Source organism: Jaculus jaculus, chromosome 16, assembly GCF_020740685.1.
Source record: "Jaculus jaculus isolate mJacJac1 chromosome 16, mJacJac1.mat.Y.cur, whole genome shotgun sequence".
Classification (NCBI taxonomy): Eukaryota; Metazoa; Chordata; class Mammalia; order Rodentia; family Dipodidae; genus Jaculus; species Jaculus jaculus.
Genome location: NC_059117.1, coordinates 60,475,826 through 60,547,914, shown reverse-complemented (window position 1 = coordinate 60,547,914; position 72,089 = coordinate 60,475,826). Strand labels below are relative to the sequence as shown.

Genomic DNA, 72,089 nt, shown 5'->3' with positions numbered 1-72,089 from the left:
GCTCACAGCTGACATGGTTCTCTGCAAGAGCTTCCAAGATGCCTCTGTCTTCCCACCTCTAGGAGCTACTTTCTGAGCTGGAGCACCGTGGTGGTGTGATTCAGGGGTCCCCCATAAACTTAGTTGTTCTGAATGCTAGGTTCCCAGCTGATGAAGAGTTGGGAATTAACACTTTCTGGAGCAGTGTATTGTTGGGGGTGGGCTTATAGGTGTAATACCCAGAGTCCCCTTGCCAGTGTTTGACATATTCTCTTGTTCCTGTCATCCACCTTATGTTGGCCAGGGGGTGATGTCCACTTTCAACTCATGCCATTGTTTTCCCCTGACATCATAGAGCTTCCCCTTGAGTTTGTAAACCAAAATAAACCCTTTTTTTTCTCCAAAAGCTGCTCTTGGTCAGGTCATTTCTGCCAGCAATGTGAACCTGACTGCAACAGGAACCATCTCCTAAATGACCAGCTCTCAGAGCACAAAAATCCCTGACCCCTCAAAGCATACCCCAAGGTCGGAAAGACCTGTGGTCCTGCTACTTATTTCACTACAATAGTATGTTTTGCTTTTTATTTGGGTTTTATTTAAAATATTCTGCTTTTTTTCAGTTATGATCAGTAATCACTAACACTCTCCTTCCTCCCAGGAAATGCTTTCTAAGTAGTACATGTGTTGATCAGGAAAATAACCACTTGCTTCTGGTAATGTATTGATGAATGGTTCCCTGAGAAACAATATTGATCCTTTCCCAGCAAGCAAGAAGACAGACTATTTGGGGGACAATTCCCCAAACCACACTTATATTTTATAAAATTTTCAGAACACCAAAATAAATAAATGTTTTTATACATACATATTGCTTTTTTACTCTCCAGGATCATTTTGTCAGGATGAGGCATTAAAAGGGGGGTCATTGAAGCCAGGCAGGGTGGTGCACACTTTAATCTCAGCACTTGGGAAACAGAGGTAGGAAGACTGATGTGAATTCAAGGCCAGCCTGGGACTATGTAGTAAATTTCAGGTCAGTCTGGGCTAGAGTGAGACCCTACTTTCAAAAACCAAACACAAAACAATTAAAAACAGAGTGGGCTGTTCTTACAGGCCTAAGGTTTGTGGGAAACACATTTGGTTAGACATGCCCAAGATGCAACGTGGGAATTTGTAAATTAAGTTTAGATTTTTAAATCTGTAACATTGGATTAGATAATTAATGAGGGTACATGCCAGGATGTGTATTGTTTCTGTGAATTACTAATGCATCAATGATGCAGGCATTCATGACTTGGATTGTGTCACCCACCTATGGGTGGTAACACATAGATATAACCCTAAAACTAGAGGGGAATCCAGGAAGATCACTAGTTTAAGGCCAGAAAGAGACCCTGCCCACCTCCCTCCCAAAAAGACAATGCCAAATGACTGAGGTTGTGACTTTAGTTGTTAGTATCATTTTGGTTCTGAGTTAGAGAAACCTAATGCAAATTACTCAAATGATGGTGTATGAAGACCCCTGCAACAAAGTGTTGCTAAGAGTGGAAGAAATGGGACTCACTTCAAGTCCAATAATCTCCAACCACGTAGCAGTGTGGGGGTTAGTGACTGAAAATTGCTATGTGAAGTGTAAGGGACAGCCCATGGTGATAAGATACTGAGAACGGTTACATACCACAGGTTGGACTTTTCTCTAAACTGTCTTAACAAGATCTTTGCTCAAATTGGATTCTACAAGGACATAGAGAAGAAGCAGTGGATTGCTTAGAGACTGACTAAAGTTTTAATCCAAGGAGAAGGTCTTCTAAAATTATTATTATAAGGTATAGTAATTGTACCCATGAATGGGGCTCACTATGATGTTTCCTTGCATGCTGTCTTCATGGATTGATAATGTCCATCCATCCTTCTCTCCACACACACTCTACCCCATTTCCTAGTCATTGGTCTTCTGCTTTCAGGTCAACTATATTTTAATTTTTTTGAAAGGGAGAGAAGTACCAAGACAGCAAATTAACTGCACACTGTGTGCCATTTTGTGCATCTGGCTTTATGTGTGTACTGGAGAATCAAACCCAGGTCATCAGGCTTTGCATGCAAATGCCTTAACCACTAAGACATCTCTGGAGCCTGAAGTCAGCCATTTTTGTTGTTTTTTGCTTCCACATATGAGAACATATGTCACTTCTCTCTGTGTGTCTGGTGTAGTTAACTCAGCCTGATATGCTTCAGTTTCATCCATGTTGATGCAAATGAGAGTTTAGTTTCTATGCAGATGGATTATGTATATAAGCCATCTTTTCTTTATCTACTCATGTGCTGATGGACACTGGTCTGGGTCCATACTTCTGCTTTGTGATTAGTGCTGCAGTACATGGGAATGTACATCTACTTCGTGTGCGGACTTTATGTCTTTTGGTCATATACCCAGACATGGGATAAGTAGGTTATCTGATAGTTCTTAGAATTTCAATACTGTTTTCCATAGTGACTGTATTAATATGCATTCCCATCAGCATGGAATGAAGATTCCTTCTTTTCACATTGCTGGCAGTATTTATCTATCTATTATCCTTCTATCAATATTTATTTTTGAAAATAGATAATTATCACTGGGGTAAGATGGACTCTTATTGTAATTTTGATTTGTATTTCCCTAATTTTGTTAAGCAGTTCCCCTAGATACTTAATTATCATTTATATTGGTTCCTTTGAGATGTGTTTATTCATATAATTTTCCTATTTTTAAGTTGTTTTATTTATGTTTTATTAGTATTTGGGGAGTTATTTATATATTCTGTATGTTAACAGTCTGTCAGATGAAAAGCTCCCATTCTGTAGGTTGAATTTTCTTGTTTATGCAGGTTGTCTCTTCGCTTCACTGATTGTTTCCTTGGATGTGCAGGAGATTAATCAATTATAGGCTCTTGTGTCCTTATTTGCCCTTTTCTCTGGCATTTGTTACCTGTGCTTTTGGAATCCTATCCAGAAAATCATTGCCTACATCTATTTCTCTATTCAAGTATTTCTGCTGAACTTTCCTCTAGTAGTTACATAATCCTTGGTCTTCTTTGAATTATTATTATTATTATTTTAGAGAGCGAGCAAGAGTAAGCAAAAGAGAGAGAGAATTGGTATGCCAGGACCTCAGCCACTGACAGTGAATTCCACATGCTTGCACCACCTAGTGCACATGTACATCCTTGTACTTATCTCACCTTTGTGCATCTGGCTAATGTGGGATCTGGAGAGTGGATGGGTCTTGAGGCTTCACAGACAAGCACCTTAACTGCTAAGCCATCTCTCCAGGCCCTCTGAATTATTTTTAAGTTGGTTTCTGAACAGGATGAGAGATAGGGGGATTAAGTTTCAATCCTCTGCATGCAGATATCCAAGATATTCAATTTTCCCAGCACCATTTATTAGAGGCTGTCCTTTCTCTAGTGATTTTTTTTTTTTTTTTTTTTTGAGGTAGGCTTTCACTCTAGCCCAGGCTGACATAGAATTCACTATGTAGTCTCAGGGAGGCCTCACACTCATGGTGAGCCTCCTACTTCTCCCAATTGCAGCACTTAAAGGCGTGCATCACCACTCTTGGCTCAGTGTTGGGTTTTTTTCTGTGCTTTTATTGGCTTTAGTGTCATGTGTTAATTTCTGGCTTTTCTTTCCTTGCTCTTGTGTCTATTTTGATGCCAAGGCCATAGTGTTATATTGCTATGGCACTGAAGTATGTCTAGAAATCAGACTTTGTGATATATCAGTATTGTTTTTCCTCAATTGCTTGGACTATTGGGTCTTGTGTGCTTCAATGCAAAGTTCAGAATATTAATTTTTCTCCTGTTTTGTGAGATATGTCACTGCTATTATGATAGGGATTGCATTGAATCTGTGAAATGCTCTGAGTAGTATGGACATTTTAACAATGTTTTAATCTGTGAATTTCTGGTATCTTTTCATCTTTTAATGTCTCTTTAATTTCTTCTTTAGTGTTTTATATTTTTGTATTGTAGAGGTCTTAACCTTAGTTTATTCATAGATATTTTATTGTCTGATGACATTGTGAATATAATTGGTTACACAATTTAGTTTTAGTAGCATTAAATATTAGTATAAAAAAGCTACTGACTTTCATATCCTGATACTGTACTGAATTTATCTGCTCTAATAGTTTTGTTTTTGTTTTTGTTTTTTTTTTTTTTTGGCAGAATCTTTAGGACACTGTAGAATCATATCATGTGCAAAAGAAATAGCCAATTATTATTATTATTTTGCCCAATTGTTCTGGATAATGTTTCTAGTACTGTATTGAATATAAATGCTATGATTGGCACCTTTTTCTTGTTCCCAATCTTAGAGGAAAAAAACTTCTTGTCTTCCTCCATTGGGTATAATATTAGCTATGTAGTGTTCACACACACACACACACACACACACAGTCTTTATTATACTGAAATCTATCCTGTCTCTACCTTTAGGTCCCACACTGTTTAGTGAAGCTGGGTGCCCAGGATTTAAGTGTGTATTAGCTAGCTTTTCATCATGGTGACAAAATACCTGACATGAAGGTGGATGTGAATGTATTTATTATGGCTCACAGTTTCAGCATGCTCATTGCAGGGTGGCTTGGCTCCATGCACTTGGCGAGGCATGGTGGCATAATTTTGTGGAGGAAAAACTTCACTTCACTGTGGACAGGAAACAAATAAAAAGGGATACAAAAGGATGCCATGGCAAGATATAGACCCCAATGACACACCCACATAGATCTATTCCTCTCTCTTACACTCCTTACCTTTTACTGTGTTCCAAAAATAACATCATGAATTTACACTACTTAAATTTGAATCTAACAAGGGATTAGTCTTTCAAGACAGGGCTCTTATGAACTAGTCATCTCTGGAAACACTAGCACAGACACCCAGAAGCATGCCTCTCCAGGGATTTCTCAATTACCAGCTACCACTGTGTCTGACCTAGCATCCTGTGACTAGACAAAGCCTTTTGAAATATATGAACAGATCATCTAGCCTCTAGCAACCTGAAAATAAGAATGTCATCAGGTAGCACATGTTCCATTATATTGCTGTAACATGCTTACCTGATATTTCTGCCAAATTTTGAAAAGTGACTTGGTCTGTTACCTTCCATGAAATGGTTAACCCATTGGAAGATTGAATTTTGGGTAATCTAAATCTGTGTTCCCAGGCCATGGCCAATTATATATGGCTTCAAAATCAACTATCCTTTATTCTCTTTGAGGTGACAGTTATGTTTTTTTTTTTTTTCCATAGATATCTCTACCACTTTTATGGGATGGCCTAGCTGCTAATTTTACACCTTGATTTGTTAAATGAAATTGAGTTTTCTTCTAGCTGTAGTGTACTCTTCCTGTAGTTTCCTTGGAAATGATTAGTGACGTATTTCAGTGAGCGCCCTGTAAGAGCTGGAGAGACTCGCTTCTCTGCAGGTCCTGCAGGAGTGCAGACACTCCAGCACATCTGGTGGGTTCGAGCAGAGAACAGAGTGTGCACTCTGTCTGGCAGTCCTCCAGTGAGAATGGTGGCCCTGTGAGATGATGGGAGTTTCCTCAGGATGATTGATGTACAGTAAGGGGAACTCCCAGCATTTACCTGGGAGTGATTTATGGGATTGTGACACAAAAACACAATCTCAGACAAAGTTTGCGCTGAGAACTCTCACAGGGAGAACTCCAACTGGGGAAGCACATAGCTAAAAGAGGAGTTCATTTTTTATCAGGGAAAGTATTGTCCAACTCTCAGGTAAAAAGTTCACGTAGGGCTGGAGAGATGGCTTAGCAGTTAAGCGCTTGCCTGTGAAGCCTAAGGACCCCGGTTCGAGGCTCGATTCCCCAGGTCCCATGTTAGCCAGATGCACAAGGGGGCGCACGCATCTGGAGTTCATTTGCAGTGGCCGGAGGCCCTGGCGCGCCCATTCTCTCTCTCTCTGCCTTTCTCTCTCTCTCTCTCTCTGTCACTCTCAAATAAATAAATAAAAACTGAACAAAAAAAAAACTATAAAAAAAAGTTCACGTAGAAGATAACTAATGAAGGAACTTCAAGAATGTATATCTGGGATTATTTATAAAGGCTAATCATCAAAGGAGTCTATACTTGAAAGACAGTATTGAACTTGTCCTATCTAGAGAAATAGCATGGAGGAGTTAGAGTTGCCAGCTGTGTGTGTGGAGTTGGCAGAGAGTGATGCCTTACTGATAAGGCAGCTGACATGCTAGCTTTGAAAGAAACAGAAGAGCAGGAGATATAGGAAGACAGCATATATTAAATTAATGCAATGTATCTATTTCTAGAAATTATCATTGTGCCAGTAAGGCAGGTACAGAGTGGATTAAAAGTTTAACTTTGAATCCCAATGGATTAGCGTTGAATTTATCTCTTGAAAGAGTCTCGTGATAGTTGCTGCAGTAGTGGTTAAGGGCTTGAAGCATTTACCCTTGACTCGACACTGGTGTGGGTCTCGGTCCTTCACCGGGAGAGGTGGAGAGGAATGACAGCCCACCTCTGTATACTCTTGCTGTTTGTCAGCAGGAGTGGAGCAGACAAGGTTTGGAAGGGCGAGTGATGCCGAGGAATACGTGAGTGTCGTCGTAGTAAAAGATGTGCTATTCTTTCCTATTGCTCCTGTGTTTGTGCTCTCCTTGAAATAGGACTGACGTCTCTTCCCTCCAGCTGTGCATGCCATTTCTCTGTTGCCATGTGCTAGAAATATGCTGGGTGCTGGGGAAGAAAAGTTCCCAACAGTCTCAACAAGCAGTGGATACTATAAGCTGCAGAATCAGTCAGCAAGGCAAGCTGTACCCTTCGGTGCAATGGTGGCACAAAGTTATGGGGAAAATTGACTGCTCTCTGACTGGATGAGGCCTGCTTAGTGGGAGGCAATTCATGTCAGGTACTGAGGACCAAGCCAACCACTGTTCTTTGGCTACATCAAGATAAGATGCCCATCAAAAAGCCTTCTCAATGTATATGTTTATGCCCTTTGATTAAAGCTGTCCCCGTTTCTAGTTAGAGAAACTTCTTTTTGCAGATGAGTGTGAATACTGGAAAGACTCAAGACTCATCAAAATGATGAGAAGAAGAGGAAGCCCAGGGTTTATCACTGGGCAAGTCTCTATCACACCCGTCAGAGCCCAAGGAGCATATGAGAGGAAGTGGTAGAAGGAATATTAGTGCTTCTCTCGCTGCTGGCCCGAGAAGCTTCCCTACGGAGGTGGCAGGAGACAGTATGAGGACTCAAAACTCGCCAAAGCAGAAAATCAGAGGCTGTGAAGAACCAACGCTGAGTGAAACATTTCCAAAGCACAGAGAGCGTTATAGAAGAGGAGGCAGAAGGAATGTAAGAACCAAAGAGTGGGAAGGAGCACTTTGGGGCACTGTCCTCTGAACATGAACTGACTGGCACATTCATAACCCCACAGTAGTTGTCAATACCCCCACAAGACCAGCACTATTCTTTTTTTTTTTTTAATTATTTATTTATTTATTTGAGAGCGACAGACGCAGAGAGAAAGACAGATAGAGGGAGAGAGAGAATGGGCGTGCCAGGGCTTCCAGCTTCTGCAAACGAACTCCAGACGAGTGTGCCCCCTTGTGCATCTGGCTAACGTGGGACCTGGGGAACCGAGCCTCGAACCGGGGTCCTTAGGCTTCTCAGGCAAGCGCTTAACCGCTAAGCCATCTCTCCAGCCCAGAAGACCAGCACTATTCTTAACCCCACAACATTTATTTTTATAAAGAAGAAGCTTTGTATGGACACCTCGTTTGTTGGTACCATCCTTTCCCTCCTCCCTGCCCCTACTCCACTAGAGCCCTCCTTAGTGGGATTGCTGGTATTCACCATGGAGTTATTTGACATGGATGACAAAAGAGGGCAAAAGGAATGAGACAGAAACACAGAGGAAGGAATAAAGAAGTTCCTCAAGTGGGAAGTGGCTGAGAGAAAGGAGACAAAAGAGGATAATGGGCTGGAAACATGATCAAATTAGAGTATGTTTATATCAGAGTTCTTAATAAAACAGTGCTCTCTTAGAGGATATAAAGAAAAGGGAGAAATAGTTTCCCCATTGCATAGTGCAGTGTAGGAGCCCAGCAGGTAGCAGTCACTGCAATTTGCTGTGAAATAAGTCATAGAAGCTGCAGGCTCTGACCACTTGGGAACGTCCAGTTGTGGGTGAGTTTTTCCCTTAGCCCAGGTCCAGCCTGGCTGAGCCGAGGGGAGGGCCTCCTAGTCCTCACTCAACATATGAGTTCTTTATCCCTTACAGCTCCCCACATAGCAGGAAGTGAAATTTCTTTTCTTTCTCATCTTTCCTTGGCCCCGCCCCCAGGCCTTCACGTGATATCTAGCCACGTGGGTGCCTTTCCTTAGCTCTGTATGGGTGTAACTCCATCTCAGATATAACCACCCTAGACAAGATCACTAAAGGGGAAGTTTCTTTTTGTGTATTGATTTTGACATTAGTTCCACTTAGTCGCCTACACAGTGGCCTTGTAGGTGATTGTCCTTAAACTTAACCTCTACAATTTTGTATTGTGAAGTCAGCTTATTAAATATCCTCTTTGCTCCCTTGCAGGAGTGACATTAATGACCTTGTAGATTTATTTTCAGTCTTATGTAAGCAAGAAGCATGCACCTCCTGCTGAAGGAAGGATGCTTAGAGTTCAGAGAACTGACTTAATATAGACTATGGCAAGGTCTGTAGTTTATTGACTAATTGGAGTTTGTTGGCTAGAACCTTATTCTTTCTGATTCTATTTTGTTTCTTAAAAATACTATTGTAGGCTGTGGAGATGACTCAGTGGGTAAAGTGGTTGTCACACAGTATAAGAACCTGGCTTTAAATCCCCAATAACCATGTAAATGCTAAGCACGCTGTTACAAAACTAGCCTTTGGAATATGGGGACAGATAGAGCCCTAAAGCAAGCTGGGTAGCTAGTCTAGCCAAATTTGTGAGCTCAGGGTTTAATGAGGGAGCCTGTCTCAAAAAGCAAGGTGCACAGTAATAAGGAAGTCATCCAATGTCAACCTCAGGCCTCCATATACACATATACACACATGCAATTGCATGGGCACATATATGTGCCTATACACTTGCACACACATACACACATGCATGCACAGCACACCCCCAAAAGCACCACTATATGAAAAAAAACTGGTGGGCTGCAGAGACAGCTAAGCAGTTAAGGTGCTTTCCTACAAAGGCTAAGGACCCAGGTTCGATTCCCCAGTACCCACTTAAACCAGATGCACAAGGTGGTGCTAGTCTCAGGCTGGCCTCAAACTGCAATCCTCTTACCTCTGCCCCCCCTCCCCAGAGCTGGGTTTCAAAGTGTGTGACACCACACCTGGCCCAGTCTGCTTGGAATGTTGCCCCACCCTTGACTGCTGGCAGCAGCCTTCTCTTACTGCTTCGGGGTCATGCAGCTGAAACCCTGAGCTTTGCTCTGTGGGCTGCATTCTGGAATTTCTAAATAGATAAGTATTCTCATTGCTGCTCTGAGTTTAATTCTCTAAACTTTACAAGTAGTATATTGCTGATATGTTGTCATGACATGAAAGTAGAAGTAAAAGAAGAAAAGTAACAAGGCATGATGGGAAGAGAATTAACAATGAGCTTTAGTAACTTTGGTTAACAAAATCTTACAGGTATCTAGAAGAAAAAGTGTGTGGTTAGTTCAGTCTTCAAAAAGCCTCCCAGTCAAAGATTATGTTCTCCAGTGTCAAGCTCTCACTAGTATTTGGCTAAACGAGGGACTGCATACATCAAATTCTCCCTAAATTAATAATACTTATCTCATTTAAACTATGCTGACTTCACTCTTTGTTTTTCTTTTTCAGAAGGTCACAAGACCAGTGGAGATAAACTACCCCTTGCACTTCAGCCAAGCCACAGCTGAAACCACAGAGGAATTGGGGAGATGAGCAAGAGTGCTGCTTCCATGCTGAAGCTGACAATTAGCACCAGGGTGAAGGAGACAGACCCTGAGGACACTCAACACACAGAGGCGCCTAAGAGCCCATCACTGAAGTATACTTCAAATTCACCCACCATGGCTCTGGGAATTTTGCAGAAGAGGTGGTGGAAAGATTGTTAAGAGCCACAGATTGAGACATCATGCCCAGAGACATTCCCTCCCCGCCCCCCACAAAACTACTGCTGCTCCCACAACCCATAATCCACAACCCCATGGAGAATACCTGAAACCCCAGTGAGGAGGGTCCCCAGCAAAATGAGGGCAGGGATGAGGGGAAGGGATACCAACACATTATGTATCCATACAAAATATGTTATTAATGATAATAATAATTTAAAATAAAAATGTATTACACACAATGACTGAGTTAAAAACATAATTAATTATGCTTTCAATCAATATATCTGCTGTCTCAAAGAAGATAAAACTTGGCTTTTGAGAATGCCTCAATTTCTCTTTAAGAATTATAAATAGTACTCATTAATATAAATAGGAGTAAATTCATTCTAATGAGTCAAGGAAGGCAGATTACATTACCTAGATACATCAAACCTTGGGCATAATGACTTCAAATACTGATACTCCAGAAATGAGGCACAGGGACTAGAGAGATGGCTTAGTGGTTAAGGCACTTGCCCGAGAAGCCAAAGGACACAGGTTCAGTTCTTCAGGTCCCATGCAAGCCAGATGCACAAGGTAGCACATGCTTCTGGAGTTCGTTTGCAGTGGCTAGAGCCTCTGGCGCACCCATTCTGCCTCTCTTTCTCTGTCCCTCTCTCTCTGTTTCAAATAAAAATAAATTTTAAAAAGTATTAAAGTGAGGCACAGGGAAAAAAATTTGAAGCTGAGCATAGCGGCACACCCTGCATCTCAAGGGTAGTCAGTTGTTTTTGCACACTTGGAATTTTTCTCTTTATCATTAGTGTTTGTAGTCACACTGTTTATCCTACTTGGACTTTGCTGTATTTGAATTTGTCAATGTATGTTTTTCATCAAATTTGGGGAAATTTCAGCCACTCTACAGCTAAGTAGTTTTCTCCAATAACATGTGTATCAGATAGTTCAACACTGTACACTATCTCTTCTTTCTCTTCTTCAGGTTGGATAATTTCTCCGAGTTTGTTTCCTATACCACCTCTACTCTGCTTTTAAGCCCACTCCATGAATGTTTTTTTATTATTATAAGAGAAAGAGAGAGGGAAAGAGAGAGAAAATTGGCGCATCAGGGCCTCAGCCACTGTCATCAAGTTCCAGATGCTTAGACCACCTAGTGGGCATGTGTAGCCTTGCACTTGCCTCATCTTTTGTGCATCTGGCCTAAGTGGGATCTGGAGAGTCGAAAATGGGTCCTTAGGCTTCGCAGGCAAGCACCTTAACCACTAAGCCATCTCTCCAGCCCTAATTTGTTTTATTTTATGTATTTGCAAGCAGAGATAGAAGACAGACAGAGAGAATGGGCACACCAGGACCTCCAGCCACTGCTGATATAATCCAGATGCATGTGCCACTTTGCACATCGGGCTTTATGTGGGTACTGGGGAATAGAACTTGGGTCATTAGCCTTTGTAGGCAAGTCCCTTTACCACTAAGCAATCTCTGCAGCTCATGGATTTTAATTTTAGATACTTTCAATTCTGGCGTTTTCTTTTTTTAGTTTCTTTTTCTCTACTGATACTAGCTCTTTGTTATTTTAACCCTATTTTTAAGTTACTAAACATAGTTACAATGGATTCCTTAAGGATAATCCCTATCTCGTCTCTTGTTTTCAACACCCAGACCATGTTGGGCGGGTGTTAGCTGGTTGTCTTATTTCCTGAATTTGTCATAGGCCAAGACATGTTGGGGCTGTGTCCTGGATGCTGTCACTGCCATATTGCCCAAACTTTAGGCTTGTTTTAATTGGCAGCTGCTTTGGTTGTACTCTGACCAAACTCTGCCTTTTCTGTGGTATCTCTGTCTCAGATGCATCCTGTCTTTAGCTCAGATGCCTACTGTCGCCTCTCCATCATGTCTGGGAAGTTTTGAAACAGTACACAGAACTTCGGTCTTCTCCCTTCCAGCCACCTCCCTTCTGGGATTTCCCCTGGCTTCCAGCCAGCTGTGGCAATGGAAACTCAGTCTTCTGGTTTGCAGAGCAGAAATATTATGAATTTTTCTTATATTTTATCTTCCCCAAACAGGACTGGTTTTAGCTTCCTCTAAAGCTAAAAAGCCACAGAATCAAATAACTCATGGGGTAATATTAGCATCTCCAACTGTGGTAGAAAAGAAGCTAAAAGTTGAACTGATCCACTCACTGAGTTATTGTAAGAGTTAATTGCTAAGGAGCTAATACTTATCTTTGTCAGCAGATGGAAAAATCTCAAAGAAGGAACTGTCTAGAAAGGTGCTTAAGGGATGATAAGAAGGAAAGACAGTTTAGGTTAAAACACATAAAATGGAATTCATTGTTAGGGTGGCCTGACTACAGACATGATTGATATACAGATGGCCACATCTTGTTTGTTCACTCACCCCTCCCCTTAGCTATGAAAACTCTAAAATGGAAATAAAAACCTGTCATGGTGGACACCTTTAATCCCAGCACTTGGGAGGCAGAGGTAGGAGGACTGCCATGAGTTTGAGGCCACCCTGAGACTAAATTCCAGGTCAGCCTGGGCTAGAGTGAGACCCTACCTCAACAAAACAAAACAAAAAAAAAAAGAAAATAGAATCTCAGCTCAGGGTCAGAGCTTCTTGAAGGTCTACCTCAAGCTCTTTGGCCCCTGGGTAACAAATTCCTCTACTGTTACTCATACTGGCATTGGAGTGATCTTTCCAGAGAATTTCTACAACACCTTGACTTCTTAATCATGTTGAGCTATACCTTCAAAGCATAAACTTAAATAAGCCTTACCTTCTGAAAGTTAAATGTGTCAGGTATTTGGTCACAGGAATGAACCAAGTAAATAATGTGCCACCAGCCAAGAGTGAAGTCTTCTTCAAGTACCCAACTGCCAGTTCACAAAATTGTATCATTGTGATGACAGACCCCATCAACAATGAAATTTAGAGCAGTGCCCAGGACATAATGATGACACACAAAATCATGAACATTTGAAATGCTTGTTTTAAACCCACTATATGTTATAAGTCATCATCTATCTATCAGATGATATATATAATACCACAGTATTCAATGCTTTTAACAGCTGAGGAAACAGGACATAAATATTGAATTATATTCCAAGTATAATCAACAAAATCTCACAACCACACAATTTTTTTTTTTTTTTTTTTTTTTTTTTTTTTTGAGGTAGGATCTTGCTCTATCCCAGGCTGACCTGGAATTTACTAAGTAGTTTCAGGCTGGCCGTGAACTCACAGAAATCCTCGTACCTCAGCCTCCTGAGTGCTAGGATTAAATGCATGCACCACCAAACCCAGCAGACAGAGACAGAATGGATGCACTAGGGCCTCCAACCATCGTAAACAAACTCAAATACACGCACTACTTTGTGCATCTGGTTCTATGTGGGTACTAGGGAATCCAGCTTGAGTGTTTAAGGCTTAACCACTGAGCCATCTTTCCAGCCACAGACAAGTTTTTATAAGCTTGGTAAAAGTTAAACAAATAGGTATCCCCAAAGTTTTGGGAACTAAGAAAAGCCACATGAATCAATCATACAATCTGGTTGGGAAAATATAATGTTCACTATTTTAAAACATAAGACTTTTATTTATACAAGGACATTGATTTGTGTTTGACTTACATTTGAAGAAACTAGGAATAAAGTTATAATTCAGCTTTTATTTCATATTTTGAATATTAGAAAATATGTTTCTATAGATTAATTGACTATAGACATTTTAATTTTCAAAAGGTAATTATAAAAATTAACTGATGAAGGCTGGAGAGATGGCATAGCAGTTAAGGCATTTGCCTGCAAAGCCAAAGAATCCCTGTTCAATTCCCATGTAAGCCAGATGCACAAGGTGGTGTGTGCATCTGGAGTTCATTTGCAGTAGCTGGAGGTCCTGGCACACCCATTCTCTCTCCCTCCCTCTCTGTCTCTCTCTGTGCCTCTTTCCCTCTCTCAAATAAATAAATAAAATGTATTTTTAAAAAAATAAGTGATGGCACATAATATCCATAGAACACATTGGGAAAACACACATATGCATTATCAAGACAAAATAAATTATGATTCTGGATATTTAAAAATACATGGATTGTAAATATAATGAAGTAATAACCTAGAACTTCAGGATGTCTGATGTCTGCAAACCAGTGACCCTGAGCAACTCATCTCAATAAAAATCCCTACATCTTTATTTGTAATCCAGACAGACTCAGACAAGCCCTTTCTTAATGAGAGGGAAGAACTACCAGAATAGGGAGAGAAAAAGTAGATCTTTGTGTAGCTAATAGGGAGACAGGGTGTAATTGAGAACTTTAATTCTGGAGATAAACAGGATAGAATGAAGGAATAGGTGTTTGTCAGAAAAATAAAGACAGATACATTTTTAGGTATGATGATGCCTGGGTGAAGTACTATTGCTGAGATATTTTCTTGAAACAGAATAATCAGTTATTATTTGTGCCATTCAAGATAGGACTTTCTTTGTTTTTACCAATGTAATAGGTGTGATGTGATATGCATATATATGCCTGCTTGTGTGCAATGTACATGTATGTGGGGTGTACATGCAGGCACTTATACATAAAATACCACCCTTATCCAGTACCCAAATACTAATGGTAAAACTTCCTGGAAACTACCTCAAAGAAGTGTATGTAAACTTAATCAGTTATACTACAGAGGTTTCAAAGTTCAGGGCAGGATCAAAATGTTCCACTGCTGAAAAGATGCCTAGAAACCCAACAAATACAAATGCCATAAGAAATGACTGTATCGAAAGGAAGGGAGGAGGGTACTTAATAGGTTGATATTGTATATATGTAAGTACAATGATTGAGATGGGGAGGTAATATGATGGAGAATGGAATTTAAAAGGGGAAAGTAGGGGGAGGGAGGAGGGAATTATAATCAAGGAAAATGCTAATAAAATTTTTTTAAATTAAAAAAAAAAGAAATGACTATATCACACAAACACTTTCCAACTATTTTCTCTAGAAATGTGCCATTATCCATTATGTTCATCTCATACATGGGTTAACTGAATATCATACACTTGGCATCCCCCAGTGGTAAAGAAGCATTCTGAACTCAGAAGACATATACAACATACTTAAGCTGACCATATAAGCCAGCTCTGCCCAACTCCATCATGAACTTCACCATACCAGTTCCACAGCCTCTGTAACTAGCATGTGCAAACATGGAAGCATGAACACAATCTTTCCACAGTGCTACCTTCTGACAACATAATCACTCAATGATCAGCCACAGCTGCTATTCTGCACCTCAAAGTTTCTCATGCTAATTTTTCCCTCAGTAGGGGCACTGATAAAGTCAATTAGTGCCATACCACCTGAAAGCCACTATCTTACTTCTTCCACTAAGAGGTAAAATAAGTGTTAATTACTGTGAGAATCTAGTGATCCCCATTTCTGCATTTGCACCAACTTCTGGAGATATATATTTCAACTTAAGTATGTGTGAAACTTTAGTAGAGCCAGTGACCAAAACACATGAACAGAAGATGATATGGGGAGCACAGATAAATACATACAGGAAAAAAAAAAAAAACTGGAAAATCCTTTGTCATGGTGTCTGCATTATGCCTGTGGAAGGGAACTACATTTCCTTCAGTCTACTGACATCTCCCTGGAGGAGGTTCTCTGGATATCAATGACAGCATCACACCAATATTTAATTTGGTACCTCCTCAATAATTGTTTCCTGGGTACAATAGAGGTGACATGAGTCATATTATGCAGATGGCTATATTCACTTATCATTCTAATGGGTCATGCATCTTCTTGATATTTACTGCCATCTGTAAAAAGCAGAACTCTAGCCAAGAGTGAGAGAAGCATGGATCAAAGGGGATAAACATGGAAATCTGGAAGATTTTTGACAGAGAGTGGCTAGTTACCCCATAACCTATGTGCCACTGATGCACAGGTTGATACATATTGCCTGTCTGGTTGATTTTGTAGCTGGTAGGATCCATTGCACTTTCACTCTGTTAGTGCTTTTTATTCCCTAGCTACTCAGGTGATTCCTAGTACTGAGATTTTATTCAGCAGGAGGATGGCTTCTCTCTCAGTTTCAGCATAATCTCTCAATGTCCTATGAACACTGCCTGTGGTGTCTTCAGCAAAAGGTTTTTGCCATTTAGTTCTGGTGTGTAACCAGATGTCTCTGCAATGGCCTGCATTATTTTGGAGGCCTCATAGGCCTCCCTGACCAACAGTCCACTGTGGGCATAACCCATGTCTAGCACTGGTATTTATCAGACTTTGGTTTTAGAGTGAAGCTTTCTTTACCCTTGCAGAGTGTTTGTTCCCAATCTCTCTCTGTGTCTCTCTATCTGAGGTATATATTTTAATTAGCTAAAAAAAAAGGGAAGGGTGCTATGGTATTATTATTATGTACTAGTTTTGCAAAACCTCCCATCCCACACCTTACCCTGTCCTGCTACCCAAATCCTTCTACTACCTGAATTATTTCCAGGTTCACCCATTTTTTTTTCAGCTAATTTCATATCCCTTACCTGTTGGGAGCCGCGCTGGCTTCGTCAGGCTTTGCTGCATCAGCTTGTTTACTGCTTTTGCATCCTAATCGTTTGCACATGAGCGTATGACGTTATCCTAACATGGCTGCTCACCTATCCCGATTGGGTGATGCAAAGTCATCTGATGAGACTTAAGCCAATCAGACGACGCTTCACATCCACATGACCACAGGTATATAAGCTTGGCACTCCATAGGGTCGGGGTCCTTCTCTCTATCAGCTAGGAGCTCCCAATAAAGTGTGCTTGAGAAGAATCCTGTTGTTGTCGTTCTTCCTGCTGGCGAGAGGGGCGCAACAAGTGGTGCCGAACCCGGGACTTGTCAACAAACGGCCAATTGAGAGGACCCCTGAGGATACTTCCGAGGGAGGATTCAGAACTCAACACCGGTAAGTGCCCCTGGATGTGCTATATGCTAAGTTTTGGCTTGTAACTGATCTGTAAGTCTGATATACATAAGTTAGTTGAGCATCTCAAACGTATATAAGGTTGTAGAATGGGACACCACCACTCCACCTTTTTGGAGCCGCTAGGTAGGGAGGACAAACGTTGTGAACAGGTGATCAGGGAAGGTCAATGCATATTAGCACATCATCAAGATAGCAGAGTTTGAAGAAAATAAAAGGGGAAAACAAAAAAAGGTTAAAATAAAAAGAGAACCTAGGTTTCAGACAGAACAGAATAAAAGTGCACAGAATAAAAGTGAAACACAAAAGGGAGGGCCAAATTCAGGTCCGAAGCTATATCCAGATTTGACAGAACTTGCAAATTTATATATAGAAAGTTCTAGTGAATCTGAGGGAGAAAAATTAACTCCAGAGGAAGAACAGGATTTTGAGGAAGTAGAGGCCGAGTGTGGTCGGGAATGTTCTAGACCCAGAAAAGATGGTGTCTTTGCTCCTCCGCCACCTTATGCCTCTACGAGCAACAGGTGTAAACAACAAGATGGTCTACTTCCGCCCGGGGCGTGTGCTTCATCCAGATGTAGTTTGATAAAATCAGATACTTGGAGAAAGCTGGCTAGTGCTTATCCAGTTTTTGAGACTCATGATACACATGTTAGATACCATGAACCTATAGGGTATAAGGAGCTCAAGGATCTTGCAGAAGCCGCTAGAACTTATGGGATAAATGCTTCTTTTACTATGGCATTGTTAGAACGTCTTACCAATAGAGCTTTGACTCCAGCAGATTGGTTTGGAGTCTCTAAGACTTGTCTAAGCCTAGGACAATATTTAGACTGGAAATCTTTATACACTGATGCTGCCCAAAGTCAAGCTAGAACTAATGCAGCAAATGGTCAGCCTGTATGGAATTTTGATATGCTTATGGGGCAAGGACAATGGCTTAATAATCAGATTGCCTTTCCTCTTGAAGTTTATACACAAATAAATAACATCGCTCTTAGAGCCTGGAGGGCATTGCCAAATAAAGGGGAAGTATCAGGCAACCTTACTAAAATTATTCAGGGAGCTACTGAACCATTTTCAGACTTTGTAGCTCGCATGATGGAAGCAGCTGGTCGTATTTTTGGTGATGCTGACCAAGCCATGCCACTTGTGGAACAACTAATTTATGAGCAATGCACTAAAGACTGTAGGAGGGCAATTACACCCTGGAAGGGAAAAGGACTTCAGGCTTGGATGAAAGCCTGCAGAGAAGTTGGCGGTCCACTATCTAATGCAGGGCTTGCTGCAGCAGTCTTGGCTGCCACTGGGGGGCACAGAGGAACTTCTTCATGCTTTAAATGTGGGAAGACTGGACATTTTAGAAAACAATGCCCTCAAAATAATTCTAGAGTGCAGGGTCAGGTGCGCTTGCCTGGCTTATGTCCTAAGTGTAAAAAGAAAACGGCTGAACCAGTTTGGGTACCTCAGTGGCCCCTGTCCTTAGAAAAACTCCTAGCAGCAAAAGAACTAATACAAGAGCAATTGTCATTAGGTCACTTAGAAGCCTCTCACTCTCCTTGGAATACTCCTATTTTTGTTATTAAAAAGAAGTCTGGAAAATGGCGGCTACTTCATGATCTCCGAGCTGTAAATGCACAAGTGCAAATTATGGGTCCGATTCAGCGAGGTCTCCCTTTGTTATCTAGCTTGCCGAATGGCTGGCCTCGCAAATTATGGGTCCGATTCAGTGAGGTCTCCCTTTGTTATCTAGCTTGCCGAATGGCTGGCCTCTTATTATTATTGACATAAAAGACTGTTTCTTCTCCATTCCTTTGGCTTTGGAAGATTGTAAATGATTTGCCTTTACTCTACCAGCTATCAACCATGAGGAACCTGATCAACGGTTTCAATGGAGAGTTCTCCCGCAAGGGATGGCCAATAGTCCTACTATCTGCCAACATTATGTAAGCCTAGCAATAGCACCTACTAGAAAGAGATTCCCAAAATTGAGGATTTGCCACTATATGGACGATATCCTTTTAGTGGCTCCCGTAGAGGATATTTTGTCAAAAGCTTTTCTATCTCTCAAGAAGGATCTTGAAGTCTATGGTTTACATATAGCTAGGGAAAAGGTACAGAAAGGACAGGTAGGTAATTGCCTTGGAGCAACAATTACCAAACATATTATTAGACCTCAAAAATTACAAATTAGAATAGATGCATTGAGGATGTTGAATGATTTTCAAAAGTTGTTAGGGGATATAAATTGGATCAGACCATATCTAAAGATTCCTACCCATGAGCTGAGACCCCTATTTCAAATATTGGAAGGTGATTCACATATTTCTTCATTTAGAGCTTTAACTCCAGCTGCACGAGTAGCTATTTTTAAAGTAGAGCAAGTGTTACAGTCTGCACAGTTATGCAGAATAGTCCCAGGACAACCTATTTTATTGTGCATTCTTGCTACGCCAGAAACTCCTACAGGAGTCTTATGGCAACAAGGTCCCTTGCTTTGGATACATTCTCATTCTTCTCCTAAAAAATGCATAGAGCATTATCCTACTATGGTAGCCACCCTTGTTCTTCAAGGTATTAAGTCATCTTTGATGCACTTTGGTGTGGCACCTGATTCTTTGATTACCCCTTATAACTCTGAACAGGTACATATTTTAGCTGCTACTACTGATGATTGGGCCATATTGATGTGTTCCTTCTCTGGAAAATTGGATAATCATCTACCCAAAGATCCTTTATTACATTTTGTCTCGCTACACCCCATGTGTTCCCTAAGATTACCTCGCAGTCACCTATTGCTGATGCTTTAGATATCTATACTGATGGCTCTAAGACAGGCCTTGGAGCCTATGTAATTAAGGGACAACAACCAGTTACTGTACAATTTGAACCAAATACTCCTCAAATAGTGGAATGCCAAATTGTATGTCATGTGTTTGAACTTTTCAGTGAATCTCTTAATCTCATTTCTGATTCTCAGTATATAGTTAATGCTATTAAAAATCTAGAAGTAGCAGGCCTCATTAAAGATTCTAGTCCTGTTGCTGTATATTTATCTAAATTGCAACATTTAATTTGGTCTCGAACCAATCCATTTTTTATTCAACATATTAGAGCTCATCCTATGCTTTCTGGTCCCATGGCTGTTGGCAATGATTTTGCTGATAAAGCCACGTGGGTTTTTTTTCTTCTGTCCTTGGATAACTTGTCTAAGGCTCGGGATTTCCACAAATTGTATCATGTGTCCTCTGCAGTGCTGCGTAAAAAATTTAATATATCTCGGGCCATGGCACGTGATATAATTGTCAACTGCCCTGCCTGTGTCCCTTTCTTGCACTCTCCTCATATTGGCATTAATCCCCGGGGACTGCGTCCGGGAGAGATTTGGCAAATGGATGTTACGCATATCCCATCTTTTGGCAAGTTGCAATATGTACATGTGTCTATCGATACCTGTTCAGGAATTATTTATGCTTCTCCTTTTGTTGGTGAATGTACTCAGCATGTTATTACTCATTGTTTAGAGGCCTGGGCAGCTTGGGGTAAGCCCCGGGCGTTGAAGACAGACAATGGACCTGCTTATACTGCAAAAGGTTTTCGCCAGTTTTGTGATGCTGTGGGCGTCGCTCATACCACTGGCCTTCCTTATAACCTGCAAGGGCAAGGCATTGTTGAACGAGCCCATCGTTCTATTAAAGAATGCTTACAGGCTCCAAGATGGCGGTGGTGGCGGCGCAGCAGCTGAGTGGGGCCAGAACCACCCTCCTGGAACTGCCCCAGCCTGCAACCTAGGAGGATGTCCTGGATGCCCGCCTAGGGCCTGACTCCAGCCCCATGCGGTGGCTCACCCGCTGCCAGGCCATCCTGGCAGCCGCCATTGCCCTCAACCTCCTAGTCTTCTACTATGTCTTGCGGCTGCAGCAGCAGCCCAGGAACGCCCGGGCCCGGGGCCTCCGCCGGGCTGCTGCCACCGGTCCCCACGTCACCGTCCTGGTCCGCGAGTTCGAGGCCTTTGACAACGCTGTACCCGAGCTGGTGGACTCCTTCCTGCAGCAGGATCCAGCGCAGCCCGTGGTGGTGGTGGCAGACGCGCTCCCCTACCCACCCTTGGCCCTGCCCCGCCTCCCCAACATTCGCCTGGCGCTGCTCCAGCCTGCCTTGGACCGGCCTGCCGCGGCCTCGTGCCCAGAGACCTACGTGGCCACCGAGTTTGTGGCCCTGGTCCCCGACGGGGCGCGGGTCAAGTCGCCAGGCCACCTGGAGCACATGGTGGAGGCGCTCCGGGCCGGCAGCGCCCGCCTGGTGGCCGCCCCGGTCGCCACCTCCAACCCTGCCCGGTGCCTCGCCCTGAACGTCAGTCTGCGGGAGTGGACAGCCCACTACGGTCAGGCGCCCACCGCACCCCGCTGTGACGCCCTGGATGGGGACGCGGTGGTGCTCCTGCACGCCCGCGACCTCTTCAACCTCTCGGCGCCCCTGGCCCGGCTGCTGGGCACCAGCCTCTTCCTGCAGACCGCCCTGCACGGCTGGACCATGCAGCTGCTGGACCTGACATTCGCCGCGGGGCGCCAGCCCCCGCTGGCCACGGCGCACGCGCGCTGGAAGGTGGAGCGCGAGGGCCGCGCACGGCGGGTGGCGCTGCTGCGCGCGCTGGGCGTGCGCCTGGTGAGCTGGGAGGGCGGCCGGCTCGAGTGGTTCGGCTGCAGCAAGGAGAGCGCGCGCTGCTTCGGCACGGTGGTGGGCGACACGCCGGCCTACCTGTAGGAGCAGCGCTGGACGCTGCCTTGCTGCCTGCGCGCGCTGCGCGAGACCACGCACCACGTGGTGGGCGTGCTGGAGGCGGCGGGCGTGCGCTACTGGCTGGAGGGCGGCTCGCTGCTCGGGCCGCCCGCCACGGGGACATCATCCCGTGGGACTACGACGTGGATCTGGGCATCTACCTGGAGGACGTGGGCAACTGCGAGCAGCTGCGGGGCGCCGAGGCCGGCTCGGTGGTGGACGAGCGCGGTTTCGTGTGGGAAAAAGCCGTGGAGGGCGACTTCTTCCGCGTGCAGTACAGCGAGAGCAACCACCTGCACGTGGACCTGTGGCCCTTCTACCCCCGGCAGGATGTGGACCACCAGCAGGATGTGGAGTTCCCCGAGCACTTCTTGCAGCCGCTCGTCCCCCTGCCCTTCGCTGGCTTCGTGGTGCAGGCCCCCAACAACTACCGCCGCTTCCTGGAGCTCAAGTTCGGCCCCAGGGTCATCGAGAACCCGGAATACCCCAACCCTGCCCTCCTAAGCTTGACCGGCAGCTGAAACTCTCATGCCTGTAGCTGGAGGAATTGTCTGGGTTCCCTCCCCCCCCCCCGAGGTAGGGGTTCGCTGTAGCCCAGGCTGACCCGGAATTCACTCTGTAGTCTCTGGATAGCCTCGAACTCACGGCGATCCTCCCACCTCTGTCTCCCAAGTGTTGGGATTAAAGGCGTGCGCCACCACGCCGCAGCAATCGTGGTCTTTTTCTGGAGGTGCGGAAGTTTCTTCTGATGGGGTCATGAGTGCCCCCACCCTCCCGAGAATTGACCCAGAAAGCCTCCATGGTGCGCACAAGACAAACCTGGTTTGGCTGGAAGCGAGAACCAAGCCTAAGCCCGAAGCAGCACGCGGAGCCATACAGTCCCACCCGCAATGATGGAAGGCAGCGTAAGGGACCTTCCATCTTCCAGTAACCGAGGGAACTGCTGCTGGCATTCGTGGACAGCCCCAGGCCTCCAAAGAATGCTTTGTTGCAGATCCCAAGAGCCTTGCACTCTTAGGAAGAAAGTCTAGTGGCAGCTTAACCAACTTCAGATCCCAGCTTTGCCACATACCCGTTAGGTGGTCCTGGGCCAGTCGACAACTTTCTCTGAAACTCCGTTTCAAACCTGCGGGGATCCGACTGCTCCATTTGGCGCCTAGAATCCTCAAGACCCTTGGCTGCTGTTTCTTCTCCCACTAGAGGGCGCCGCTGCCAGGGAAATGGAGCCCGGTGCCTCTGGCACACAGCCACCCATCGCTTGGAGACACCGCTGGAGGTGAGACGGCCGAGGCCACGTCCTCTTCTTCCCGGTGGCTGAACACCGCGGGAGGTGCCGGTCTTCAGGGGAAGCCGGTCTCCATGGTTAAGCCCTGTGGATCCCTGATGCATTCGCTATCATTACCTCAACTCAGCTCTCTGCACCTGTATCCCTACTTGGCTGGAGGAGTTTACGTAATCATAGCCCACCTTTATGGGATACCGGGTACCAGGCAAGGTACTCAGAGTTTCACACGGATGGTTTGATCCCTCACTTGCCTCCAACGAAGTGACAGCTGCTATCACCTCCCTTTTCCAGGAAGGAGAACAGGCCAGAATGGCAGTCACATGCCCAAGACACGACTGGGAACTTGAACCCAGGCCATCAGGGTCTCGGACCCACACGACTTCCTCACTATACTCCTATAGAAACCGTATCCAAGAGGGGCTTTGCAGAGGCTGGGCCATTTAGCAGGTTAAAAACGTTCCGTTTTTGATCGTGACAGTGTGCATTTATTTATAAATTATGTGTGAGTACCACTACCCGGTTGTATATCACTAATAAGACTTAAATTATTGCATTTTAAAATTAAAAAATAAAAATAAAAAAAAAATAAAGAATGCTTACAAAAACAAAAGGGGGGAATAGGCCAAGGCCACACCCCAAAGAATAAATTATCTCTAGTACTTTTTACTTTGAATTTTCTGACGATTGATGCTGCGGGTCTAACGGCAGCTGATCGCCATATGACCCAATCCCCTTCTCGTTACGAAGATGCAAAATGGAAGGATGTACTTGAAAATGTCTGGAAAGGCCCGGACCTAGTTATAGCCAGATCCAGGGGAGCTGTTTGTGTTTTTCCACAGGGCCAAGCTGATCCTATCTGGGTGCCAGAGCGGTTGACTCGAATTGTACGTCATGAGAAAACAAGGAATGACAACCTTCTTACTACTACTGATGATCCTGAGCCTGCTCCTGCTGATGATGATAAAGGGAATTAAGATGCAATTTTGGGCTGTGGCCAGAACATGGCCTGTCCCTATGCCAGTTCAGTCCTATCTATCTTCTGCATTTTCTTTCTTTAAGGAATGGGTGGGGGTGGCTATGTTCGGAGCAGCCCTTCTGTGTGGTATGGTGTTCTGTCTCTGGCTTATCTGTCAAATCAGATGACAACGTCAGCAGGATAACGTAAAGATTGTTCAGGCACTTATGGCTTTGGATCAAGGAGCATCTCCACAAGTGTGGCTGGCGAGCCTGCGAGATGGTTAGTTCCACCCTGCCTACTGTAAGGCCTTTGCACACCAAGTGACCTTGTTGTCATTGCACCTTGGAAGGCTTACATCCCTGCATGAGCAGCCTTTGCACCCCGAAGGGATTTTTCCCCTTGCATTCGGGAAGGTGCTTAAGCAGGCTTTTGGTCTTGGGCTCTACCCTCGATCGGACTGGCCATCATGAGGGCTGGTCCTGGATCGGGTATCCTGAGGTTCAAAACAATTTTTATAAGGGGGAACTGTTGGGAGCCGCGCTGGCTTCGTCAGGCTTTGCTGCGTCAGCTTGTTTACTGCTTTTGCATCCTAATCGTTTGCACATGAGCATATGACGTTATCCTAACATGGCTGCTCACCTATCCTGATTGGGTGATGCAAAGTTGTCTGATGAGACTTAAGCCAATCAGACGACGCTTCACATCCACATGACCACAAGTATATAAGCTTGGCGCTCCATAGGGTCGGGGTCCTTCTCTCTATCAGCTAGGAGCTCCCAATAAAGTGTGCTTGAGAAGAATCCTGTTGTTGTCGTTCTTCCTGCTGGCGGGAGGGGCGCAACACTTACCACTAAGTAATATTCCATTATATAAATATATCACATATTCATTGTCTATTCCTCAGGTGATGGACATCTTAGATGATCCATTTGAATCCGTATCTTAGATGATCCATTTGAATCCGTGTGAATAGAGTAGTAACAAATATAGCTGGAAATATACCTATATAGTAAAGAATAGATTATTTAGGGCATTTTGCCAGGAGAGGTGGGTCAAATCAAAGATCTATTTTTAGAGTTTTGAGAAACTTCCACATATTTTTTTGTTGGCTCTGAAAATTTGCACTACCACTAACGAGGTATGAGAATTCCTCTTTCTCCACACAAGCAGCAGTGTTTCTTCATGTGACTTTTTTTGTTTGTTTGTTTGTTTTTGAGGTAGGGTCTCACTCTAGCTTTTTACTTGTATTTCTAGTCACCTGGCTGGAACAGGTAGCAGTGGCAGTGGATCCTGGGATCAAGCACAAAGGTGTCACCGGGGTGCATTTGATTTCTAGGTTAACGGTATACAGAAAACAGTCAGAGTTATGCTTCTGTCCCTGCTGTTTGCTGAGGTTGTGTGCTAGCTTGTAGTGTTGGCTGGTTGGTGGAGGTTTTTTCTCTCCTTGGATCTGTGAAAGAGAGCCAGCCTCCTTCACAATTACAGAACTTCCCTTGGGTCTCTAAGCATTTTAATAATCCCTTCCTTTCATAAACTGTGTCCATTTGGAAGTTCATCCCAGCAATTTAAAGGTGACTACAACAGAATTGGTATTGAGGAGTGGGGGAGAGTTGCTGAGATGAATTTGACCATATATATTTGGTCTTTTAGAACTTGTGTACTGGAGGAATGGGATACAACTTGGTGCTTGCAACTGAAGACACCTTCTAGAGCAGTAAGCCAAGTTTTATGGACTAATCTGGTGAGAGTTTGAAAATGCTAAGTGAAAAGAGAATTGTATTTGAAGGCTTTGCTTATGAAATTTCAAAGGGGACAGAAAGACTGCTGAGAAATTCATTGAAGCTGGGCTACTGCCAAAATGTCTGGCTGCATTCTGATGTCCATGCCCAGAGATATTGATCAAGGCTAAATTTTAAAGGGCTGGTGTGCTTGGCTAAAGATATGGAACTGTGAGATATAAGTTTTAAAACTGGAGAAATCCAAACAAATTTGAAATTTGCTGGCACCAAGACTGCTAAAAGTGCTATTGTTAAGATTTTACCATGATTAAGGATGGCCCAACTGTTTATTGAGACAATGGTGAGAATCCCTGAAGTGAAGACTGAATGGTAGAAATGCAAACATTTTAATTATTTTTTTAATAAAAGGGTTGCACACATAGATACCCTCACCCCACCTTAATGCTGCTGAGGGTCTTCAGCGGGGTCATTGGGGCTCATTGTGTGGACCAAAAGGCTTCAGTCAGTGATGAGGAACAATGGTGTTTCAGGATATTCCTACCCACCCTGAGACTCTTAAAATCCTTCTGACCTCTCTTGTGCAATGCTCTCTGAGCCTTGGTGGGCAAGACAGAAATCTGATTCCATGTTTATTTCTCTGTAGACTTAGGAACTGTTTTTATGAGGTCTGAGTGACCACATGTCTGTCACCATTTCTCTGGAACTGGTTTTCAGGCTAGCTGTGGGAGCAGTGTTTATGTTACCACCTCTACTGTAATGACTTCTGCACCCAGGCAGATGAGGTAGAAGTGACCCATCTTATGATAGAGAGTTGGCTCTCTCTTCTCAGTGTATTTATGTAACCTTGTTCTCCTCCATATTTTCCTCCATCTGTAAAATAAAACAGATTCTCTCACCAAAAGAGAGAACAATTTGAATAAAAGGGGATAAGCTTAGTCATTAAAAAAAATACACTGAAGCCGGGTGTGGTGGCACACGCCTTTAATCCCAGCACTCGGGAGGCAGAGGTAGGAGGATTGCTGAGTTTGAGGCCCCTGAGACTCCATAGTGAATTCCAGGTCAGCCTGGGCCAGAGTAAGACCCTACCTTGAAGAAAGAAAGAAAAAAAAAAAGAAAAAAATATATATCCATTCTTCTTAGAGAGCAGTAGAGGTTCTCTCTAGAGCCTACTGGTTTCCTGTTCTAGGGAATTGGGCTTGGTTACCAGAGCCAGATGTGCACTCAGCCCTCTGAGTGGATCTCATGTCCTCTCCATGAGCAGTTGGTTACCTGCATTGTCTGTGTGCCACTACTCCACATATACTTTTTGTTTAGCTGGTTGATTTTAACTATCGGGATCTTCTACTTAATTAAATCAGTTGGCAACTGTTATTTTCCAGTAGCTCTTAAAGAACTTTCAAGCACTATGAGGGTGAGCCAGTTGGGAACTAGATTCCCTCTCAGTTCCAGTTTGATCACTAGATGTCTTGTGACTGTAGCCTGTGGTGTCTTCAGCAAGAGGGTCTTATATTTTAGTTCTTGTAGGTAATCAAGTGTTTTGGCAATAGCCTGCATTATTTTGGGGACAAACTCCAGATGCAAGCACCACCTTGTTGCCTTGTGCATCTGGCTTACGTGGACCCTGGGGAATAGAGCCTTGAACCAGAGTCCTTAGGCTTCACATTCACAGTCAAGTGCTTAACCATTGAGCCATCTCTCCAACTTCATTTGATTTTTGATGATTGCCTTTATGAATGGAATAAGATGGAAGCCTATAGTCATTTTAATTTGGAAATACAAACTTTTTAATGATTGAAAGGAAGAAACCTTATCTTCAAGGTTACAAATTATTTTGTTCCTGAATTAACAACATGGCTGTGTCCTCACCTGTAATTGGTTTCAGAAGTATGAAAAATGCAGATGGGTCAAGTGCACATAGTTCCAGGAGCCTCTGCTGAGAGGAAACATGGAAAACTGCAATCTGTTTTCAATGGCTGGGTAGACCAGTATATGGAGGAAAGATGGGCAGCTGTAGTTTACAGTGGAGACCTGAAAATATTTTGGATGCACCAGGACTGTACAAGGGCTGCCATGGAGTGCTATTGGTTCAGGGTGGAAGTTTTCCCCAAATATTCAACCCAGCTAGTGAGGCAAAACTGGAAAAATTCAGAAACTCGTCAGTAGTCACTGGTTGTGGTGTTGGACTTGAACTACAGATGTTTGATGTTTACCTGACTTTTCTTCGGTTTTATCACCTTATAGCAATGGAAATGTTCACTCTTTGTCATTATATGTTGCAAGTATGTAACTTGGTTTGATTTTACGGGACTAACATTTAAGAGAGTCTTAATTCTAAGATGAGACTTGGTAGCTCTGAAGTTGTGCTGAATACAATTTACAATTTGAGATGTTTATGAGTCCACTGAGAGGCAGATGTGGAATGTGGTAGCTGGAATAGATGTTCCCCAATAGACTCAGAAGTCTTATTATTAAAGCTTGAACCTTGAAGTTCCAGCTGTCTGGCTGGCAAAGGTTTCACTGAGCATGGATCCTGGAGTCCAGCTCTAAGGTTTTACTGGGGGCAAATCTGATTTCTATCCCAAAGGTATGTAGAGAGCAGTCTGAGTTCTGTCTCAGGCCCTGCTGTTTGCTGAGGTTGTGTGCATTTTATGGTACTGGCTGGTGCTGGTTTTCTCTCTGCTTGGATCTGTGAAAGGGAGCCAATGTCTTTAGGCATTATGAACTTCCCCTGGATCTGTAAGCTTAAATAAATCCCTTCCTCTGATCAACTGTGTCTGTTTGGAAGTTTATCGTAACAATGTAAAGCTGACTACAACAAATACCTTTTACTTTTTTCCCTTATCTTACTGCTGGAGACATGACTTCAAGCATTATTTATAATGGCATTGGTGTGAGTGGACACCTTTTTCCAGACTTTATGGAAATGCTTCAGTTTTCCCCATTTTAGTATGAGTTTTTTTTATTTGTGGGGGTTCAAGGTAGGGTCTTGCTCTAGCCCAGGATGATCCTGGAATTCACTATGGAGTCTCAAGGTGGTCTTGAACTCACAGTGATCCTCCTACCTCTGCCTCCCAAATGCTGGGATTAAAGGCGTGCGCCACCATGCCAGCTTTGATATGAGTCTAATGTCTGGGATATGATCCCTCCATCCCTATTCCCTTGAGTGTTTTAATCACATAGAGATGTTATATTTTGCCAAAGGATTTTGTTACATCTGTTGAAAAGATCATGTGATTTAGATTCAGTCCATTTGTAAGAACTATTTTTACTGATTTCCATATGTGTATTATCTCTGCATCCCTGGGATGGAACCTACTTAATTAAGGTAAATGATACTTTGGATGTGTTTTCTGATTCAATTTGCAAGAACTTTATTGAGAATTGTTCTTCTAACTTCATCAGGGATATTATTTTCTTTCTTGTGTCTCAGTCTTTTTACAGGTCTTTGTATCAGGCTGTCTTCACAGAAGTAGTTATGGCTAGAAAGTGATATACAAGTTCTTTGGGGAGAAAATTCATCAAGATTCTTAACCACTAGACCTTACAAGCTACACAAGCAAACAGCCAGTATTGATGTGCCCACTGCTACAATAGTGGCATGTCTGTTCTGGTGGAAATGATCTGCTGTGATTAGATTTCAAGCCTGTTGCATGGAATGGAATTAATGCTTGGTACTGAAAACCAAATCAAAATCCATGAGGAGACTGCAGCAGAAACTTCTACAGTTGTTAAACTAAAGGGAAATGTTGCACCCCTGAAATTGCTCTCTATATATTTACGGCCAAAGGTTCATGCAGCTCTCAAATTTGGACAGAGAAACTTCTTTTAATAGATGACCAGGAGTACTGGGGTGACTGAAACTTACCAAATGCCATGAAGTGACTACTGCATGCTGTATATTAAATGAAACACCTTTATCATAACCTCCAAAGCTCAAATAACATTGTAGAAAAGTTGGTGGAAAGATGTAACATACAAATGATGGAACCGTTTGGCACTTTGTCTTTCAAACATAAAGTGTGTTCATGACCTCACAATACTATGTTTCCTGCTGAAGGCCTGCATACATCTGGCCCCATTAATATTTTTATTATGGACAATGGTGGGGGGAAAAAAAACAAACTAGGGGCTGGTGAGATGGCTCAGCTTTTAAGGCACTTGCTTGCAGAGCCTAATAACTCAGAATTGATTCCCCAGTACCCCCATAAAGCCAGGTGCACAAAGAGGCACATGCATTTACAGTTCATTTATAGCCCACTCATTCTTTCTGTTTCTTTTCTCTCACTGCTTGAAAATTAATTAATTAATTAAATTAAAAAAATTTAATTTAGTTTAGTTGAAAAAAAGGATTCAGTGTACTAAAGATTCTCTCTCCCTCCCCCTCTCTCTTTCTCCATCTATCTATCTATCCATCTATCTATCTATCTATCTATCTATCTATCTATCTATCTATCTATCTAATATTTACTTGACAGAGAAAGAATGGGCACACCAGGGCCTCTAGCTACTGCAGATGAACTCCACACACATGCACCCCCTTGTCCGTCTGGCTAACATGGGTCCTGGGAAATTGAACCTGGGTCCTTTGGCTTTGCAGGCAAACGCCTTAATCACTAAGTCATGCCTCCAGCCCATAAAGATTCTTTTTGAAAATTTTTTCATTCATTACAGTGGAGGGAGAGGATATGGTACCATAGAGCCTTTTATCCTCTGAAAACATACTCCAAACACATTTATCACTTTGTGAATCTGGATTTACATGGGAATTGTTGAATATTAACCTGGTCCAGCAGGCTTTGAAAACAAATGCCTTTAAGCACTGGGCAATTTCTCCACCTTGGGGAAAAGTATTCCTATCTTCAAAATTTTCTCTGAAAAAGCTCTGAGGAAGTATTTTATTTAATCCCTAATCTTGCCAAACAGATTGTTTAAAAAGAGTTTTACTTATTTGAGATAGAGGCAGAGAGACAGAATGGGGGCACCATGGCCTCTAGTCACTGCAAACAAACTCCAGATGCATGCGCCACCTTGTACATCTGGCTTATGTGGGTACTGGGGAATTGAACTTGGGTCCTTAGGTTTTGCAGGCAAACACCTTAACTGCTAAGCTATCTCTCCAGTCTCTACAAGAGAACTTAACCAGAACACTCTTAAAACTGATAACACTTTCAATAAAATGCCAGTTTACAAACAGCACAAAGCATTCCCCTCCTGTATACCAATGACAAATAAGCCGAGGAAGTATTCTGGAAAAGAATCACAGTAACAGTTGCCTCAATAAAAATAAGTTACTTGGGCTGGAGAGATGGCTTAGCGGTTAAGCACTTGCCTGTGAAGCCTAAGGACCCCGGTTCGAGGCTCAGTTCCCCAGGTCCCACGTTAGCCAGATGCACAAGGGGGTGCATGCATCTGGAGTTCGTTTGCAGAGGCTGGAAGCCCTGGCACACCCATTCTCTTTCTCTTCCTCTATCTGTCTTTCTCTCTGTGTCTGTCGCTCTCAAATAAATAAATAAAAATTAAAAAAATAAAAAATAAATAAGTTACTTAGTGTGTCAGTTATCTTCTCATTGCTGAGAAGACAACAAGAAAAGTCTGAGTGAGGAAGGGTTTATTTTAGCTTAAAGTTCCAGTGGATAGAGTCTGTTATACTAAAGAATGAATTACACCAGCAGGAATCACATCAGGATTCTAAGTAGAGGTTTATCATATATTGTCTTACTGGTTACAATATATTCCATATAATATTTTCTTCAACTATGATGAAACTATGTCGTGTTTTGTGAAAAGCATGTTTTGTGTCAACTGAGATGAACATGCCATTTATGTCCTTCAACTTATTGTGATGTATTATATTCACTGCCTTGCATATACTGAATCATCCCTGTTATTCTGTAATAAAGCCACTTGGTGGGTGAAGGACCTTTGGATGTACTCTTGATCTATTTGTCAATATTTTATTTAGGACTTTTGTTCCTATGTTTATGAGGGAGATTGCCCTCAGAATGTCCCTACTTTTTATAGGCCTATTTAAATTATTAATCTCATCCTGATTTGATTTTATAAGATTACATGCATTTATATAGGGCTTTTCACTGAACCCAAAGCTCAATTCAGCTGTCCTCATCCCTTGTGCTGGAATTACAGACATAAACAATCACAGATGGTATTTTCACACAGTGGAGATCCAAGTTCCAGCCCTCATTATTACACCACATACACTACCCACTTACCCATCTTCCAATCACTTTTAAGCCATTTCTTGATATTGCTTTTCTGATATTATTCTTACATACACCAATTAACATTAAAAATTGAATAATAATGATATACAATTGAATGTATGTTTGATGAAAAGGAGGGAGAAAAGTAAGTGTATGTTTTGAATTTGCATCTCAAGGTATTTCATCATATATAGTTAACTATATGATATTTCATTTTATTTCAGCTGATATTTGCACTCCAGTCAAATCTCACTGCAAATTAATATCTACTTATACTCTTTCTATTCATAGTTGCAAATTATTACAATGCCTTAGGTTACAGGAGATCACATTAGGATTTTTTGTTTTGTTTTGTTTTGTTTTTGCGATGTTTCAAAGTAGGGTCTCACTCTAGCTCAGGCTGACCTGGAATTCACTATGTAGCCCCAGGGTGGCCTTGAACTCATGGTGATCCTCTTACCTCAGCCTCCCAAGTGCTGGAATTAAAGGCGTGCACCACCACGCCCGGCTAGGACTTTTTTTCCGTATTTCTTTATTGAGAAAAGGTTGTGCAGAATAGTCAAGGCTTTCATGGAATTCGTTATGTGGCTTGGGTAGTCATACTACTCACCCTTCTGCCTCTAACTGTGACTTCTGAGGTTAAAGGTATGCACAGCATGCAACTAGTGTTCTAGGTTCGTACACTGGACAGCATTCTTGTAGGGAGAGCACTGTGTTGGAAAAACGTGTCATAGAAATTAAGCATTTAAGTGGCTATAGTGGCTCATGACTATGATCCCTTACTTTACCAGGCAGAGGTAGGAGGAATAAGGTGAGTTTGATGACAGCCTGGAATACACAGTAAGTTCCAGGTAAAAAGTAACTCAGCACTAAATAAATTCAAGCAAAAATTGATTGCTGTAGGGCATCTCCAAAGAATGAGAACATGAATACACACTCAAAAGAACTAAAATCAATTGTATGGAGATAAGAGTAAACATGACACATAGTCAAAAAAAAAAACTTATTCTTTTTCGTTGTTCTTAAGTACTGAGGTATATGCGTAGTTATATATTTACATATATATTATTATATAACATATAATATATATAATTAATATAATATTATATATGTATATATAATTATATATATACACACATATATGTACATATATATGTACATATATGTACATATATGTGTGTGTATATATATATACATATATAATCTGCACATAGAAAAACTGATCATTTAAAACTGAATTTGAATTTAATAAGTTGATTAAACATTATTGTATATGTCTTTTTTGTTTGTTTGTTTTTCAAGGTCTCACTCTGGTCCAGGCTGACCTGGAATTAACTATGTAGTCTTAGGGTGGCCTCAAACTCTCGGCGATCCTCCCACCTCTGCCTCCCCAGTGCTGGGATTAAAGGCGTGAGCCACCACGCCCAGCAATGTATATGTCTTTATAGACAACCTTACTCAGGTCCTTGACAATTATTCTAACATTCCTTCATTGGGTTTGCTTAGGACATTTTTATGCACACGTTATTGTTATTGATATCTTTCCCAGTGTCCCTCCTCTCCTTTTGCTACCACTTCTCCCCCTAGTAACCACCACTGTTTTCTTATCATATGTAATTTATAACCTTTCAAAAATTTTCTGTTTTCTTATTTACATTTTTGACACTGTAAGGTATTCTAGGAATATCCTATAATTACTAGATCATAATTCATAATTTTTCCATGAAATTATAATTTCTTCAACTTAATATAAAGGAATCTCTCTTCTTGGAGCCATGCATTAAACATAAGGATAAGCTGAAGACTTCAACAATATCCTGACATTCAAAAATTCATCTATACACTGTCAATTTGTCATAATCTTTTCAACTATAGTTGGTGACTATAATTACCTCCAGAGATTTTACAAAATTAAGAGTTCTTCTGGAATTACTACCCATAAATTTGTGAGATTACCAATTTAAGTACAGTATGTATATGATTAAGAGTTTCCCAACATAGTCATTTTGTGTAATGTATTTGCCTCAGTTGTCATTCTCTGGAATCCAAAGCAATTCTCTGAACATCCTTGAGTTTTGTAAAAAATTAAATAGGATATACAGTAATTTCCATCAGTTTTACAGTTTTGTCATGTGCCCACCTGCAGATTTCCACACAGTCCACTACTTTTCACATGGTCTCCCTGTATAAATGTGATATGTATTAATTGTTATTAAGTTGTATAATTTTGATTATTTTTTGGTGTGCTATAAATCACAAGATAAAGAGCATCAGATTTTTCCATTTTTTGGCACCTATGAAGAGAACAGCTATAAATTTTTACCACTGTACTTAAGCATGTTTTATTTACTTTAATATATATAAAAATACTGCTGTCTAGATCATGTAAATGTATCTTTACAAGGAATTGCTAATCAGATTTTACAATGTGTGACAGTGTATGATCACAATTAACTCTATATAACAAATTATTTATTTATGTCTCTAGTATTCACTACACAATAATAGGACTGTCCAATTGAAATCTTCAGTTCAGATGGGAACAAACATGAGACCTTACATCTGCAATGTCTTCCAATTTTTACTTCAGAGCAAATCAGTTAAAAATGTAATCTTGGGCTTCTTTAGTTTCTAAATGTGGTAAACTTGTACTCAGAAACCTTTCCAATTCATTCTATCTTTTGTCCCTCAAGTGAAAAATTCTGCAACATTCGAAATCCTATGACAGATATTATGTAGAGCAAAGCATATTGTTATGAAGTTAAAATTGAGTATAGGACATATGGTAAATGTGTATGGTAGGGAGAAACAGGTGAAGTTTATTATATTCTGTGACTGATATATTTATGTTCAAATACATATTACAGATACATTTACTATAGAGTTAAGTGTATCCACACTCATGAATTCTGGCTTAGATGGTTCATGAGATAGCTCATAAAATAACAGCAATTATTAAAAATGCCTTTTGGCCCAAGTTTCAATTATGCAGACACCACATAAAGCTGGATGAGCACTCATTTACAACTTCAAGAGACCATGGACCATACATACACACACTTTCTGATGTAAAGATAGGACTACACTGATTATAGGCTTTGGTGAATTTACTGACTAAATATAAAGTAACTTATAAGTTACAGGGGACAAACAGAGTTTTTATTTGGTAAGAACTCTCACTTTAAGGAATTCTTATACGGAGTGACTTATGATTTTGAATGACTTTGTGTGAAAAACTTCCTTGTATTCTAAACACATAGGACTGTTAAATTCTTTGAGTTTTCTAATGTTAGGTAAGGTGTGGCATTTGGTAGCCATCACATGTTCACAGGGCTTCTCACCTGTATGATTTCTCTGATAAATACTGAGATATGAATTAGGGAAGTTTTGCCACATTCACTACATACCTATGAATTCTATCCTGTATGAGTTTCGTGACAAATGGAGAGGTATGTCATCTTTCACAGATGCACTACATTGCTACGAATGCTAACTTATGAACTCTCTGATATATGGTCAGATATGACTTCTGGCAGGAAGCTTTCTCACATACAACACATTCATATGGCTTCTCACCTGCATGAGTTCGTAATGTATACTGAACTGTGATTTTTGGTACAAATCATTCTCACATTCATTACATTCATATGGCTTCTCACCTCAAAGAGTTCTCTCATTCATAGTGTGTCTGACTTGAAGATCAAAGCTTTTCCACATTCATTACAATCATAGATATTCACCTGTATGAATTCTTTGATGTTTATTAAGATTTGACTTGGAAAGGAACGCTTTCCCACATTCATTACATTCATATGGCTTCTCACCTGAATGAGTTCTGTGGTGTATAGTGAGATTTGACTTGAAGATGAAAGCTTTCCCACATTCATTACATTCGTATGGCTTCTCACCCGTATGTGTTCTCTGATGCATAGAAAGTTGTGCCTTCTGGAAGAAAGCTTTTCCACATTCAGCACATTCATGTGGTTTCTCACCTGTATGAGTCCTTTGGTGCATAGTGAGACTTGAATTGGAGATGAAGGCTTTTCCACATTCAGCACATTCATACGGTTTCTCCCCTGTATGTGTTCTCTGATGTATAGAAAGATGTGCCTTCTGGAAGAAAGCTTTTCCACATTCAATACATTCATATGGCTTCTCCCCTGTATGTTTTCTCTGATGCATAGAAAGATGTGATTTCTGGAAGAAAGCTTTTCCACACTCATTACATTCATATGGTTTCTCACCTGTATGGGTCCTCTGGTGTATAGTGAGTTTTGAATTGAAGATGAAGGCCTTCCCACATTCATTACATTCATATGGTTTCTTGCCTGTATGAGTTCTATGGTGCATAGTGAGCTGTGACTTGAAGATGAAAGCTTTCCCACATTTATTACATTTGTACGGCTTCTCACCTGTATGGATTCTCTGATGTTTATTAAGATTTGACTTGGAAAGGAAAGCTTTCCCACATTCATTACATTCATAGGGCTTCTCACCTGTATGGGTTCTCTGGTGTGTAGCGAGCTGTGACTTGAAGATGAAAGCTTTCCCACATTCATTACATTCATAAGGCCTTTCACCTGTATGAGTTCTCTGGTGTGTAGTGAGCTGTGACTTGTAGATAAAAGCTTTATAACATTCATTACATTTATGTGGCTTCTCATCTGAATGGGTTCTCTGTCTATTAAGATGTGACTTGGCAACAAAAGATTTCCCACATTCATTAGGTTTCTCATTGGTATGAGTTCTCTGATGCATAGTGAGTTTTGACTTTTGGTAGGAAGCATTTTCACATGCATTACGTTCATATGATATCTCACCTGTGTGAGTACCTGGTTGAGGAGTGAGGTGAAATTTTTGATAGTTAGCATTCTGGCATTGTTTAAATTCATAAAGCTTTCTCCAGAAGATTTTCTGTTGACTTTCTAGTTCTGTTGTGAAACAAACAAAAAATCTTATTACATTCCTCATGTTAAAGAAGGACTTGCCACAATAGCTTCCTCACATTTGAGCATATATTGTATTTTAAGAAGATACCCCAAAATAACTGCATTAATAATATTTTCTCTCATAACTACCTTTTTATTAATGAATTTAGTCTTATTAGAGATCAATATCCCATACAGATTACATACAGTGGTGTGTATCTTGACATGAGCTTTGTCTTACAGATTTAAGTGAAAACTAAGCAAATCTTTTCTATATTCACTAAGCTAATTTGATGTAACTTGAATATGAAATGTCTCCATGTGAGACTAATATTGACACAGGCTAGGGTTGTTTTGTTATATCATCAATATTAACATTTGTCTAAATTTTCTTAAGAATGTCATTCTAAGTGGGATGAGGATAATTCTAACCATAAATTTATTTTCAGTGTAATAATCTAGGGTGTATGAGAAAAAAGTTATCCCTTTTTGCCATTTTCATTTTTTTTAGCTAAATGATTACATGTCCATTTTCCACATAATAATTGGCTATTTTATTCTACTGTTGTTTGGTTTGTCAAAATTAAAGCAATATCTACTACAATGACATAGGACATAGTTTGATACTTTTTTGTTTTTGTTTTTTGTTTTCTGGAGAGGTTGCTCATTGGTTAAAGGTGTTTGTGTACAAAGCTTGATGGCCTAGATTCAATTACCAGACCACAAAGTGCCCAATATGTCCGGAGATCACTTGTAGTCAGGAGGCCCTGGTGTGCTCATTCTCTCTCACTCCCTCCCTTTCTGCTTACAAATAAAGATACAAAAGAATAAAATTCAAACATGAAATATATCCTCATATGAAATAAAAGTAAAAACAAAAATAACAACATAGGAAAAATGGTTGAAACATGATGAATTAAAAAAATAAATTGGAGAAACCATTATAATCCCTTAGGGGTGGCAGAAATAATGGTGTTTTAGCTAAAGACTAATATAGCTAATCTATTCTCACTGTTACAGTTGGTGGTAAAAGCTATCTGATGGATGGGCATGTAAACAATGTCAATGGCAGGGTTCATTCAAATAAAAAAATTGTTTGCATAGATAAGGCCACTGGTGATTTCAATGACCTTTCAAGTTTATATACATATGAAGCCATAAAAACCAAAAGAAAAAAACAAAAAACACATTAGCTGGGCATGGTGGAGAACATCTTTAATCCCAGAACTCTAGGAGGCAGTAGTAGGAAGATCGCTGAGTTTAAGGCCGGCCTAGGACTATGAATGTGCTCCATGCCAGCCTGGGCTAGAGTGAGACTCTACCTCAAAAAAAAAAAAAAAATAGTGTCACATTTGTTGCACATACAGGCAAAAGCCAGACCATGGAAAATCAGAAGAAACCATGACTATCTTCTCTTAATTTATGGCATTAAGTGCTCAATCAGGAATCCACCACATGTGCTAAGGGGAATGACCCACATATATTATTGTCCTAGACTCATAATCTTCACATCCACATTATACCTGAACATGTGAAACTGTAATGAATGTATAGAGGCCAAGCAATCTGACCAATACAGGCTTAATATTCCCTTTCTCTGTGACTATTAACAAGCAATGTGATTGATTCTATACCATGAAGTGTGAGACGATGAAATTCTCCACACCTTGGCTTACCTAAAGGTAACTTGCTCATTAATTCTAAATTTAACCTTCTCAGATTTCCAAACAGAAATATTGAGTAGGCTAACAACATCCCTGGACTGTGGCTGTTCCTTGTTTTGGATGTTCAAGGGTAGATGGTGCATCTAGCACATCAAGATATTTTGATAAATGAAATAAACTTTCTAATATAAGACTATTAGAGATTGAGTCACAGTCACACAGAACCAATTCTCTGGACTTCAAATTTACTACAGACACAGCTTTCTACTAATACCACAGACACTAGTATTTTGGCACAAGAACTCTTTGTACTGTCTGGTGTTACCTTGTACTTGTGGCTGCTTTCCATTGTATTTTCATCTAAAAGATGAAAATAGAACATGTTCTACTTGGTTTGGTTTTTTTGTTGTTGTTGTTGTTGGTTTTGTTGTTGTTTTGAGATAGGGTCTCACTCTAGCCCAGGCTGACCTGGAATTCACTATGTAGTCTCAGGGTGGCCTCGAACTCATAGCAATCCTCCTACCACTGCCTCCCAAGTGCTGGGATTACAGGCATGTGCCACCATGCCTGGCTACTACTTTTCAACATGCTGTGATTCAGATTTTCTTCTCTTCAGATATCCCCAAACCTCTTTTTCAATCTCTGCAGAATTCTTCTTTTTCACATATTTAATATCTTTTGTCACCCAGATTATTTGCATGGACAGTATAGAAAAATAACTAATCTCTTATCTGCCATGGAATCTCTGATGCTCTCTTTTCTCATTTTCTTATGAATTCTACTGGTGACTACAGCTATAACTATGTAAAATACTCTCTTCGGGTACTGATTTCCCACTTTGAATTACCATTGTAAGCACAACCACCATTACAGAATTTTATACATAAATAAAGACTTACTTCCTTTAAAGTGTTTTTTGTTAGGATTTTATCACAGCCATATGAAAGAAGCTAATCACTTTAAAAAATATAGAATATTAACAAGTGAGACTTTAGGTAAAATACCCAACGCTTAATATTTTATAAGACAACCTATACAGAGAATTAAATTCTGAATGTTTAAGAAAATATTCTTCAGTGTCAGAGTTAGGGTCATTGCTTGACATGGAGAAAGCTTTTTAGAAGTGTATAAAACAGATTATTGATTCACAGTAATAGAAGGCTTTAAAATCAAGTAACAATTGATGAATACCACTTAACACGACTGTTCCCAAAAAGTTCTTATCTCACAGACCTTTCCCCAGTATGCATTCACTTGCCTGGAAGTTTCTGAATTGATTTTTCTGCTCCAGTCCACGGTGCAAATCCATGCTCCAACTTGAAGATCAACTCTGGCTTGATCCTACAGTTCCCTGTAAATGTGAAATAATGGACAAATTGTGCCAATATATTAAAAAAGGTGGACTCATGAAAAATAATGCCTTCATTTCAGGAACTGCCCTCTACCAGGTGAGCTGCAAAGTTTCCTTAGTGGGCGTATACTTCTGGTGTTCACTACCTGAATATTACCCTCAAATGACGTTAAGTACCATGATATATAAAATAATCACTTTTTTTTTGAGACAGGGTCTCACTCTACCTCAAGATAACCTGGAATTGATCCTGTAATTCCAGGCTTTCCTCAAACTCATGGTAGTACTTCTACCTCTACCTTTTGAGTTCTGGGATTAATAGTATGTGTCACAAACCACAGCTTGAAACAATGATTAAAAGTAAAACATTAGCCGGGTGTGGTGGCACATGCCTTTAGTACCAGCACTCGGGAGGCAGAGGTAGGAGGATTACCATGAATTCAAGGCCACCCTGCGACTATATAGTGAAATCCAGGTCAGCCTGAGCTAGAATGAGACCTTACCTCAACCCACCCCAAAAAGTAAAACATTAAATGAGCAGAAGATAATAAGAAGGAAATCTATTAAAATAAGAAAGACAGTAAATGACATTTACATGTGGAACAAAAATAGAGTGGTCATAAGAAAGATTGTTGGGAAAGTACTCTACTGAAGAAACGAATTGATGAATTAAAAAAATAAGACAGACGCCAGGCGTGGTGGTGCATGCCTTTAATCCCAGCACTCGGGAGGTAGAGATAAGAGGATCACCATGAGCTCAAGGCCACCCTGAGACTACCCAGTGAAATCCAGGTCAGCCTGAGCTAGAGTGAGACCTTAACTCAAAAAATAAAAATAAAAATAAAAATAAAAAATAAAACAGCAAAAAGGCTTTACAGCTAAATGGATAAGAAAGAGAAAAAAATTGCATGACTATTATAAAACAAAGAAAATTCTAATGATTTCACAAGGGAAGTCCAAATCCAGTTATAAATGAACATCCATTATAGGAACCAGAAAATTTTCAGCTATAAACTCATATGTCAGCACTGCACTGATTTGGAAACTACACAGGCACAGCCCCCAAGCTATAGACCTGGTAGCTACAATGAAAATAGTTGCAAAACTTCTGAATGAAACAAAAAATAAAGAGGAACAGCATATAAAAATTTTACAAAATACGGCTAGCAGATGGCTCAGGAGGTAAGGTAAGTGTGGTTCCTTTGTAGCATGAGGCCCTTGAGCGAACCTAAGATTGTTTCAGTTCAGATCTCCAGATCCCATGTGAAGCAGCTATGCAAGACTATGCAGGCCTGTTACCACAGAAGAGCAGGGGAGCTGAAAACCAAGAATCTTTGGAGTTCTGCAGTCTCTAAAGAACACAGTCAGGTAAAGAACAATGGAGCAGGGCACATGATGCTCCATTCTGGCCATGACAGGAGAGGGACCATCAGCATAAGGGATTGCACAGGGCTTAGTAAGAGCATATACACAAGCAGTCTCCACATCACAACCACACACACACACACACACACACACACACAGGTGAACACCCAAGCAAAAATAAAAATGAATAGTACAGTACAGACTATGTGTCACACAGGGATGTAGTAGTCACCATGTGATAATTCTCATGTGTCAGTGAATCTATATGATACACAATAAAAAATCTATATGAATACTCCAATAAAGGCATAAAAGTCACTTTAGAAAATTCATTCTCATCTTTAGCAAAATCCTCAGCAAATGGCTCAGCAGTTGAAACTTCTTGCTTGCAAAGCCTACCGACCCAATTTAAAGCTTCCCCAACAACCATGTAAAGATGGACCAAACGTCACATACATGCTTGATCTTCGCTGACTTATTCTAATGTAAGGTGAAACGAAGATAGCCTGAAGAGCTACCTAACCTGGAACATGCGTGCCTTTGCGTGCATGTATGTGTGTGTGTGCATGCATTTATCAATGTGTGTGCAGGCACACATGCACACACACACACACACACACACATTGACAAATTCAAATAACTTCCTGTATAAATTGGCACAGAACTATGACATAAATAATGTTACATATAACAGAGAGCTTCAGATCAGTGAGTGGGAAATACTGAAATTCTTTCCTCTAACGTCTGAAATAGAACAAGCATGTGCTCTTCCACCATTCTTCTACAATACACTATTGAATTCTTAGGAATGAAAAGTACCTCAATGGTCTAACACTTTTCCATTATGCATGACACTCTAGGCTCAATTCAAAAAAGTGAAGAAATGGGCTGGAGAGATGGCTTAGTGGTTAAGCACTTGCCTGTGAAACCTAAGGATCTCAGTTCAAGGCTCGATTCCTCAGGACCCACATTAGCCAGATACACAAGGGGGCGCACACATCTGGAGTTTGTATGCAGTGGCTGGAGGTCCTGGCGCGCCCATTCTCTCACGCTCTCTCTCTCTGCCTCTTTCTCTGTCTGTCACTTTCAAATAAATAAATAAACAAAAACAAAAAATTTAAAAAATAAAAGGAAAGCAGATAGACAGAACTAACTGAGTATATTTGGAAAAAAAATAACTTCTTATATTCTATAGTGTAGTAGTAAGTATGCATGTGTTAACAGTAAATTTGTATTTTAAAACAGCTATAAGAATTTTTACATGGTCCTCCTACAGGTAATATCAGAGCTGATAGACTCTGATTATTATATGTACATATGCTTCAAATCCACACTTCTATACAATGTGCCCCATTACAATGCCTCAATTTAAAAGTACAATATGAAAATAATATTAAGCATTACTAATGATAATAATGCTTATCAGCAGAAAAGAAAATAATTGCTACCCAGAGTTTCAGGGGAGTTTACTCACCCAAGAACACCAGGCTGTGGTAGTTCTCCAGCATCACATCCTTGTAGAGGTTTCGCTGAACAACACCCAGGTGCTGCCACTCTTGCCTGTTGAAGTCCACAGCTACGTCTTCAAATGATACCAACTCCTGTAATGAGATACTTCTCTTCAGCCCAGGACTACAAAGACTAATACCAAGTACTGACTGTATACCGTATCATGGGAGAAAATATTTAAAGACAAATATCTTACTTGTATCTTACTGTAGCACCTCAAGAAATTATGATTAGAAACTTTTTATGTAATTTTCTGTGTTTAATTCCCAATATTGATAGTAAAACATTAATAAATTGTGGATAACTCCATATGGACTCTGATAATCAATGTAGGGGCCATAAGAAATGTGGCAAAACTAAAAGGATTCTAAACACACAATGAACAAATATTAACTCAGAATCAAATACCTAATAATGAATCCAAGGAGTTTTTGACACCACTCTCCCTTGCTGTATCAGACAACTTCACTGAAGCCTAATTCAAAATCCACATGGGCACATTACACTGTGCATGCTATCATGTCATGCAACTTTATTCCAATGAACACTTTAACCTGAAATATATTGGCTCAGTATAGGTTACAAAGGTCAGTAGTTATAGAGTAGAATTTTTTCTGTTCTCATATCACCATATTGGTTTACTAACAGGTAATGAGTTTTAAAACCTACTTCTTTGCTAGCTAATAATATATATATTAAAATAGAGATTTTGAGCAGAAGTATCTTATGCACATGGATAATGTTGTACCCAGAAGCAATACATTGTTACCAGAAAGTTTTCAAGTGCCTGAGTAGGGTACTTTCCACTAAGTGTTGGTGAGGGAGGACCCAGGAATATTACAGGATATTGTCAACGCTCTTGGATGTCCATCAGAACTAGATGGTAAGATCCTATTGCTGGAGACCACATGCTGGGTCTACAAAACACTAAGAAACCAAGCTGGACACAAGCTGGAGGCTTCGTCGCTAGAGACTATTAAGATGCTGGATAGACCTATGCCACCTGTTGGGAAAGAAAAGTCATCAATGTTGTTTACCAGTAGTGAACCATGCAAGCTCTATGGCTGGCCAACCAGGACAAATGTATCTCCTGGTACAATAGTGCTATATCTGTTATGGGGCAAACCAACTACTCTCTGCTTGGACTTGAAGCCTGCTGTGTAAAGGGGGATTTCTACCTGAAATTGCAAGCATAATCAAAAGCCGATGGGAGCTCATAAGTCCTAAAGGACTACTTCTCTTGTCTTGCTAAATTGATCTATTATGCCCACCAAACTGTTCTCTAAATACTTATGTTCATGCCCCTATATTGCTGGTAGCCTCACTTTTGTTTAGAGAAGCTTCTTTCTTCAGATGTCAATCACCACTGGTGTGATTCAAAACTCACAAAAGAGAGTTACTGAGAAGTAACAGTGGACTATTTAGTACTAGATAATACATCTCTGTAGTACACCCCAAAGCTGAACAGAGGTAAAGGAAGGGGGAGCAAATAATACTATCTTCCAGACACAAACTACCCTTGACATTCATGAACTCATAGTGGTTGAAGCTAAATACAGAAGTCCTGCAAAATAAAAGAGAAATTAATGATCACATCAAAATAGGAGAGAGACTACTTGAAAGGAAGTAGGTACTCAGGGTGGATTTGTGAGGTAGAAAATGGATGGTGGTGGGACAGGATTATGATTACAGTATATTGCTTATGTTTATGAATATTGTCAATAAAAAGTTTTTAAAAACAGTATTTTCCTACAAGGTTTTTTTCTCAACATTTAAATATCAAATTGATATACAGTTAAATAGTGTCAGACAACCAAATTCATCTAGTAGTGTTCTTTAAAAAATGGGAATTCAGATAGCTCCAAGTCATACACAGTAGGCCATCTTTTGATTAATACTTCAGCCACTCATTACAATAAGCTTTTTCTTTTTCTTTTTCTTTTTATTTTCTTTTTTTTTTTTTTTTTTTTTTTTTGAGGTAAGGTTTCACTCTAGCTCAGGCTGACCTATAATTCACTATATAGTCTCAGGGTGGCCTTGAATTCATGGCAATCCTCCTGCCTCTGTCTTCCGAATGCTGGAGTAAAAGTGTGCATCACACCTGGGCCAATAAATTTTTGACAACTATTTTAACTGGGTAAATAATATTATAAACCTGGAATCTCTGAACAAACAACCATTACTGATAAACACAGACAGATCTACTTATGATGTCCCTTCCACCATCATTCATACCCTAAAAATACACTCCAACTCACATAGCACATATTTCTGTTTAATGAGTTACAAAATTCATAACATTCTTTAGGGGAGTGTACCATACATCCTTATGGGTCACATTTAATATCTAACCCTTTGGCCTGCTTACTCTTGAATCTCATTATAGATACAGAGGCAAAGTTCTTAGTACTGGGTATTTAAGAGCATCAATACGATGCTGCTTAGCATCTCCTTCAGTGAAGGTCATTTCCAGTTCCACAGATAATGCATAATTAATTCTTCCAGGCAAAGCCAGAGAAAGAAATACTTTCGGGTTTGGGTATGGAAATATATCTGCTCCCATGGGTGAGGATGCTACTACATGTGCAGGTAAAATAAATCCATCAGACTATTACAATTCAATGTCTCAGTATTACCTGGGTGTTCCCATATACTTCCATCCCAAGTTACAGGATCACACTCTTTTCCAATCAGTGCTCTTACTTTAACAGTTGAGATCACATCAAGCTGAGACTTGTATTTGCATAGTAAATTAGCCATTGTATGATGAAGGCTTTGGTTTTGTTCTCGGAAACCTGAGCCCTATAGCTCCTGGAGAGAAGACTTTCTTCCAAGATACCCTTAGAAATCTCTACATCTTTTATACATGTTTACAAACATAGAGCTTGGAAATTTCATCCATGAGCACGTGCTTTTCCCCTATGTGCTTTATGCAGAGATGTTAGGAGCAACCTGCCATGATCATTATGCTGCTCACTTTCCCACAAATACTTAAACATCTTAAATACAGAGTAACTAAATTACTTGTTACACAGGTAAACAGGATCATCAAATACATAGTTTTTTAAAAACTTCACACCAGGGCTGGAGAAATGGCTTAGCGGTTAAGCGCTTGCCTGTGAAGCCGAAGGACCCCGGTTTGATGCTCGATTCCCCAGGACCCACGTTAGCCAGATGCACAAGGGGTCACATGTGTCTGGAGTTCGTTTGCAGTGGCTGGAGGCCCTGGCGTGCCCATTCTCTTTCTCTGTATCTGCCTCTTTCTCTCTCTGTTGCTCTCAAATAAATAAATAAAAATGAACACCAACCAAAAAAAAAAAAAACAAAAAAAAAAACCTTCACACCATGGATTATCAGTTCTCTTCATATTACCAGAGAGTTCTTTAGTTGTATTGGAATTGGATAGCAGTTATAGTAAACACTGAGCCCAGTAGGGAAATTCATGTTTACAACTGTGTATCTCTAGAACAACTCCTGGTACTACAATCAATATAGTCAGTCATCTGCAGTGGGACAGAATCAATAGGATGAACATATATAAGGGGAATTTATTAGCTTGGCTAACAGGCTATAAACTGGGCAGTACAAAAATGACTTTCTGCAGACTGAAAATCTGAGCACTCTGTGGCTGCATGGACTATGAGGCTGACTGCCTCAGCAGTCCTGGTTGGGCACTGAAGGTCTAAAGGGTTCCTGGAGATGTGTTGATCTTCCATCCCTGTTGGGATGCTGATGAAACTGGGTTTGGACTGGAACAGGGTAGATGCATGCTCCAGTGAACTACTTCCCTGGAGGATTACCATTGTTGAGCTATTTACAAGTGTCATCTAAAACTATATGCAAAAATTTGGCTTAAGTCTTGTGGGCTGATGTGATCTCAACTGTTAAAGTAAGAGCACTGATTGGAAAAGAGTGTGATCCTGTAACTTGGGATGGAAGTATATGGGAACACCCAGGTAATACTGAGACATTGAATTGTATTAGTCTGATGGATTTATTTTTACCTGTGCATGTAGTAGCATCCTCACACCACACATGGGAGATATATTTCCATACCCAAACCCGAAAGTATTTCTTCCTCTGGCTTTGCCTGGAAGAATTAATTATGCATTATCTGTGTCACCTAAAACTATATGCAACAATTTGGCCTAAGCCTTGTGGGCTTTCGCCCTTACTGATGATAATTACTATCAGCTGCTCCACTCATCATCTCCTAATCATTTAATTACTGACTGAACCCAGTTCTGCAAGTGCCCTGTGATGTGCTGGGAACTGTGCAAAGTGTCCTAACCCCACTGAACATTCTTTTTGTGTAAATATATTGGAACATGGGAGAAAATTACGTAATTAAAGATATGCCATTCATCTAATTCAAGCAAAAACAGACATAGGATCATTCATGTGTTAAGACATTAATTATTAGGCTGGAGAGATGGTTTAGCAGTTAAGGCATTTGCCAACAAAGACAAAGGACCTAGGTTCAATTCCCTAGTACCCATGTAAGCCAGATAACACAAAGTGGCACATATGTCGGGAGTTCATTCGCAGTGGCTAAAGGCCTCTCTCTTTCACTCTCTCTCTCTCTCCCTCTTTCTCTCTCAAATAAAAGTAGAATATATTTTTTAATCAAAAAAATGAATAAATTCATTAATAATATGTAAAAATTTAGAATACTTTAGTTCATCATAATTTAGATTTAAGTACTTTACAGAAATAATCAGTGTCTTTTAAAAATATTTTATTTATTTGAGAGAGAAAGAGGAAGAGAGTGAATGAGTATGGCAGGGCCTCCAGCTGCTAATGAACTCCAGATGCATGTGCCACCTTGTGCATTTTTTATGGCATCTTTTTGAGACAGGGACTCACTATGCAGTATAAGTGTGGTGGTTTGATTCAGGTGTCCCCCATAAACTTAAGTAAGCTGGATGCTTGGTTCTCAGCTGATGACAATTTGGGAATTAACACCTCCTGGAGGCAGTGTATTGTTGGGGCTGGGCTTACCAGTAGTATAGCCAGTTTCCTCTTGACTGTGTCTGACACATTCTGCTGTTGCTCTTGTCCACCTTATGTTGGCCAAGGGATGATGTCCACCCTCTGCTTATGCCATCATTTCCCCCTGTCATGATGGAGCTTCCCCATGAGTCTGTGAGCCAAAATAACCCCCCCCCCAAAAAAAAGCTGCTCTTGGTCAAGTGATATGTGCCAGCAATACGAACCTGATGTCAGTACCAAGGACTGGGATTGCTGCTGACATCTGTGTGGTTTCAGCCTTTTGGAGCTGATTTTCAAGACAAATGTGGAAGGATTTGAACCCTTGGCCTAAGAGACCTGCATTGCTATAAATACAGCTTTACAGACTACTAAAAGACCTGAATGTAGAAAGAACTGTGGACTGTGAGGTTTGGCCTATGAGGATGAGAGAAAGAGCTTTGCTTAGACTGGCTAGAAGCAGTTTGTGTGAGAGGCTTGCTGTTATGCCCATGTCCTGAGAACTTGTGCAGGATCGCTTTGCATAGAAATGGACTGGTGTGAGCAGAAATGAAATCTTTGGGCCGAAACTGCTATCCATTCAGCTACAATTGACAGATTACAACCTTTGAAATTGGGCCGACCTGCACTGGGGCAATGGAAAAATATAGACTCTTTTGAAGGGGCCTGAGTGCTCAAGGAGTGACCTGTTCTTCAAAATCTGTTTCATTTACCCCTGGATTAACAAATTGGCACCCTGTCTGTTACTGTGGATTATAAAAAATTCAGGAAAGAGAGGGCATTGAGTTTGCAATGAGGTTTTGTATTTTGGAAACAGCCATGGGCAATGTGAAGCAGGTTTGCTGGATGTCGGGAGGGAGACCCGATGGAACTGTGAGGATGAACCTTGGGTTGCAGTGGAGACCCAGTGGAGATGCCAGGACCACGAGATGGCTGCCAAGGAGAGCTGCTGGATGGTGAAGGTTTCCAGGACTATGAATAGCCTAGCTGGAGGGCCCAAATTGGAACTCCAGAGACTTGTTGCTGGTTAGAATTATCAGACTTGGAAGATTTGTCACTGACTAGAGTTGTTGGGACTTGGAGCTATGGAGTTTGAAGTGTGCCCTGGTTGTTTTAAATCTTATATTGGTTAAATATTGCTTTGCTATACACAATGCCATCTTTACAGTGTGAGTGTTTATTCTGTGCCATTATGAGTTTTGGGGGGATTTTTTGGTATTATGGCTCAGTTAAAAGACCTTGGATTATGGGGATGATTGAACAACATTAGGATTGATAGAAATACAGGGACTTTTAAAGTTGGACTGAATGCATTGTATTTTATACCATGTATGGTTATAACAGTCTATGGGGGCCAGGGGCAGAATGTGGGAATTTGTTTCAGGTGTCCCCAGTAAACATAGGTAAGCTAAATACTTGGTTCTCACCTGATGGAGATTTGGGAATTAATGCCTTCTGGGGGCAGTATATTGTTGGGGGTGGGCTTATAGTATTATAGCCAGTTTCCCCTTGCCAGTGTTTGGCACACTCTCCTGTTTTTGTTGTCCACCTGATGTTGGCCAGGGGGTGATGTGCACCCTCTGCTCATGCTATTGTTCCCCCCTGCCATCATGGAGCTTCCCTTTGAGTCTGCAAGCCAAAATAACCCTTTTTCCTCCCAAATCTGCTCTTGGTCAGGTGATTGCTACCAGCAGTGTGAACCTGACTGCAACAATAAGCTTGTATGAAATGTCAACATCTTTGTCTTTCTCCCTCTCCTCAAGAACTGGGGTTACAACTGTGTGCCATAGTGTTCATTTATTTCTGCATATTTTAAACAAATGATATAATTCTGTATAGGATATGATGTTAAGTTTATCTTTTGCAATCCTCTTACACCCTCCTCCCAAGTGCTTGGACAAGAGATGTGAGCCATACATTGACTCTGATCTTTCTCTATCCCCCTCTCTCTGTCTCTCTCTTCAGCTCCTACTACTCTCTTTCCCACAGACTCACTTCCCTTCCCTGTCTTTATCCTTTTTTACTCACACTCTACCCTATTATGTCTTATAACTGGAAGAGGCTACCCATGAACTAACAACCCTTCTTCCTCAGACTTCCAAGTGCTAAAATTAAACATGTACTCCCATACTCTTTCCAGAACTTTCATGGGGCAGAGGAGGTATAAGACTGGATATTGCCATGTCAAGCTGGTCATCCGGCACTAGGATTCCTATGGTGGCTTCAAACTCATAGCAGTATCAGTGCCAGAATAAGAGGGATGGGCAACCCTCCCTTACTAAAACCTTCTTTCTTGCCCCTCCTCCCTGTACACTGGATGACTGAATGATCAGGGTCGGTGGCTTCCTCTCTTAGCCTTCCTGATGAATCCTAAAAATGGGAACTTCTATGAGAGGACACCATACTTCCCAGGCTGAAAACTGCCTGAGTCAGTCCACCTCTGGGTTCACTGTAACCAGAAATAACCAGTAGAGGTAGGGGACATTCCTTGCTCACTATTCACTCCAGAGGCATTAAGACACCAGCTGGCTGAGTGTTTCAGGAAAAAAAAAATACCAAGATCTTTGGGGGATTTCTATGCTATACCTCAGCATTCCACACTAAGGAAGAGGAGCCATCTGACCAGATAAGAAGGCAGGATAGCAATCCTAATCCCATCATCCTAAAGAGCAAGGAGCAGGCACAGTTGGTAGATGCTAAATCAGATTCGTCTCCAAGGCAACATTTTACACAGCCCTTCTTGTGGCCTTAACACTCTGGCAGGTAGAAGGTGACTTCATCATCTGCTCAGCACAAACACACACACACACTCCCTCTCCCTCTATCTCTCTCTTTCCCTCCCTCCCTCCCTCCCTCCCTCCCTCTCTCTCTCTCTCTCTCTCTCTCTCTCTCTCTAAGTGAGCCAGCTTCTTTTGCCATGATGGAGTTTCCTACAGAATCTGTAAGCCTCAGATAAGCTGCTTTTAGTTGGATGTTTTTCCCAGCAACAAGAACACAAATGTAGCATCCCAATTTCTATTCTCTTCATTTTTTCAGTTCTCCTCAAACAACTACCCATCCTGAACAGTAGCTTTTAGCCTCAGATCACCTCCAAATTACCACTTCCTTCAGAACTGTTTCCCAAACTCTTTAGCATCAGATCCTCAATGTCTCCGAAACCTCACCTGCTCACTCAAGTTTGCTAAATCATCTATTAGGCAATCACCTCTGTCAGACCCTGGTCTCTAACCCGCATTTCTTGGTCCTCCCTCCCTCTCTGCTTCCTACCTCACACAATGACTTCTTCCTTCACACGTATAAGGCCTGTCTGGCTCATACAAACCCTCCTTCCAAAGACCCCTTATAAAGTTAAAAACAGGAGAAATAGGTAAATGAAAGCAGCAAGAACTGAGGAGATAATGAACCCCTGCACATCTGCCAGGGCCCAGGCGAAACCACACAGGAACTGGTGAGATGAGCAAGAGCGCTGCTTCAGTGGCAAGCCTGTCAGCCTGTGCCAGGGTCCCAGAGACAAGACACAGAAGATACTCAAACCCACCAAAGCAGAAATCCTGAACCTATTGAGAGCTCAGCACTAAAGAAGACTTAAAATACACCCACCACAGCTCGGGGAATTTTGTGGAAGAGGGGCAGGGAGATTGTAAGAGCCACAGAGTAGAAGGAAATGTCCAAAGGCATTGCCCTCTCCTCCCCACCCCTCACAATTACTGACTGCTGCTCTCACATTTCATAACCCACATCCCTAGGGGGAATACCAGCAATCCCACCGAGAAGGGCTCCCAGCAGAAGGTTGGCAAAGAGGAGGGAAACGACGTTACTAGCATAGGATGTATCTATGGTGGCTTGATTCAGGTGTCCCCCATAAACTTACATGTTCTGAATGCTAGGTTCCCAGCTGATGAAGATTTGGGAATTAACACCTCCTAGAAGCAGTGTATTGTTGGGGGCGGGCTTATTACAGCCAGTATTACAACCAGTGTCCCTATGCCAGTGTTTGGCATACTCTCCTGTTCCTGTTGTCCACCTTATATTGGCCAGGAGGTGATGTCCACCCTCTGCTCATGCCATTGTTTTCCCTTGCCATCATGGAGGTTCCCCTTGAGTCTGTAAGCCAAAATAAACCTTTTTTTTTCCCACAAGCTGCCGTTGGTTGGATGATTTCTGCCAGCAATGCAAACCTGACGGTGACAGTAATGTTGGTACTAAGGAGTGGTGTCATTTACTGCTAGACACCTGACAGTGTGGCTTTGGCCTTTTAGAGCTGACTTTCAAGAGGAATGTGGGAGGATTTGAAACCTTGGCCTAAGAGACACTCTGTAGTGCTGTAAGAACAGCTTGATGAACTATTTTGGTCAGAGTTAAAAGACCTGACTGCATGCAGTAAGAGCTATGGACTGTGAGGTTTGGCTTGTGAGGGTAAAAAACCGCCTTGCCTGGACTGGGCTAGAAGCAGTTTGTGTGAGAGGTTTGCTGTTATGCCCATGTCCTGAGAACTTGTGCAGGGTTACATTGCATAGAAATGGACTGCTGTGTGTAGATGGATATGGTACAGAAAGAAATCTTTGGGTGAAACTGCTGCCATTCAGCTGAAATTGTATGAGAGATTACAACCATTGACTTGGGTCAGCTGACCTGCATTGGGACAATAGAAAGAATGCAGTCTTTTGAAGGGGCCTCAATACTCAAGAAGTATCCTGTTCTTCAAACTCTGCTTTATTCCCTTCTGTATTAATGAACTGGCACTCCACCTGGTATTATGGAGTATAAGAAATGCAGGAAAGAGAGGGTCATTGAATTTGAAGCATGGTATTGTGTTTTGGACATGGCCACAGGCAGTGTAAAGCAGGTTTGCTGGATGCCTGCAGGGAGACCCAATAGAATTGTGAGGATGAACCATGGGTTGGAGTGGAGACCCAGTGGAGATGCCAGGACCACAAGATGGCTGCCAAGGAGAACTTCCACCCCAGATGAAGGTTTCCAGGACTGTGAGTAGCCTAGCTGGAGGGGTGGAATTAGAACTCCAGAGACTTGTTGCTGGTTAGAATTATCTGACTTAGAGATTTGTCACTGACTAGAATTGTTGGGCTTGCAGCTACAGAGTTTGAAGTTTGCCCTGATTGTTTTAAACCTTATATTGGTTGAATATTTCTTTGCTATACCCAATGCCATCTTTACAGTGTGAATGTTTATTCTGTGCCATTGTGGGTTTTGGGGGCTTTTTTGGTATTATGGCTCAGTTAAAAGATCTCAGACTATGGGAATGTTTGAACAACATTATGATTGATAAAAAACTATGGGGATTTTTAAAGTTGGACTGAATGCTTTGTATTTTACATCATGGATGGTTATCAGTTTATGGGGGCAAGGAGCAGAACGTGGTGGTTTCATTCAGGTGTCCCCCATAAACTTAGGTGTCCTGAATGCTAGGCTCCCAGCTGATGGAGATTTGGGAATTACCGCCTCCAAGAGTCAGTGTTTTGTTGGGGGGCAGGCTTATGAGTGTTATAGCCAGTTTGCCCATGCCAGTGTTTGGCACACTCTCCTGTTGCTACTGTCCACTTTATTTCAGCCAGGGGGTGATGTCCACCCTCTACTCATGCTACCATTTCCCCTACCATCATGGAGCTTCCCCTTGAGTCTATAAGCCAAAATAAACCCTATTTTCCCACCAGCTACTCTTGGTCAGGTGTTTCCTGCCAGCAATGAGAACCTGACTGCAACAGTGTTTGTACAAATTTTCTACTTAAAAGAATTTTTTTCTAAGTTAAAAACAAACAAAAGAAACAAAAAAAAATTGATCATACATAGCCATAATAAAATGCACTATTAGAGAACAGGCAATATGGAAAATAACCAATACAAATTAATGAACTTAAAAATTCAACAGAGTCAAATCCGGAGTTCTATAGTATGATAGGGATGGGTGACATTGAGGCTTGATGGTAACTGGAAGTTTGGTTCCTTTGAGAGGAGAAAGTAGGTTCCCACTATTCCCAGCATCCTCTGGGCTGGTACTGCCAGGGCGTGGAGCCATCTCCATAACCCCCCTCCCTTTTTTTTGCAGAGGCAGCTCCTCTTCTGTCCATAGTCCTCAGAGCTACTTATTATCCCCTCATCTCTGGCTGATACCCAGGCTTCAGGTAACAAGTATAGCAAAGACAGCAGCACTAATGTGCAGGCATTCTCTCCTGACTCATTTGATAAACTAGCCCAAAGATCCACAGAACCCTAAAGCTGAAAGCAAGATTTCACAGGCTGTCCATGTGCACATTTTGCTGAGAACACATTGCTTTCTAGGAGCTCCCCAAGGTGCTAGAGGACACTGACCTCCGCTGAGCTGGCTTCCTCCCGCTTCTCTGTGCTGGGGCCTGTTCCTAGGAGAGACACTACATAGCGCGAAGGAGGGCTACAGAGATGCCCAATGGGCATCATATGCTGCACACACTGCACCTGCAGAAACCTTCGGGCTTGGGGAGGTCTCTCACTTGCTCTCAAGGACAGCTCGGGCAATCTAGGCAAACTGGTGCTACCAGGCATGTGTTCCAAACAGGAAGGGCTGATCAGATGGCAAGTTAGCACAGCTCCGGAAGGAGCCAGCTGGGGTGGGCTCGTGCAGACGCTTCTTTCAGACGAAATCATTCCTTCCTGGAGGGAATAGGTGTGCTCATCAGAATCAGGGAGGAAATGAAACAAACTAGCATCCCACAAGGAGATAGAGGGATATACACAGATAAGCTGACCCCTCCGGGCTGCAGGGCCCTTCAGAAAGGTCTGGGAGAGATAACTTGGCCTACGAGTGGACAGTGTAACATTTGAAGTGGAACTTTCACACTGACTGGGGGTGTGGTCATTGTCCTGGGCAAAGGAGAGAGGATGGAAGACTCAGGGAAGCCCTAGACATCTAGGGGTGTTAAGAACAAGGAGAGACCTTGGGATGACTCAGAAAGTATCATGGTGCTGGAAAGAAGTGACTAGAGTACTGAGTAACATCTCGATCACACCTACCAAGGCTCAGGGTCTAATGCGGAAGAGGTGGTGGAAAGAATGTAAGAACCAAAGGAAGGGTGGGACTCCTTACAACATGCTCCTCCAGACACAAATGGCCTCGATATCCATGACCTCATAGTGCCTGACACTATCTACACAAGACCATCATAAGAGGAGGGAAAGATCACGACATCAAAATAAAAGAGAGACTTATTGAGATGGGGAGGGAATATGATGGAGAATGAAATTTCAAAGGGGAAAAGGGGGATAGGGAGGGTATTACCATGGGATATTTTTTATAATCATGGAAAATGTTTTCAAAAATTGAGGAAAAATAAAATAAGATTAAAAAAAAGAACAAGGAGAGGCTCTAGGGAATGAGTCGGACATGTGGAAAATAGGCAGCAGAAGGGTATTGGACATTGGCAGGGCCCTCAGTTAAAGCAAACCTAAAATGTCTGACACAAAGGCCCCAGGCTATGGAGGGGTAGCAGCAGCCTGAACCTCGGTCATATATTGAGGACCAGACCAGCAGGGTAGCTCCTCCCCCCATCATTTGGGGTTGCAGTAAGCCGGGATCCTCCCTCCATTCTTGGGGGTCGCAGTGAGCCTGGACCCCTGGACAAAATCCTGGACCCTGAGATCCAAAGGAAGCAAGGCCACTTCCTCTCCAAGCACAGGATACCCAGACTTTCAGATAAGACTTAGGCTTTGCCCATAACTCTGTGGCCTTTGGCCAGTTGCCTAGGAAACTGCTTCTCTTCAGACTCTAGATCACCTGACCCACCATTGCCTATGTGCTGGAACAAATGTCCCCATACACTAGCAACCTTTAAATCCACCAATCACCTTAGGGTCCCTTTCCTGTCCTCAGATGCTTATAAACCCATTTCACTGACAATAAACCAAGAACTATCTCCCAGGACGTCACGTGGCACAGCCTTGTTGCTGGGTTGCCTTCTGGGAAACCGCAGTCGGCCCAAAACAAGAACCCAGGAACCCACAGATGAGGTTGAGAGGAGTGAGCAAGCCGAGGAAGAGGAGCAAGGCCACTGCTTGCTAGCTGTGGCTGTCTCAGTGGAGACCACGGTCCCCGTGTGTCTAAAGGAGCAGTACTCTGACCATGGACGTGGAATGGGAAAACATTGAGACCTGACAGTGTACTCTCTTACAGGTACCTTGCCCACTGGGCAGGATAAGAGTCCTGGGAAACAAAGCCACCCAGCCCCTTTCTTGCCCATGGGACAAGTCTTGGCTGGTTATTCTGCCTTTGGGATGTGGACATTTGAGAGGAGTGAGTGTGCTGTCCTAGGAGTATTCATTGAGTGACCAATGGGCTACAGAGTTTTAACCATCCTTGGATAAAACAGGGACCCTTGCGTGTCTCTCCTCCTTCAGGCAGTCAGTGTAGAACTTCCAGAGCGTTCCTGTAATGTGCAATAATTTATTTTGAGTCATCTGATAAATAAGAGGCATTTCCCTCCCAATGACATCTTCTGTTCTAGACCTGCTCCCTGTCTGAGTGATGATTTTGCTCCCCTTCTCAAGAAGTATTTGTTACTCATCTTGATAGTGTACACACACACACACACACACACACACACACTCCTCACAGTTGCCATTGGGCACAGCTCACACAGATATCATGCACAGCTCATGCATCCCAACCTCCGAATTCATGGTTGAACAGCTGAGAGTACATTATAATCTCAGAACTTCAAAAACCTTCCAACGGGGGCTGGAGAGATGGCTTAGCGGTTAAACGCTCGCCTGTGAAGCCTAAGAACCCCGGTTTTGAGGCTTGATTCCCCAGGACCCACATAAGCCAGATGCACAAGGGGGCGCATGCATCTGGAGTTTGTTTGCAGTGGCTGGAGGCCCTGGCGCACCCGTTCTCTCCCTCTCTCTCTCCCTCTCTCTCTCCCTCTCTCTCTCTCTCTCTCTCTCTCTCTCTCTCTCTCTCTCCCCCTCTCTGTCTGTCACTCTCAAATAAATAAAAATATTTTAAAAAAAAAAACAACTTCCAGGGGCCTGGAGAGATGGCTTAACAGATAAGGTACTTGCCTGCAAAGTCTAAGGACCCAGGTTGGATTCCCTAGTACCCATGTAAAGCCAGATGCACAAAGTAACGCATAGATCTGGAGTTTGTTTGCAGCGGTTATAGGCCCTGGTCTGCCCATTCTCATATCCTCTCTCTCTCATTGCAAATAAATAATAAAATAAAATACAAATACACTTTCCACACTCAAGTTACAGAGGACTATTGAAATCCGAATCTTGGTTCTGGGATTTTAAGATAAGTTGAAAGGTTTCCAGGGCAATTCAGTATGAATACAAGACCCAGACCACTGCTCGGAAGCATTACCACTGTTAAACTACTTGCAAGTGGCACCTTAAATTTAGATAAATTTTGCCACAGTGTTATCAGTTTCCATCTTAATCATGATACCTAATTACTATCATTTGCTCAAAAAGTATTTGTTAGTCTTAATCTTAATCATGATACCTATTTATGATTGTTTGCTCAACTCAACATCTTCCACTCATTTTGCTCTTGGTTGAACCTAGGCCTGCATGTGCCCTATGCTCTGTTGTAAATTGTAAAAAGTGTCCCAAACCTGCTGATGTGAATATTTAGGAAGTGCAAAAGAAAACTGCCTGAGAATAGTTGAAGCCATGCCACATACCTTAGTGAATCAAAAACTGATAGACCTAGGGTCATTCTTGTATTAAGATACTGATCATTCCTTCAAAGTATTTATATTATGAGGAACTAAGGTGTCCCTTATTTTTTTTCATTTCAATTTATTCATTCATTCATTTTTGTGAAATGAATACATAGTGAGACAGAGACTCACTATGTAGCACAGACTTGCTGTGAAATGGCAACCCCTTCCTTCTTTCTCTCAAGTGCTGGGATTATATGCATGCCATGATATTCATTTTAAGAAATAATAAAATTCTGCATAGGACATTATGTCAAGGTTCTTTTTTACACACAGCCATCTTGATTTTGCAGGTTATTTCCTTAAATAGTTAGGCCTTATTTTTGGTGTTTTTTTTTTTAATTTTTATTTTATTTTATTTTATTTTATTTTATTTATTTATTTGAGAGCGACAGACACAGAGAGAAAGACAGATAGAGGGAGAGAGAGAGAGAATGGGCGCGCCAGGGCTTCCAGCCTCTGCAAACGAACTCCAGACGCGTGTGCCCCCTTGTGCATCTGGCTAACGTGGGACCTGGGGAACCGAGCCTCGAACCGGGGTCCTTAGGCTTCACAGGCAAGTGCTTAACCGCTAAGCCAACTCTCCAGCCCAAGGCCTTATTTTTTAAAGCTCTTATTTTACAGAAAAAAAATGAGCATGTAGTACAGATTGTTTAATATGCTAATAGTTTATGACTCATATTTTCCTCTTCCTAGTATTTTACAGTCATCATATTTATTACAGACACAAAATAATATATTTGAAGATAGTGAGAAATAATGAACAAATGCATAATTAATTGTTCACTACATCCAAACTTTACATTAGGGATCCCTCTTCACTTTGGTAGCTTTTGACAAATATGTGTCATGTATTCAGCATTTCAGTATTATATAGAATAGTGTCACTGCCCTAAAAATTGCCTCTCTACACATACTGATCACCCTTCCCTTTCCAAAATACAAACCTGCAAATACACACCTTGGCAAACAATAATTTTTAAATGTCCCTGTATTTCTTCATTTCCCATCTTACATCTTTTGAATGATGCTTTCATGTTTAATGGTAAAGGCCTTCCTTCTTCCCTCGGAGAGTCCTAGTTTAAGATGTGATAATAAATCTCTCAATCTCAGTCTATCATTCTATATACTTTCACAGCCCCTCCTTTCTCATTATTTTGAGGCAGCCTCTCACAGTACAGCCCAGACAGCCTTGTACTCACAGCACTGCCTCACTCACCCAAGTGCTGGGATGAGAGGCATGAGATTCAGTTGTCAAGTCTCTCTCTTTCCTTCCCTCTCATTGCCTCATTTCTCTTCCTGTTATCTTCACTCCTTCCCCCCATGTCTTACAAGTGGCAGAGACTGGGCTTGAACTAACAACTCTCCTGTCTCTGCCTGCCAAATGTTGCAATTCCAGATGTGCTACCATTCCCCTTCCACAACCTTCATGGGAGAGGGGAAGTGAAAGACTGGGTCTTGCCATGTAGATCAGGCTGGTTATCTGGTTCTATGAAGCCTATACTGGCTTCAAAGTCATAGCAATCTAATTGCCTCTGTGCTGGAATGAGAAGGGTGTACCACCATGCTTACTAGATCCTTCTTTGTTACCCCTTCTCATTCTGCTCTGGCTGCCTGAATGACCAAGGCCAGCAGATTCTCCTTTCCACATTACTGATGAACCCTAAAAGCAGGACCATCTATAAGAGCACACCATGTTTTATTGGTCTAGGATATCCTTTAGTCAGCCTAAAACGCTGAGTCTCCATGGACCCATAAATGTAGTGTGTGTGTGTGTGTGTGTGTGTGTGTGTGTGTGTGTGTGTGTGTGTGTGTGTGTTGGGGGGGGGGAGGGGCTCTTGCTTATCTTTCCTTACAGGGGCACCATGACACCAGCTGGCAACTGAGTGCTCAAGGGAAGAGTATACTAGGTTCCCTGGAAGATTCCTATGCAAGACCTCAGCATTCCACACTCAAGAAGAGGAATAATCCTTGAAAGCTCGGAGGGGAGGACAGGAGACTATGGAGGCCACACTGCCAAAGCCCTACAGAGCAAGAATCTGACTCAACCCATAGATGGCACACCAGACACATCTCCAAGAAAATTCCTTACACTGCCTTCTTGTGATCTCTATACCCTGGGAGGCAGGGAGGCAGTGTTGCACTGTCCAGCCCAAACTCAGTCATAAAGTTTTCTGAGGTCCCACCGGGAGCAGGTGATAAGGAATGGAACACAGACCCATGAATGCTAGGTAAGGACACTATTACTGAACTGTACCCTTGAGTTTTGTTTTTTTTGTTTGTTTGTTTGTTTGTTTTGCTTTGTTTTTTGAGACAGCATCGAAGTTTCTAAGCTGTACTTGGGACTTTCTGTGCATTACAAGATGCTCTAAACTTAGTTCTCCTGCCTCAGCCTCTGAAGTCACCAGGAGGAATACCAGCCTACACTGCCTGGGCTTGAGGGCAGACTTGAACCAACATCTTCTCCTTTTCGCATGAACGAGGACATCCAGGTTGAGGCAGACGGAGACAGGAAGGAAGCCTTGCACGCAGCTGCTCCTGGAATCCCGAGTTAATTACCCAAGCTGGACAAACTTTATTCTCAAAGATAAAACACAGACACATGCCCAAATGGCACAGAGAGGAAATGCCTTATTAAGGGCCTCCGGCCAGGAGCTGGGAATCCTGACTCTAGCCCATGACACAGTAACCCCAAAACCTGAAGAAAAATTTCATGACGAAGAGGTAGTACGAGACAGAGACTGGAGACATATGGGCTACTGATAGGAGGCCCAAAGTGGGGTCACACTCCCATGTCTGGATTAGGACATTCAAAGAGAGAGTTACAGAGATTCAGAGACAGAGAGGTTATAGGATGCCAAGGTAAAGAGCCCAAGATACAAACCCAGCAACACAAACAAAGCTTCAAATTGGACTGTGATGTTCAGCCCTGGCTGTGCCTCCTAAGGTAGTTGTAATGAGGGGTACAAGACGGGTCAGGAATCACAGAAGATGGACTAGCAGCCCTGCGGCAGTAAGGGGGTGATTATCACCTGGGCTGACCGAAGACCCTCATGTTCAGCTATTGACAACATACCCAGTGAAATCAACCTCTCAATCCACCCTAAACTACTGTTGCATCTCCATCTCCTACCACACTATGTCCAGATACCTAGCCCTTGCCCAAAATCCATGGCCATGAGGCCCAAGGACAAGTGTATCTGAATTTAGAGTGTGACAGCCTCCAACACCATACTGCTACCCTGAAGCCTTCCTACACCTCTACCTGATGGCTAAAGCATGCCCTTGGACCCATGGCAACCTTGCCTGGATAGGGTGACTAGCTTTATAATGATCAGTAGCAGGTACAGTAACATAAGGTGACCAGAGACAAGATATAAAGTTCAGGACACAAAGTGATGGGATTCTGGGTAGCTGGGAGAGAGAATGGAACACAAGTATTTAGGAACAGATATAAGATGATCTCAGTATTTCACTACACAGGCTCCAATTTGCAATAACCTGGAAATCTGATATGAGGATTCCAGGAGGTGAGAGATAAGAGGATTTAGGGGACAAAAGCCAGGAGCCAAGTGACCCAGACAACGGGGAGACAGTGCACAGTCTGACATGCTTATATGGGGTTATAACTTCTCAACACTGGTTAGGAAGCCAGCCAAAAATATACCCTGTGTGTGAGGTCCTGGGACCTGACGTATGCCCTACTGATCACCTTCCAGCAATGTTTCATGGGGTATTCCTAAAAGGTTTTTAAGTTTACATCTGGAAAATTAAGGTAGCACATCAAAGTCATATATACTTGGGTCTTAATGATACTTGTTATTATACAGTGGCAAACATCAGTTACCCACACTTCTTCCATCCTTTTAGAATCCTGTGTGCTTAGTGAAGACCCAGTCTTCTGGAACCTGTGATTAGCAAAAACTGGGCTATTTGTCCCATGGCGGTAGGGAATAGGGGACTCACCCACCAAATCCCCAACCCCTAGCATCAGCTTCCCTTTCTATACATCAAACCAAGCTACATAACCCACTGACTTCCTAGGTTCCAGGGTCCAGGAGGAGGGCCGGTAGACAAAAGCAGCCCTGGCCTCAATTCCTTACGCTTGCCATGCTGCAGCCACACCACACTGGCCAGCAAGGGGCAACACTGCTCCATTCTTCAGAAAGAAAAAAAAAAACTAAGTCAAGCATAGCAAATTGAATTGCTTATCTACTTGCCATGGAGAGAAAGTGACTGTGAAGGAATGCCATGTACCTGCACTATCACTGAATTTTATACAAGTTTTTTTGTTTATTTCAACAGTTTCATCAGAGTATCACTTTGGCCTTGAAATCTCTCTGCACACCAGGCTGGTAAGGAGCCTGTGGTCCTCCCTCCTGCCTTAGCTTCCAGAGTGGATGTGATTACAGACACACAGTGCCACATTCCTGCTTCGGGAGTGAGACTGACCCAGTCTTGGCCCTTTCTCTGTTCCGCACTGTCAAGGCGCTGAGGGAGAACATCCCCACACAGAGGAAGGAGGAAGCACAGCTGCTTCTCGTATCCTGCATCCATTGTTAACCATCCATCTGGGTGAGCTCAACCAGCAAAAGTGCCTTCCCAAAGCAGCTCCACACTGATGCTCACTGCTATACAGATAGGCCACAGAGGACAGAGACTTACAAGGAACAAAAAGGGACAAGTAGCTGGAGCTTGGCAGCTCATTGTATAAATGTTAGCATCTGGAAAGCAGCGGTTAGGACTGCTGCAGGCTTAAGGCTACCTTGACCACCTTATCCTCTGTGGAATTACAGGCATGTGCTACCATGACCAGTTCTATCACTCCACACTTAAAGTTCTTTCCAGAACATTACCTTTTTCAGAAGGCCAATTCCCATAGCTATATCTTTGTGTTTTCCTCATGTAGTCCTCCCGTAGTTTCATTTAAAGTCTTCTTGTTTCTTTTTAAATATTTTGTTTAATTTGAGAGAGAAAGAGGCAAAATGAGAGAGAGAAAGGAAAAAAACTGGCACGCAAAGGTCTCTAGCCACTGCAAACAAACTCCTGATGCATGTGCCACCTTGTGCAGCTGGCTTATATGATACTGGGGAATCAATCCCAGTCTTTCTCTTTGTAGCATTCATGTGTTGGCCTTGAACTCACAGTGATCCTCCAGCATCAGCCTCTTGACTGCTGGGATGAAAGGTATACACCACCATAACTGACTAACATTTAAGGTCTTTTAAAATGTTCAGGTCTGTGATCCACTGGTCCTGAGTGACAGAGATCTAGTTTCAGACTTGTATATGGGAATAATCAGTCTTTTGAAGAGCCTGTCTTTTTTCAAAATTGGTCATTTGTAATTATGCTTAAATTCATATGTGTGTATGAATATACCTCTGGGTCACAATAATTCTAGCCTATGCAACTATGTGACTATCTTGGGACCCATACCTAGCTCTTTTGGTAATATTGTTATGTTACATAATGTGTAGCATTATAGTTTTTACACACAATCTCCTTGGCCACACAGTTATCTGTATGAACTTCATTAGCATATTTTCACTTTAATCTAGTATATTAGATGCTTTCTCCATGCTTTTATCTATACCAATAAATTAATGCTGCTCTCAACCAACTCCCCAAACCATCCCACAGTACTGCTTTACTGAGCCTAGTGAGGAAACTTTTCTGGAGTATTGCCATAGCCAAGTCACTGTGTTGCCCATCCCATGGTGGCAGCCAATACACAATTAAGCCGTGCCCTCCAGAAGTCAGCATCACTTCCCATTCATTGAACCAAGCACCACACTCCTCATCTCTCCTTGGCTTGATGGCCCAGAAGAGACAATGGGGGGCTCTAAAGCAGGACAGGTCTCTCCTGGGCAATCAGTTATCTTTGCCTTGCTGTGCCCACCACACTGCCCAGCAGAAAATGCTATCATCCCATTCCACAGAAGAACAAAGTGAGTCTCAAGAGAGGACCTCATTTCTCTGTGAAGTTGAATGAGAATGGAGACAAGGGCTCTGTCCACGTCAACCATAGTTACTACCACCGAACTTCACCCACTTGGTTTTTATCATGCAGAGTCTGTTATTTAGGCTGCCCTTGAACACACTATGTAGCCCAGGATGATCTTGAACTTTCAACACTTCCTCCTTCCAAACTTACCTCAGAAGCTGGGATGTTAGGTTTGTATCACCATGACTGGTTCGAAAGCGAGATCTGAACCTAAGCCAAGGACACATCCTATTTCAAATTAACAGAGTACTGGGGTAGGACACCAGAGAGAAGGAGGCTTGAAGGGATGAGAACTCCGTGCACAGCTGCTCCTGGAATCCTGCATTACAAATTAACCACCCAAGAGTGTGGAGTCCCAGCCAGCCAAAGTTCATTCCCAGCCCATCAATCAACATCCACATTCAATGACAGACCACTGAAGACATGGACATAGTGACAAAGATGGAGAGACAAAAGAGGACCTGTGTCTGCAGGATCGTGGTCAATAAATATGAATTACCATGCTTAGGAAGCTGAGGCAGGAGGAGGTCTTTAGTACCATTATAATGGGAGAGCCAGATACAATTAATACTGAGCCCACTTGAGAAATTCATCCTTACAAATCTGTTTATCTAGAACCACTCCTGGCATCACTATTAGTCAGAATTCCGTGGAATCAACAGAATGAATATGTATTAAAAGGAAGATTTGTTATATTTGCTTACAGACTAAGAGCTGAGCAGTCCAGTAATGACTGTCTGCAGGCTGGAGAATCTGGGAACTCTGTGGTTCCTCAATGCATGAGGCTGGATGTCTCAGCAGCCCCAATCTGGCACTGGAGGCCTAGAGGATTCCTGGGGAACTGCCGGCCTTCAGTCCATGTTGGAAGGCTGAAGAAGCTGGTTTCAGATGTCCATGAAGGAAGGCAGCAACAGGGTAGATGCATGCACCAGTGAGTAGCAAGGGCAGCCAGGCCAAAGACCCTGTCACTTGAAGGGCTGGTTACTCTGAGGGCCACCCAATAAATGCATTTCTTAATTCCTGATCTGATCAAGTTGACAAAGAAATTAAATTGCCGCACATGTATGTGACATTATACTTCATTTTCACTCCCCTCCCCCACAGTACGGCCCCTGTTGCTGGATCCCTTTCTCCTCCCTCCCCAAATACTGTCAACCTACCATTCCTGTACTAATTATACCATGAATTGTGAGCTCAGTATCTTAATATCACCTTTTCCCTTTTAAAACCAAAAGAAATAAATAAAATTCCTCCTGCTTCATTAAAACTACATTGAGATTCCATCTCACTCCTGTCAGATTGGCTACCATCATGGAAACAAATGATCATAAATGGTGGCAGGGATATGGAAAAAGAGGAACCCTTCTACACTGCTGGTGGGAATGCAATCTGGTCCAGACATTGTGGAAATCAGTGTGGAGGTTCCTAAAACAGCTACAGATTGATCTACCATATGACCCAGCTATAGCACTCCTAGGCATATATCCAAAGGACTCATCTCATTTCCTTAGAAGTACATGCTCAACCATATTTATTGCTGCTCAATTTATAATAGCTGGGAAATGGAACCAGCCTAGATGTCCCTCAACTGATGAGTGGATAATGAAGATGTGGCACATTTACACAATGGAGTTCTACTCAGTGGTAAAGAAAAATGAAGTTATGAAATTTGCAGAAAAATGGATGTATCTGGAAAGGATTATACTAAGTGAGGTAACCCAGGCCCAGAAAGACAAGTGCCACATGTTCTCCCTCATATGTGGATCCTAGCTACAGATGACTGGGCTTCTGCGTGAGAAGGAAAATACTTAGTAGCAGAGGCCAGTAAGTTAAAAAGGAGATATAAGGGAAGAGAAAGGAAGGGAGGAGGGTACTTAATAGGTTGGTATTTTATATATGTAAGTACAATGATTGAGATGGGGACGTAATATGATAGAGAATGGAATTTCAAAGGGGAAACTGCGGGGGGAGAGGGAGGGTATTATCATAGGATATATTTTATAATCATGGAAAATGTTAATAAAAATTGTGAAAAGAAAAAAAAATAAATAAAAGAAAAGAAAAAAGAAAAAAAATTCCTCCTGCTTCAGCCTCTTCATCAACTAGGAATATAAGACTATACTACCTGGATTTGAGGGGAGATTTGAAACAAGGTATTGGCCAATTCCCCATTCACCTTAACAGGGCACTGAATAGAAGACACAGATATCACTGGAAGGAGATGGGAAGGGGTAAAGTTTCTGCACACAGCTGCTCCTGGAATCCTGCATCCTTTCTTAATCATCCAACCTGTCCAAGTCCTTTCTGAGACCAAGCCAACACTCAGACACATGCATAAATGGCTCAGAGGGAAAGTGCCTAATAAAGGTCACCAACCCAGGAAGGGGGATTCCTGATTTCAGCCTATGTCCTAGTGATCCCAGGACCTGAAGAAAAGACTTCATAAAAACAGGTAGTGAGAGACCAAGACACTAGAGAGAGATGGGCCAGTGACAGTGGGAGGTGCCAAAGTAGGCAGTTAATTAGGCAGATCAGGACACCCCTTAAAGGGAGGGACCTTAGGATGTCACACCCTCGCCATGCCTATCCCAGATCTGTGCCAGTCTTGGGATTTAGTGTTTGCCCATCTCACCCAACTAGACTGTGTCAAGTGCGCATTCTGCCCACATACTGGTGAATTTCTCCTCTAAGCCCAGGCTGATTGGCTGGGACACCTGGTGTAGGTGTGTCCAGGTGTGATGGCACAAATTCTATGTTGCCCTGGATCCACAGAGAGAGTGGGCCATTTTTTCCTCTCTCTGGAGCTCGCAGCAACGTTTTTTGGTGTGTTCAGATAGGTAAGAGCTCTTTCTCATGCTGGGGTGGGAAGATAAAACTTTTTCCTTTTATTACTGTCTTCACTTTTTTTTTGTTTGATTGCTTGGTTTTGGTTTTTCAAGGTAGGGCTTCATTCTAGTCCAGGCTGACCTGAAATTCACTATGCAGTCTCAGAGTAGCCTCAAACTCACAGTAATCCACCCACCTCGGCCTCCCGAGTGCTGGCATTAAAGGTGTGTGCTACCAAACCCTGCTACTGACTTCACTTTTGAGCTTTCTTGGATGCACACATTTTTAAAATCCCTTCTCAGGTTTTGTTTTGTTTTGTTTTCCCCTAAGATCAATGTTCGGTTACAAGGGCTCTTGGTGGCCTATGTGGATTGTTGGGCTCCATCTGGTGTACTTCTCCCCACTCTATCTTCCTTTTTTCCCAGTTTTATCCCTTCCCCACTCCTTTGTAAGTTCTGAATAAAACGTGGTATTTTAAAAATCAGTCTCTGGAATTGCCAATTCTTTGATTAGTTTGCAGATATGAATTCAAGGTTTGGGGTTCCAGAACATACCCCAAGACCCCAATCCGCCTATTGCAACAGAACAATATAGGGTCACTTTCCATGCCTGGAAAAGGACAGTGAAAGAAAAAGTCACAGAGATTCAAAGACAGAAAGAAGAAAGGTTCTGAGGTAACAGCCTAAGACACAAATCCAAAAGTACACAAAGTTGCACATGAGAGCTGTAACCTCGAACCCTGGCTAAGCCTCCCTGAGGGGCTGCAACAGGATTTAGGAAACACAGGAGAAAGAATGGCTGCCCTGGGGAAATGGGTGGCCATGATCAGGCAGGCTGAGCCAAGTTCCTTCTGTTCACCTGCTGACAGGGTACCTGGTGACACCCACTTCCCCACCCCACCCCCACACTACGGCTGCGCCGCTAGTCTCCATCTCCTACACACCGTGACCAGACGCCGCATCTTACCCCACCATGGACATGAGGCCCACGCTCCTTTACAGATCAGTAACACCAGATTCCAATGCCAAGCTGCCACCATGAAGCCTTCCTACACCTCTGCCTGATGGCTAAAACATGCCTGTGTGGACCCAAGACAACCTCATAACAGCAGAGTGAGTAGCAGGTGAGTGTCACGAAGATGACCAGAGCCCAAAGACAAAGTTTAGGTCATAAAAGATGGAGTTCTGAGCAACTGGGGGACAGAATGGAACCTGATAACTCAGGAACAGACATGTAAGATCATGGAGGTATTTAATGACACAAGAACAATGTTGCAATGGCCTGGAAATCAGGTATAAGGGTTCCAGAAGGTGAGAGGTCTGGCAATCCTTAGGGTCAGAATCCAGGAGCCAAGTGACACAGACAATGGGGAGCCAGCGAACAGGGTTGTACGTTTCCTTCCTCTGGCACAGGAAGACAAGCGCAAACTCACCATGTCTAGATCGTGGGGAATAAAGTGCCCTCTCTTGATCCCACTGCAGCAAAGTTTCGCAGAGTACTCTAGAAAAGTTCAGGTTTCCATCTGGAAAATTAATAAGGTCATACGTCAAGATCATCTATGCTTAGACTTTAAGCATAAACCATTATTACTGTAACACTATTATTTTAAGTGTACAGAGGGAATATTATCAGTATGTAGGTAACATTTACCAAAAATGTTGCTAACTGCTGGAGTTTTTGACTTTCAGCTCACAAGAGACTCCAAGCAGACCCCAGAGTGAGGGGCTCCTTTCCTTTCTTATGTCCTCTTAATTTTCCCCATTTCTATTTTCCTCACGACATAGACCATGACTTCACCCTTCAGATCTCCTTAAGCCTCACTCCTTCCTGAGATCTGGCCACCAGCATCAGACATTATCTCCCTCAAAATCTTTTCCTTAGGACGGGAGTGATGGCTTGGCGGTTAAAGTGCATACTTGCAAAGACTAAGGACCCAGGTTTGATTCTCCAGGCCCCACACAAGCCAGATGCACAAGGTGGCACATGCGTCTGGAATTCATTTGCAATGGCTAGAGACCCTGGCATACCCATTCTCTCTCCTCTTTCTCTCCTTCTCTCTCTCTATCTCAAATAAAAATAAAAATAAATAAATACCCTTTTCCTTGAAGTCTCCTCTCTCAGACCCTCACTGCTTTCCTCAGACCATGACTTCTTCCTTCATACCTGTAAGACCTGTCTTCCTCACACAGATCCTCCTCCCACAGACTCCTTAGTCCACTGTCTATCTTCAGAGACTGGGGAACACCAAGGATTCAACCTTTTCCCATCCTTTTAGAATCCTGTGTGCTTGGTAATGACACAGCCTCTGGCATACTTGTCCCATGGTGGCAGCCAATGAGGGACACAACCACCAAATCTGTAACCCCTGGCATCAGCTTTCTTTACTGCATAATAAGCTAACCTCTATATCCCACTGGTGTCCTAAGTTTTATGATCTCAGAGAGAGGGCTGGTGGACTGCAAGGCAGCTCTGCCCTCTGCAGAATAATTTCTTACATATTTTTTATTTATTTCTCTGCATGCAGAAAGAGAGAAAATGGATGCACCAGGGCCTCCAGCCACTACAAAAAAACTCCAGATGAATATGCCACTTTGTACATCTGGCTTTATGTGGGAACTGGAGAATCAAATCTGGGTCATTAGGCTTTACAAGTGCCTTAGCCACTGAGCCTTCATTCTATCCCCATAAAACAACTTTTTACACTTTCCATGCTGCAGCCACACCACACTTGCCACCAGGGAGCAACATACTCTACTCCAGAGAATAAAATACAGAATCAAGGGCAGGAATTGGCTTCTCTGAGAAGCCACTGAGAGGTGGTTGGGAATGAACTTTATTAAATAAAGCACAGGTCATGCCAGGCACTTGCCTCATCACTGAGTTTTATATACTTGGTTTTGGTTGTTTCAGAAAGAGTTTCAGCAGGTACCCAGTTTGGCCTTGAAATATTTCTGTAGACCAGATTGGTCTGGAACTTGTGGTTCTACCTCCTGCCTCAAGTGCCCAAGTGGCCATGACTACAACTCTCCACACAGATGCCTGTTTGGAAGTGAGGTTGAATGACTGAACATAGCTCTTAGCCCCTTCCCTTGTTTCACCATAACAGAGAACAGACAGGGAACATCCAGATAGAAGGAAGGAGGCAGGAAGGGGTGAGACTCTGGGCATGGCTGCTCCTGGTATCCTACATCCAGTGTTAATCATCCACCTGGGTGGGGTCTCAACCAGAGAAAATACTTCCCCAAACCATAGCTCCACAATGATTTTTATTGTCTTACACACAGGCGACAGAATATAGAGACAGAGAGGCAGATATGAGAAGGAAGAAGAAACAGGTACCTGGAAGTTGAAAGCTCATGTATATGAATCTCAGTACTTGGAAGGCAGAAGTGACAGTATTCCTGCAAGCTTCAGGCAAGCTTGAGCTACACAGGGATTTCTAGGTCCATCTTGACACTAGAATGAGACACTACCTGAAAAAAGAACAGAAAAGGAAAACAGTGAAAGGATGAGGGACAACTATACAGACGTAAGACAAGCCAGAGAAGCAGAGAGCTCCTGTGTCCCCCTGGGCAGGACTGGGGTCCATGCCTCATTCCTCTGCCCCAGAGTATCCAAAGCCTTCCCTTCTGACCTCTGACCCTCAGTGAAAATGATTCAACCCCAGCAACAGCCCATCCAGAGGGAAAACCAGGAACGCTCCACATTTCAGGTCTGTGCATCAAGGAGAAGAGGAAGCAGACTGCTTCTGCCCTGCCTCCCTGCTCCTGTGCTTCTGAGTCATGATGACCCAGGCCAGCTGGACCTGTTTACCAGCCAGGTCCTTCCCAGTGTAGGACAGAAAAGGGAAAGGAAAGAGGAGTCAATCTCACCTCAAACCCCAGGGCCTGGCCTTGATCTCGAACTGTGGCCTACTGATCTGTCTTAGTCTCTGTGTCTCTCTGGATCTCCCCACCTGTCTCTAATTGTCTGACTTCACAGGACTCCACCAGTGCTCTGAAGACTCTAGTGGGGGAGACCTATTCAGCACCCCACCACTGCCTGAACAGATCAAAGTGAGTCCCAAAGTAATGTCATGACATGACTGAGAAGGGATGTACCTAAATAATGTCACCCAGTAAGAAAATGTATCTGGATTCCAATCCATGTGTGAGTGACCCTAGCGCCTCAAGGAAGTGCATCATGGGGAAGAGGTAGTGGTTAGAGATGCAGATACACCAGGGAAACATGAACCAATGATTACAGAGATTAAGGCCCTGAAAGTCACATGTCTGGACTTCTACAATTAGAGATAATCGCAAAGATACATATACAGAGAAATCAGAGATTAAGTGATAGACAACAATAGATACAAAACCAGAGGCCCGGGGGAAACTCTGGAGATGAGGTGACACTGCGACCTTTGGTGCTAAATCCCTGGTGACAGGTCAGCACGGGTCAGAAAACCCAGGGTGTATAACATCCAGAGATGTCCAGACCACTGAGGCAATCATCCACCTGGCTGACAAGTCCCTTTAATTCATCCAGGAGTGGGGCACCTGGCAAATCCACCCTTTCTGGCTGGATGCTCCAGGCTCCAATGTCCCCCAGGATCCATGGACGTGGTCCCGTGCCGGGCTCACCCTGCCCAACACCACAGCCCGGGCTCCGGGCGGCCCCTCGGCAAGCGTCCCACGAGCCTTCCCCGGAGCCCGCCAGCCCCGGGGCTCCTGCACGGCGGCGGCTGCACGCAGCGGGCCGCAGGCCTGGGCACGTCCGAGGTGCGGACGCGGCGCGGACAGCTTCCATCCCTGGCTCGGGGGCCGCGCACACTCCACGCCCCGAGCGCTGCCGCCGGCCGGGGTCTCCGCGACGGGGGGACGCGTGCAGGGCGGCCCGATCGCCAGCTCGGCCCGGGGACCGGGCGGCGGAAGACGCGGAGCCCAGGCCGCCGTGCACACCGGCCGCCGCCAGGCCCGCCCCGGACCGGACGTCACACTCACCATGTCCGGCGTCCCCAACGCCAGCGGCTCCGTCCGCTCTGCCGCCGCACGGTGGCTCGGGCCGCACAGTGGGAACCGAAGCCCCCAAACTCCAGGAAGGAAACGGTCCCGGCGTCCCCGAGCTGCAGGACGGGCCGCGCGCTCCGACACAAAGGCGCGCACTGCGGAAGCCGCCCCGCCCGCCGCGATCCGGGTGGACCGCGCGCCCATTGGACGAGCCCCGAGCCCCGCCCCCGACCCTGACTGACAGCGGGTGGACCGCGCGCCCATTGGACGAGCCCCGAGCCCCGCCCCCGGCCCTGACTGACAGCGGGTGGCAGGGAACCTTGGGCAAGCAAAGCCACAGACACAATTTATGTGCAAGTGCTCTTTCGCTACTCTGACCTCACGATGTGGGAGGCTGAGGCAGAAGGATCAGCAGTGCAAAGCCAGGCTCGGCTATATGAGACTTCTACTCAAAAAGAAACTGAAATAGCTTTTGATCCCAGCACTCTGGAGGCAGCAGCAGGAGGATCACTGTGATTTCAAGGTCACCCAGACACTACAGAGTGAATTTCAGGTCAGCTTGGGCTACAGGAAACTACCTCAAGACCCCCATAATGAAAAACTAAAATAAACAACTTGAAAATAAATTATTTTTTTGAAAGAGGAAGAGAGAGAATGGGCACGCCAGGGCCTCCAGCCGCAA

The 72,089-nt window shown here is 42.7% G+C and overlaps 1 protein-coding gene and 1 pseudogene across 1 annotated transcript; one reads left to right on the top strand and one right to left on the bottom strand.

Moving 5' to 3' along the window:
- Positions 1-20,813: 20,813 nt before the first annotated feature.
- On the top strand, positions 20,814-22,426 carry LOC123455366 (annotated as a pseudogene).
- An 11,998-nt stretch (positions 22,427-34,424) lies between these two features.
- On the bottom strand, positions 34,425-71,571 carry LOC101617816 (zinc finger protein OZF-like). The gene is made up of 6 exons (XM_045135698.1): positions 71,402-71,571; positions 69,759-69,892; positions 67,852-67,941; positions 42,853-42,979; positions 39,921-40,013; positions 34,425-37,001 (listed from the first exon to the last, which is right to left on the bottom strand). The coding sequence occupies exons 3-6, from the start codon at positions 67,852-67,854 to the stop codon at positions 35,797-35,799; spliced, it is 1,428 nt and encodes a 475-aa protein (XP_044991633.1). The 5' UTR covers positions 67,855-67,941; positions 69,759-69,892; positions 71,402-71,571; the 3' UTR covers positions 34,425-35,796.
- Positions 71,572-72,089: the final 518 nt, after the last annotated feature.

Excerpts from the sequence above, each read along its gene's own strand:
- LOC101617816 (XM_045135698.1), bottom strand. Across the intron at positions 40,014-42,852 it reads CCACAGCCTGGTGTTCTTGG|GGAACTGTAGGATCAAGCCA; the intron begins GTGAGTAAACTC and ends TCACATTTACAG. Across the intron at positions 37,002-39,920 it reads ATCAATTCAGAAACTTCCAG|AACTAGAAAGTCAACAGAAA; the intron begins GCAAGTGAATGC and ends GTTTCACAACAG.